Source organism: Denticeps clupeoides, chromosome 6, assembly GCF_900700375.1.
Source record: "Denticeps clupeoides chromosome 6, fDenClu1.1, whole genome shotgun sequence".
NCBI classification, from domain to species: domain Eukaryota; kingdom Metazoa; phylum Chordata; class Actinopteri; order Clupeiformes; family Denticipitidae; genus Denticeps; species Denticeps clupeoides.
The window spans coordinates 5,831,169-5,899,003 of NC_041712.1; the positions used below are offsets into that span (position 1 = coordinate 5,831,169).

Below are 67,835 nucleotides of genomic sequence, written 5' to 3' on the forward strand. Positions count from 1 at the left end.
TGCTGCGAGCGTTTCTTAATGGAAGCAGCTCTTGCGTAAGCAGGTATGGATTTCCATACCTTCGGGGCACCTTATCCCCGTAACGCACGCAATTACACACAATTACACACAATTACACACACACACTGTTTACGGAGACCTGTTACAATAGAAGGAATGTGTTACACATGCATATCGAAATGTACATAACCTGTACACCCTAAGTAATATTTAACCAGCAATAGTTTATAATTTTCACTTCCTAACACATGCAGGTTTGATATCGGTGTCATGGGTGTCGAAAGAAATACTAAAAAAAAAAAATGTTATATGGCGCTTGGTCGCGATAAAGATGAAAGTGGCGCCCTGCTGATTCCGGGGCCCTTTGGGGTTGAGTCACCCTGTTTGCCGACAAGGCGGGGCTGGGCTGGGTGATAAAACGGCACTTCCTGCCCATGTGAAGCGCTCGGGGGTTCAGGGAGACGGCGTGGCCCGGGGTTTAATACCGTCCAACGCAGGCGGCTGGCACCAGACCGGCTTCAGTTACTCAACCGTGGTCCATGACTGTCTGCAGCCGCGCCAGCTCATGTGTTCACTGGGTGGGCTGGAGACGTTTCTTCACTTCCTTCCGACTCAGACGCTGTCGAAAGTCCAAAGAGGGAGACGGTCAGGCCCAGTCTACGTGTCTGAGCAAGTGTTCGTTGCTCACAGCCCACGGTGGAGCGCCACGGACTTGTGTTTACCTTCTGCTGTTACCTTTTACAGCCGCAGTGCCCCGGATTTTTCCATACAGTAAACCGGAGGAATTGGGCATCGCGTCACCGCGGTTTTGTGAAATGTGGGAAATCTGATGTTTTGGTGGGAAGCACTGAGAATCAGCATTTCTGCGGTAGTAGCGCGGCATCACAGTATGCGATAGTCCAAAACTTGCAGGGCATGTGCCAGTTATGATATTTTTGTACAATTTCAAGTTTATAATGCGCCATTGTATCATAATTCACCTCATTTTTTGGAAAAACAGGACAAATGTGTAACATCTGGGGAAAACGTGTAACATCTGCCTGAACTTTTCCTTAGTTTGTCCGCTTTAAAATGGTTCCATTCATCAATACTGGAAACCTGTGTAGACACCTAATACAAAAACAAGCCCAGACACACCCGGACCGATCCAGTCCAGGCAGATGCATAAAGAGAGAAGGAGACCGGAAGTGCTGCCTAAAACCTGGGTTCAAATCTGATTTCAGTCCCAGATTTTCGGCGCCATTGCCTGCCTGCTTCTCCTGGTGCAGTTCTACCTGCTTCAGTCTACGTTTGTCTGTCCTCGTATTTGTGTCGGGTGTCTAGTCCAGTCATGTCTTGGTATGTGGCGTGACGACGTGTTAACATGTGGGTGTGCTGGGGTACACACCGTGAAGGCCAGCCCGTGGACCGTGATTGCGTCGCAGGGCTTCCCTCTGTCCGCCGTCTGAACATGACTCCATGACTCTTGACATTTTCTTGCGTCTGCCCGTGGTTCCCCGCCCCCCCTCGTCACCATTCAGCCAAGCCCGGTGTCCCGGGTTACCAGAGCCGCACAACAACACACCGCCTTATCAGCAGCGCGTTGCTGCTAACCACATTTACACAGTCATGGATCTCATTATGGAAGTATGCCTGTTAATCGCTGCGGCTTTGCCAGTTTTTACAGGCCGGAGGTGGCGATTGAGAAAGGAAGACGTGCATCAGCGGTGCGGATGAGTAGAAGTTGATGCAGAAATGTACCTTCCCCACAGACATAACCATTACAACTATAACTGTGTCCAAGTGTCACATGCATCTAAGTCAATCAAGCACCAAAAAAAAAATGTGCTGGTAGGTGACTGGAATGTTCGGTGGTAATTTCAGCATTACTGTGGTAGTTTACACTGACTTACACCCCCAAATAAAGCTCTGCTATTTCTTCTCAGGTTTCTCACTATTTGCTACACTACTCCATTTTGTCCTCATCCTCAAACGTGGACTATAAAAGCTCAGAATGTGGACAGGATGCCCTCTCTGTATCTGCATCCATCTTTTTTACGGAGCGTAAATGCCCGTTTACTGTTCCTTCCTTTCATGCTGGCTGATGCTGCCTCCTGAGGTACACAGTGGTATTGCAAGCGGGGCTGAGTACCGTTACCTTTCTATACAATCAAAACTCTGATTTCTTCTGAAGTTACACACTTCACACTTTATTGAAGTAGTCCAGCTAGCCATGTCCATTTTTATTTTGTAACGCATGCCATGTTTGTGTCACAGGCTGGTAATGACAGCAATGCTGGATCACCCTCACTATGCACACTGGATTTAGCCCTCGGGGAGGGAGCGCATGACCTCATTGCAGGGGTGGCCTCGGGGCGTGTTCACCGTGCTGGACGACAGGGTGCTAAATTACAGGGTGACGTGATGCCATCGACACGGCGGCCTGGCTCTTCTCAGCTCCCATGTGACGCCCCAGCAGGAGTGATGATTCCGCAGCGAACAATGGCACGCAGGCGTGGCGGGGGGACACACACACTATCTGATGGGCCGGGGAGCGGGATACTGTACAGCGGCCCTTTGTGCGTGTGAGGTCAGGGAGCTGACGTGGCCGTTCGGGAACCCATCGGCACAATCTTCTCGCTCTCCCTCTGTCGCTCGGCCACGACTATTATTATTTGATGAACTTGGCCAGGAGTGTGTGTGTGTGTGTGTGTGTGTGTGTGTGTCTTTTATGCTGGGGATTTGAGCAGCTTGAATAAACAGGGTCTGGTTGCAGGGTTTGTCCGACCCGTCGCTCCACACGCTTGAAGACGAATGTCCCTACAAGGTGCTTTGATGGTCGCTCCTCCTCGCCCACATCCAGTAAGCCCGTTTCACACCTGCTGTGCATGAGAGCGTGCAGCTCCCTCTCCAACATACGCCGTCATCGTGGTGATTCACCCCCTCGCCGTCTGTTTCACTTGTTTACGTTTCATCCTGGTCTCGTAAAGCCTGTTGCTCAAACCTGAAGACTTTTTAGGGGACGCCTGGGGGGGGCAGTCAGCCTGGAAGTGTTGAAGTTTGTTACTAGCCAGACGTTGGTCCGAAAAAAGAAAAGAAGCCACGCTTATTTTATGACAATAAATTGGAAATCACGGAGCGATTTGCAATATTTGTTAGTCCATAGTAACATTATTTAGCCACGTATGCCGAACAAGACATCAGATGTGTTTCGTACATTGACGTTCATTCTGGAAGCTTGAAAACGTGCCGGGTCGGTTTGCGGCGAATCGGATTTGATTGAGGTGAGGGGTGGTTATCTGGCAAACCAGTCGCTTACATTTTATTATTATTATTATTGTTATTATTTTTTTTCAGATGTACTTTGAAAGAGCTGTTAAATTTTTTTATTTTATGCGACTGGCCTGGAGTGTTGATCAGGTAGAGACCTGACGTTTTCCGCGGCGGCTCCCTAGTTACGACAGCCCTCCATGTCTGTGGCAAAATTGTGCGAAATGTTTAACCAAAAGAGCAACGTTGAACCCGTGGACGTGGTTGCGGCCGCGGCTGTGAAAAGGAAGCTTTGGTGCGGCCTGTTGTTTGCATGTTAGCGTGTAATTAGCTGCGTGTGTGTGAGGGGGTGGCGGCGTTACAGGAATTATTACGGATGTTCCCCGCCGTTAGCCATGCACGTGGAGGTGTTTGCCACGAGCTGATGGAGGGGAACACCTTCTGCCACCAGGATTTTCCTCTCAGTGGGTCCTGAGCTGGAAAAAAATATTGAAATGATAGACTGACATGTTATTAAGCCAGCAAGTGATGTCATCTGCAGGTAAACCGCGGTTTGCATCAACGCAGGAACAAACGTGCTGGGGAAGTTTCACTGGAATCGTGCCATTTGGAAACAGAATTCGGCATCTCAGGGCCTTGTTGAAACTCGTCTGTTCGGCACCGGAGGAACACAACAAAGAAGGTTCTGCGCCGCATCCGGTCCAGGAAAGAGGCACAACAAAGGCCTTGTGTCGCGCGCTCATGAGAGGGCCCATTCACCCAACAACAATGCCGGCCCTCTGCCGTCGGCAACCCCAGCCAAAACCGCAGCATCTCTTCCTGGGCCTCGTGTTTCCATGCGCGCCGCTCGGAAAGGTCTTGAGTGTCGGTGACGGAGAGGCATCTGGGAAGCGGGGCCTCGCGCTGGAATGCCGCGCACCTTTTTTTTTAATCGCGGGCTTAATGGCCTTTTGATTGGGGCTGCGTGGTTGATAAGCGCACGTTTCCCGCTGTGTTCGGTGCTCGGCCGTTGAGTCCACGTCGTCTCTACCTCGGACACGGAGCCAATCTTGACTTCGGGCCCTCTTATTTCGGGCCCTGTTATCTGCGACTAAGGTTTTGGACGTTGAGGGTTCATCCAGCCCGCGTTGGAGCGCAGATCTGGTCGACCGAGTCGGTGGCATTTCTGCGCCTCAAAAGCCCGTTTGTTGAGCGCTGTGACGTGTGGGCTGAAGGCATTTCGGTCGCATCTCCTCAGCTTCTCTCTGGATGAGTGTTAGGTTTGAGATTGCGACTCTGTCCTGTACTTTTGGCTTTTTCGCTTTGTGTTTGGGTTTATTTTTTCGTGCGCATTTCACCAACGGCCAACTGTTATCGAGTGAAATTTTTTGCCTCCGCCGAAGGTCATCGCCAATTTGGAATGGAGGCGTTGAGCTGATTCCTCCCGCAAATGTAATCAGTGGCGGAACGCCTTGCCGCGGCGACCTCTTGTACTTTGAAATATTTTCCCGGCTGATCCACCCCTTCAGCGCCGCCTTTTATCTTTTCCAGAGCAGTCAGGGGCCCAACAGTAATCTGCTCAGCACGGACTGTGTTTTTCCTTCCAGGCCGCGTGGAACAAAAGACTCGGATGAGTCGGGCTTGATCCGTTCACGCCAGTCAGATTTCCCCCGGCCCAGTTGGAGGTTCTGGCCAGAGAGGAGAACCACGGCTCTGTGTTTGCAAGTCGTGTTGGCACAACTGCTGCGCTCCCATTCGAGCTGTGTTTTGAACAGGCCTGACTGGCTGCTAAAATTAAGCTCTTTTCTGAGCCAACAGTCAATCATTTTATCTGATGACCTTTTAGAAAACAACAAAAGCTTTAGTATGCACCTTGTGTTTATGACAGGGTGCTCCTTTGTTGCTAGAAATTCTTTTTCTTTTCTTTAGCTTGGGTTGTTGCAAGAAGTTTTGCCTGAGGTTAAGATATAAAATAAGTGATAAAGAACAACGTGATGAAGAATTTGATAAGATGCGACACTCCCAAGTATGGAGAGCACTTCATGAATGTTCACGTTTCATACCTAGCAGGGATTATTCACATGACGATTGTCTGAAGAAGCACTTATGATTCTAAATGTAGAACTTGTTTTTATACAGGATCATGATAGATGGTATTTAGGCCATTCCACGCCCTGATCTTGTTTTTTGGGGTTCTGTAGGAGCTGGTTTTGAGGTTCTCGCTGGCTGTTGTAGTGGAAGGCCTCCCCTCTTGGTCTCGACTGGTGCCTTCTAAACCTCCTACACGACGAGAGAGAGCTTGATCATTAAATGGCACCTCAGATCAACAAGTTGTTGGAATCTGTAGAGCTAAATAACTTGAGAGGAGGAGGCATTGTGCGAGTGTCCATGAAGAGTGGGAATTACAGAGAATTCTGCATTTCGCCAACGTTCACAACAATGATAATATCGCTATACTGGATGCAACACAAGCATGATATGTTGAACCGAAGCAAAATTTAAAAATAATAATTATGAAAACTAGTCAAAAAATGAAGTGTATATGAAATATTCTGAAACAGATCAGTTCAATATGCTGAATACCAGTATGTTGATAATGTCACCAGTGGATCTCAGTGTTGCCTGATTAGGTTCATTTTCATTTTTATAATGGCTGCCATGAGCTATTAATACATCACAATTAAGGCAAGTAATAGTGCAGATAAGATTTAAAGAGTGTGCACCTTATCTTGATACGCCCATACACGTCCTCACCAAGCGTGTAATGCTGCCATGAGACACAAACATAAACACAGTCTGGTCTTTTTCCAAGTCGAGCAGGGCTGTGGTGCTCTCCCCAACGTTAAAGTGTCGCTCTCCTCTTTACAGCAAAAGAAGACGTACCTGGAGCGCAGCGTGAAAGAAGCTGAGGACAACATCCGAGAGATGCTGATGTCCAGGAGGTCCCAGTGAGGGACACAACACAGACTGTTTAAAATGTCCGCGCCGGTTTTACCTGCAGCAGAGCTGTGTTGAGGTTAACACAGGACAGCCAGTGACGAGCCCTCAGCTCTGTGGTGGGGGACAAATGTCACTGCGAGCTTGACCACTCATTTCTTCACCTTTTTTGAGATGCATCCTGTGAGCCGCTTATGAAATACTTCATATTTGTGTGGGTTTGTGGTGTTTTGTTTTTAACAGCAAAGACCCTGTAAATGCACTGATTTGTCAAGTCCAAACATTCTTTTATTAATTTGCTTTGAACACAGTAATAAAGGTGATTATTTAAACCACAGCTGAGTTCGTCTCCATCATGTGTTTCCAACGTCCTGCTCCAGAATGTTTGTTTTTTTTCGGCACTGGTTTCCTGTCTGCTTTCAATCCTGTCCTCTCTCTCTCTCTCTCTCTCTCTCTCTTTTTTCCCTTTCATTCTCCTGCTTTTTTTCTGTTCCTTGCTTCGTCCTGAACGTGTTTTGTCTGGTGGCTGGTTGGAGAACTTCCCATCATCCTTCCTTCCTTTGGCCGTCTCAGCGTTGGGCCTGTTTGTTATGCCCTTATGGGATTGGGTGTGTCATCATTTTTTTTTTTTTGCTCTTCATGTTAGTTAAACCTGCATCATGGCCAAAACGTAATAGTCTGCGGTAAGTCATCTTTATCCCTCCCTATGAGCAATCTGATTTATCAGACAACTTTTGCTTGGGAAAGTTACGGATCTTGACCTGTCTGCTCCTCGTGTGCCCTGCCCATCTCCAGTGGCTCGCAGGTGACCGTGCATGTCCTGGTGCCTGTCCCAAGCCCGGGTTAAAAGGGGAGGGTTGCATCAGAGAGGGCATCCGGGAGAACTTTTGCCCTGTCAATTGAGCAGCTTGTCCTCTGTGGCAACCTTTAGCGGGAGCCGCTGATGGAAGCAGGATGCCTGTGGTTTTCACGGGTTGGACTTTGTTGCTCTCTTGTGGTGTAAAACAGACCCTGCAAGATGGTCCGATTTTGCTCTTCACATCTGAGCTGCACTTTTGGCTCCTGAAATTGGAACTGTGAAGGAACGGCAGTAAGAGAGGGCCTGCCAGAGAGGGTCATTGCTGTTTAAGGCTATACAACGTTTCTCCATATCACTTTTACAACATCAGTAATGTTGGTGAAGGTACAACGCCCCCAAAATTAAATCTTGTCACAACGTTTAGATAACATGCACAAAACCAAGCCAAGACCCGAAGTACAAAGAAGTTAGCAGTATTATCCTGCTGCAATGTTCAGGTATTAATCAGGCAGGAAATTATGATCCCTTATTAAACTGAAGAGAAATGTGTCCTCTGCTTTTAACCATCACCCTTGGTGAGCAGTGGGCAGCCATGATAGGCGCCCAGGGGGCAGTGTGATTTGAACCAGCAACCTTACGATCATGGGTCCGTTTCCTTATCCACTAGGCCACCGCTGTACCGCATATTGGGGCCACAGTCGCATGAGTTACAGTCGGTTTCTGAACAACTTCTATAGTTTTAAAAAGATGGTGAATTCGTAAGAGTCCCTCTAAAAGCGCCTCCTGTCTCCTGATAGGCTGGGTCAAATCATTAGTCACCGATACCCAGAGCTGCACAAAGTGTAACTTTTTACTGTTTTATGGGATTTATCAGACGTGCTTATCCAGAGCGACTTGCAATCAGTAGTTACAGGGACTGTCCCCCTGGAGACACTCAGGGTAAACTGTCTTGCTCAGGGACACAGTGGTAGTAAGTGGGGTTTGGACGTATGACTTTGTGCTTTTCTGGTCCGCACCGCCCCGTTTTTAAGCAGCGAGCCTGCCGTTGCTGCTAGCCTCTTTTCTAGGAACGTGGCTCTTGGTTCCGACTTCCGTTTACCACCTGAGCATCTTGATGGATCCAGGTGGGTAAAGTCCATCAGAACTGGAGATCATTAACCCAGCTAACCTGCAGCCCCTCATTCTCTATCCCTCTGCTCCCCCCTCCATTCAACAGGAAAAAGCTGTCAGGAAGAGAGCAAATGCATGGTGACAAAAACACAGTGGATCTCCATAGACACACACACAGCCTCACTGTACCAATGAAGCACACAGACACTCCAGCAGACACCAAGGTAAATAATGTATATTCTTACAAGTGTTTATTTCTGAGGATTCTGGGTGGGCTTCTGTAGTCATTGTATGTGCTGTTGTATGTGTGTATATAAATCTCAATATTCAGGGTGATGAGTGGGTGCAAATATTTTTCCTTCCCAGTGGTCCTGGACATTTATGTACAAGCTGAGCCAGTGTAGTTGTATAATGTAAAAATACAGTGTAGAAATATGTCAAATAAACTATTTTTTACATAGAAATTGATGATCACTGGTAGTCTGGCTATTTTGTGTTTGAACCTTTTGGAACAATCTTCACGTATGGATCCTATTTTTAAGTTTTAATTTTTATATTTTGTAAATGGTCTTGTGTAGTGGGTGGTTTTTATTTGCCCAGTTTGACCCATGCAGTTTAGCTCATTAATGTTTGCTAGTAGTTAGTTTACTAGTCACTTCGCCCTGTTAAACAATGGACGCCACTCTGTTGTTCAATAACAACTTGTTTTGTGCCCAACCAAAGTTGATCTGACCTTTATGCCAAATTCCGTTAGTCAGGAATTTCCATCCTACATGCTCTAGGTGTAGCCCTAATCCAACAGACTAGATTATGATTCAACCAAAATCTGGAGGATCTGGAGGACGTTAGAGCTTCGAAGAGTCGGTTCTTTAATCCCCTCCTCCTTCCTTCGGCTGCTCCCACTAGGGGTCCCCAGTCTGGCTGTCCACACAATCAACAAGACAAAAGTTTTATGCCGGATGTCCTTCCTGATGTGACCCTCCCCGTTTATGCGGGCTTGTGACTAGCACCAAGAAATACACTGTCACCTGGCTGGGTTAGAAAATCATCAAATGTGCTTTTCTTCATCCTCCTCAATTACAGTAAACTCATGAATATTTTCTAAGGCAGCAGAGATTAATTAATCGCATAAACTTCAAGCAAGTTTAAGTTTATTTGTTAAATTGTGAATTTAAAGATCAGTTCTCCAGGCCAAGGAGAATTGACTATCAGAGAGCAGTTTTTCATCGCATTGTGTAAGCTTGATGATTTTGTAACATGGTTGTCTACTTTATGTTGCAATGCCAATTACGTCGGTTCCACGTTAAAAGATTTTTTGGGAAAAAATATGAGTGTCACTGCTGACTCTTTTTAAGCTTGACTATGGGTTAATACCATATTAAGCCATAAAAACCTTAGATGCATATACATATGGAGTACAAGCTCATAGGTTCATTATATCAGATGCATGAAGTAGAGAAGATTATACCTTAACCACATGGTAACACATTTATGTGAGTGTATCTACTTTTGAGGGTTTATAATTCCTGTGTTAAGTCCTCATCGCATTCATTTGAATAGTTCCTCTGCATTTCTTCCTGCAGAGACTGACTGTGTGTGTGTGATTGATATGTGGCTGTGGTTTCACATTAGGGCCCCTGCCAGGATCATGGTGTTCTGGTGGAGGGCCAGTTAACGCCTGCTGACCAGCAGAAACAGCCTGCAGGCCAGGCCACACAAGGATTTGACATGATCTATCGGATTGAGGATGTGCCACCTTGGTATCTCTGTATACTCTTGGGCCTTCAGGTATTTGCATGTTTGTTCAGTATATAATGTGCATGCAAACTCACTTTAAACTCACTTGAAATCATATAGCGGTTCTACATGAAAATAGCTGACTTTACTATAATGCAATTTTACTGGCCCTTTTTCTATTTTGTGTCATTTTGCATGATACATCAGGTTTTGTTGTTCTATGATAATAATTATGTACATTTTTGGTGTACAGTTTCATATTGCATTCGTGAAATTTCCTTTTTACGAAAGCTATTCAACATTTAGTGGTATTATAACAGAATGGAAGATATTGGGAGCACAGACAGCATACCAAAACATTTTGGACAACTTCACGCTCCCAACTTTGTGCATACAAGTGCGCAATGCAAGGTCCATAAAGATGAGCGACTTTTGTGTTGACTGCACAGAGCCTTGACCTCGTCCGATAGAACACCTTATGAGTAAATTAGAGCTGATACTGTGCGCCATGTCTTCTCATTAATATACTTTTGCCAGCGTAGTAATGCAAGTATAATTGCATATAGCAATTCAATATTTAGGAACAAAATAACATGATCTTATGGGCAGTGGTGGCCTAGCGGTTAAGGAAGCGGCCCCGTAATCAGAAGGTTGCCGGTTCGAATCCCGATCCACCAAGGTACCACTGAAGTGCCACTGAGCAAAGCACCGTCCCCACACACTGCTCCCCGGGCGCCTGTCATGGCTGCCCACTGCTCACTCAGGGTGATGGGTTAAATGCAGAGGACAAATTTCACTGGGTGCACCGTGTGCTGTGCTGCTGTGAATCACATGTGACAATCACTTCACTTTATTATTATTATTTACTTTGACACCCCCGATCTTTTTCTGACTTCAGCACTACCTGACGTGTTTTAGTGGAACCATCGCAGTGCCATTCCTACTGGCTGATGCCATGTGTGTAGGCAAAGACCAGTACACTGTGAGCCAGCTGGTGGGAACTATCTTCACCTGTGTGGGCATCACCACACTCATACAGACCACCGTAGGAGTCAGGTAACATTTGTACAGGATGCTAAATATGTGACTGAAAACTGTCCATGTGAATTGATTTGTATGCAAATTAATTGTCGTATTGGATATTCACATTAAAATGACATAGGTGGTCTTAATCAGTACTTGAGTAGAGGCAATGTCAACTTTGTCATCTCGCCATATACAAGTACACAGAGAGATGAGATTGCGAAGCTTCAGGGATTCACAGTATGCATATGACAATATATCAGTGTATGGATATATTTAGTATATAGTGTATATGATATACTATGATAATAATGATAGTAGTAGTGATATGACATGATAATAATAACCCAGCAAAACAGTGTGAGGTAGTGAGAGATTAAAATGCATTTTGTAATGTGCAGTTTGGGAGGGAAGGGGGGAAAGATGAGGCTTCAGATGTGGTTGAGGTGATGTGGATGATCCTTGGGGGCAACATATTGAAGAGCCGGACAGCCTGGGGGTAAAACCTATTCCTCAACCTGGAAGATCTGGCTCTGATGCTGCAGTATCTTCTTTGGGAGGGCAGATAAGAGGGAATGCCACCCACCCTGAAATAAAAGATCACCCCCCCCTTCTAAAACGAACATCTCCAGTTCCATCCCTTGTGCAGTTTTATTAGTGAATGCATAGTTCTATTGCGTATAATACCGTGAGCAAGCGATCAAGAAAAGATCTTTTTTTTTTAAGTGGTCATCACAAAATAAAATCTTGAAATCCTGGAGGGACTGCATGATAAAATATTAACAAGCATAGTGTTATTTAAATACTTCTGATGTAAACTATACAATTAAATACAGAAAATCCTAAAATGTAAAATAATACCTGGTATTTCACTGGCCTTATGGGTGTTACAGAAAGTCCACTTTCAGTAGAGTTGCCCAGATATTATTTTATCTGGTGTATGGTTATGCTACATGTTGATCTGTAAAAATTATTGTACAACTTCCTGCTGCAGGGCCTTTGTACACGTTACCTTTTACCTTACCAAAAACTGTTACATTTAAATTACCAATCAATTTATATACCGCAACATTTACTTTTACATTTATGGCATTTATCAGACACCCTTATCCAGAAGTTACAGGGACAGTCCCCCTGGAGGAATTTAGGACTAAGTGTGACACAATAGTAGTAAGTGGGATTTGAACCTGGATCTTCTGTTTCATAGGCGAGTGTGTTACCCACTAGGCTACTACCACCATGTGGTCGAATATATACAGTCGACCATCTATGGTTCAATTTATATCACAATATGAATTTTATGTCATATCGCACAGCCCTATATTAATTATGTTTTTTTAAACAACAATAAAAGTGTACACAGTTCACCATCCCCCCTGAACCATTTTTACAACTCGAGTACTTGTTTCGGATGTATTCCATGTGGTAAGGGATTATGTTTGTCTCTTTCCAGGCTTCCTTTGTTTCAGGCCAGCGCGTTTGCCTTCCTCATCCCAGCTCAGGCCATTCTGGGGCTGGACAAATGGAAATGTCCTCCTGACGGTACAGTTCGTCCTGCAGTCAGAAATAAACCAGTTCTTATAAATGAGTAGGTGCCAGTTACAGCACAGAGCTGTAGCCACAGTTTTCCTGCATTTCCTGTTTAACAGAGGAGATTTATGGCAATTGGAGTCTCCCACTCAACACAACCCATATCTGGCACCCCCGGATAAGAGAGGTACTTCCCCTTTTCCCAAAAAAGGTCATTTAGGTAATTTGTTACCACCTAATGCTGTTATTGATCATTCTGCCCTCAGTCTTCATAATGCTTAACCCTTCTGTTATACCAAGGGCCAGTTTGGCCCATTTTCACTTTTCAGTTTAATCAAATAGTAGGGTGGTAGTAGCCTAGTGGGTAACATACTCGCCTATGAACCAGAAAACCCAGGTTCAAATCCCACTTACTACCATTGTGTCTGGTAAATGCTGTAAATGTAAATAGTAGTTTTCTTGCCTAAAATAGCTTGACTCACTAATGCTGTGTGCAAAGTATTTCTTTAATCCAAGCATTTGGACAAAATAGATGTATGGGAAAATCAACCGAGTAGCAGTCAACTGTTCAAAATCATCTTTTGCTTGATTTTTGGCAGAATGGCTGACGTGTCTTATCTTTTGAAGATCCAGGGAGCCATCATTGTTTCTAGTCTAGTTGAGGTGGTAATCGGTCTGGTCGGGCTGCCTGGGCTCCTGCTGAACGCTATTGGCCCCCTGACGGTCACCCCCACTGTTTCCTTGATCGGCCTGTCCGTCTTCCAGACAGCGGGGGACCGGGCCGGAAGCCACTGGGGCCTTTCAATGCTGTGAGGCCTTTTTCTTTTATTCTGTTCTCATATAAGGGTTTATGGTAAATATTTATTTAAAGGCAACAAATCCATTTACATGGTTATAACAATAGCACACACACACACACACACAACCTGATGGGACACTCATTTCTGAACAATTTCCTGCCTTTGTGTGTGAAAGGTGTGGTTTGAAGTGTGAGTTTACTACAATAGTGTGTGTTCATACCGATTGTAACAGAGTATTAAAATGTTAAGGGTAATTTTAGAACACACTATTTATTGTATTTTCCTACGCTCTCCAGGTGTATCTTTCTGATTGTACTGTTTGCTCAGTACTTGAGGAACTGGCCCCTCCCAGTACCTGTATACAAGAGGGGCAAAGGCTGCACCACCAGCAAAGTTCAGATCTTCAAGATGTTTCCGGTCAGAGAACAAGCATTTGCACATTGATAGACAGTAATCACATACCATCATGTCAGACAAATCACTTCCTTCTTTTGCCTCCTTCAGATCATCATGGCCATTATGGTGGTCTGGTTGGTGTGCTACATACTTACTCTTACTGACGTGCTCCCTAGAGAACCTGACCGCTACGGCTTCAAGGCTCGCACTGACGCCCGTGGCGAGATCATGTCACAGGCCCCCTGGTTTCGTATGCCCTACCCCTGTAAGGGCCATTTCTTATCTTCCAAATATGTGACATGACCCTGCTTACGGTTTACTCTGCATGCATTCCACATTAATTGAATGTTTAGGCTCCTAAACTCTTCCTCTGCTTATAAATAGACATTGGTATGTGAAAAATGTGTGTGTGTGTATATTGCCTATTTTTAGGCCAGTGGGGCTTGCCCACGGTTACTGTTGCTGGGGTGCTCGGCATGTTTAGCGCCACCCTGGCAGGTATCGTTGAGTCCATTGGAGATTATTACGCCTGTGCCCGGCTTGCAGGGGCACCTCCGCCTCCTGTTCATGCCATAAATAGGTGAATGTGCAGTAAACCCGGCCGTTGGAAATGTAAATGAGGCTCAGCGTGCGATGGTGCTCCTTTAACAGCTGTCTTGTTTTACAGGGGCATATTCACAGAGGGGGTCTGCTGCATTATAGCGGGCTTAATGGGCACAGGAAATGGCTCAACTTCCTCCAGTCCCAACATTGGAGTGCTGGGTATTACAAAGGTAAACAGAAAATAAAAAATGGGGAGAGTATTGTTTCCTCCTCTCTTCTTTTAAGGCTAATCGGGTGGTAGTTGCCTAGTGGGTAACACACTCGCCTATGAACCAGAAGACCCAGGTTCAAATCCCACTTACTACCATTGTGTCCCTGAGCAAGACACTTAACCCTGAGTTGCTCCAGGGGGACTGTCCCTGTAACTACTGATTGTAAGTCGCTTTGGATAAGGGCGTCTGATAAATGCCGTAAATGTAATCTAGTAGGGGATTGGCAATGTCATGTTGACAGGCACACAACAAAATATAATGACCTCCCTACGATATTATAGTGAAGAATTTTCAGAAGCTTGACTGTTATTTTGTAGGAGGAACAATTAGCTAGAATGGTATGAGGAATTCAGATGCTGTGATTTGGACCTTTCCCTGAAGTACAGACTCTAAGGCCACTATTTATGTTAGTCACTGAAGTCACTCTTATAATCAAGACATGAATGTACTTAATCATCTAATTCCACCAAAATAATACAGGAAGCACTGAATCCAAATTCTTAGTAAGGATTTCATATGGGAAATGCAGTGTCCTGGGTTTGATGCCTGATTTAGGACTAGCCTAAATTGATTTCCCCTTTTCTGTCAGTTTTCTTATGCATATGCACACATACAGTGCAAAGAACGTTTCCTCTATGGGCAATAAGCTATAAAATACCATGCCCTTAATATCTGGGTGTCTTTATCCTAGTTGGGAGTGCTTACCGCAGATAAGTGAGCTTGTGAGTCTCTTATCTGTGTCATTTGTTGTTTCCTTATCCGCAAGGTGGGCAGCAGGAGAGTGGTTCAGTACGGCGCACTCATCATGCTCGTGCTCGGAACTGTGGGGAAATTTACTGCCCTTTTTGCCTCTTTGCCTGACCCCATTCTTGGAGGGATGTTCTGCACCCTTTTCGGTGAGAAATAAAACCCTCAAAGGTGCTTGTCTGAGCATTGGACAGTAATGTCCACTGGGTGGCAGTGTGGTCACAAGTAAGAGCCCTGCCCTGGTTGGGGCCTTCAGGACCAAATGTCCAAGGTCTCCTGCAGATTTTCCATAATTACATCTTCTACTGATTGTCCTCTAACATGCAAAGGAAGGCATACATTTAGAATTTGCCCCTTTCCACTGTTTCTTTAAAGGAATGATCACGGCCGTGGGCTTGTCTAACCTGCAGAGTGTGGACCTGAACTCCTCCAGAAACCTGTTTGTCCTTGGCTTCTCCATGTTCTCAGGACTCATGCTGCCAAATTATCTTGACGCACACCCCGGAAGCATTCAGACAGGTAAGGCAGCGGCCGCACGTCGGAGGAGGTTTGCACCCAAATTTAGTGTGATGGGTGCGGGACCTTCAGTGGCCCAACTTGAACCCCTTGTGCATGTTTATTTCATTGCTGTGTTTCAGGTGTTCCTGAGTTAGATCAAATCCTCACTGTCCTCCTGTCAACAGAAATGTTTGTTGGAGGATTCTTAGCATTTGTGTTGGATAACACCATTTCAGGTACTCACTGATGAAGGTGTTCGTTGCACAAAGTGTAATTCATTAGTATTACATGTTCATTATTGTTCAGACTCGAACAATCCTGTGAAACATTTAGCGATAACAAGACATTTTATCAGTGACAATGTTTTTTTTTGTATGTTGTTTTATGAACAGGCACAAAGAAGGAGCGTGGCCTAGTGGACTGGAAGACTGACAACACTACGCCTGGTGTCTCTGTGGACGTGACCACTTATGACTTTCCCATTGGCATGGGGCTTGTGCGGCGCCTCGGCTGTCTGCGCCGCGTTCCTGTCTGCCCCAGCTTCCAGGGCTTTGGCCTGTTTAGACGCAAGAGTGTCCCGCATGAGGAAGAGGACTTGAAAAATGCCGAGGGTGTGGGAGGAGAGATGGAGAACGCTCCCAGCACCATAACCTGCACCAAAGTATAGCAACACGTTCTAGATGTGAGATAATGTGCTCGCGTCGTTCGATGCCACATTTTTTAATACAGCTGAATTTTTCACAGCTGATTGCTGATTGCACCTGTAATTATTCTATTTATTGTGTTCAGTATCAAGACGAATTATTAAAACACTTCACAATTAACCCTTGTAAAATGTGGATCTACATTCATTCTTTTGGTCAAAAAAAGATCTAACAAAATACATATAAATATAAAAAATATAGATCTAAACACTGTTCATGGGTATGGAAATGCATTTTATTTAAGATATTATCCAAATAAGACATTAGCATCATATTTATTATCATGTGCCGTTATCAGTACAAAATACAATTTTGGTGATTAGTGTCATAAATAAATAATACTGAACTAACACAGTATCATGACATATATTACAAATGCACAGTTTGTTTCTAATTAAAACGTTGGCTCTATGTATAACGCAGCTGTAGAGTCCACATCTGACCTTTATATAGCTTATGTACATAAAGCGATAATGAGGTGAAACGTGTTAATGTGCAAAGCAAGTGCTTCTTCTGGCTCGTCGAGCTTAAGCATTGAGGCCACATATTCTCTGTGTATTCATTTTTACTGGAGAGGACGTCCCCAGCTTTTTTGTATGCATTTTGTCCAATAGAATGAAAAAGTCTGAGGTCAACTGGTCTGTGTTTATTAGAGTTGTGGTAAACGTGAAGCTACCCGGGTGCAGCGCCGTAATCACGTCTTTCCTGTCTGTCTGGGTGAATGCCGGGGTTGCGTACGGGTGTTTTTTTTTTTTTCTGCTCCAGTTGCTTCCATGTCGTGGTTTTGTCCGAGGGGGGGCTCGCGGTCAGGCTCAGGGCCCGGGGTGTGTGTGCGACAGCAGGTAGGGCAGGCACTGGGGTGTGTAGATGGCAGGGAGAGGCAGTGGGACGGCGCGAGGCTGTTGGGGCAGCAGCACCTCCACGTACTGGCAGGTCTGCGGGTCAAACAGCATCTTGCGCTGCGGCTGCATGGGAAGGTCCACCAGGAAGCACCTCCCGGTTTCCGGGTCCAGTAGAAGTTGGCGGGGGGCTACCTGTCCCGGCACCGCCCCCCCACCGAACTCGGGGTAGAGCATCCCGGCACTGCCGCGCCTAGTGCTGATGCTGAGAGTTGGCACATAGCCCTGCGTGGTGCACAGATACTGTTGTCCCAGCGAAGAGGGCGTTTTCAGCTCGTCCTCGTCCCCTCTGCATCCTCCTGCGTGCTTCGGAGATGCCTGCTGTCCTTGATGTCCATCCAGGTAGCAGCTTTGGGCAGCCAGGCTGCCATCTTCGGAGAGACGCCGCAGCAGAGGGGCGTGGCCCTCGGGTGAGGCCGGCTGAGCGTGAGACGGCGTCTGCAGTAGCACGGGGCCCTGAACGTAGCCTACGGTGCCAATGTGGGGTGAAATGGCCTGGTAGAAGTACGGGGGCAGCATCTGAGCCGCGGGAACGGTGGCTGTGGTGAGCACGCAGGTGGGCGTGGCCTGTGACCGGGGCGGGTAGAACTGCGTGGCTGCAGGGACACAGTAAGGGACGGCTGCCGTCTCACGCTTGCGCTCCAGTGAGCTGTTGGCTGTACCCGCGTCGGGCGGAAGGTCGGAGGTCAGATCCAGCCTGTCCTTGTCTTGACTGCTGCTCGGAACTGGCCTGCTAAGCTCGTCCATTCCATCTTGGGTCTTTGACTTGGGACAGCTGTTGGTGATGGACAGATTGTTTGGGCTGACCTTTGTAAATCCGGGGTTGGGACTTTCATCGTGCAATCCCAGCAGCCCCTTGGACTTGACCCGGGAACCTCTGGGATCGGAGTGTTGAGAGCTGATGTCCCTTGTCTTGTTTGTCAGCACGGGTGGAGAGACGTGCGTCTTCTTCACCGACTGTTTGTTAACTGGCCTGTGCCCTTTGTCACCCGCCCTCGTGCACGATTGACACGGAGTGACGTGCTGGCTGTGCTCCTGTCCTGGTCCTCTAAAAGACAGGTTGTAGGTGTTTTTCACCAAGCTCCTCACATCCCGCACGACATGCACGGGCGCGATGCCTTTAAACTTCCCCGGCAAACTCACCATGCCAGACGGACACGGTACCTTCAGATCGGCTCTGTCTGTTTCCCGCTCCTTTCCTGGGGGAGACGCAGCCTTGTCGTCTTCCCCGCTCATTACCTTCGCCGTGTCTTTTCTGTCCTCTGCTGTAGGCTGCTCGTGGACTCCATGACCCACCTGGTGCTCCTCAGGTGTGCTTTTCGGCTGGGCTTGACACACGCTTGTGTCCCAGGTTCTGGCCTTCGCCGAGTCACAGGATAGCTTCTCTCCGGAACCCTCCGCGTTCTTCGTCTCTGCACTGGGAGTTATTTCAGTGCCTTCGCCCTGAAATTCGGCCCGTCCCAGCCCAAGAGGGTTGAAGCCGTGCTTGGCCGGGGGTCTTGGGCAGGTCCTGGAGCTGACGCCTGTGTGCTCTCTGATGGTGCGGCCCTGCTTCACCGGTTCGGGTTTCACCAGCGAACTTAGCGGCGATGCGGTTTTCTGTGAAGATGGGGACGAGCTCGGAAGCGCTTTCGCCGTGGATTCGGGGAGGACCTCTTTGGCTGACGCGTGAAAGAAATGATCAGCGCTGATGTCTTTCAGCGTGGCGGAGGAAGCATGCTCCATGCTCTCCTCGTGCTGCATCTTCTTCGAGAGGACATTTTTAAGCAGGCAAGAAGCCATCTTGGTTTTGCTGGACGTCTCATCCAGAGACAGCGACTTCTGGAGCCTCTGCCTGCGTTCCACCTGCTCCGCCCCATGTGACTCCTGGTGGAAGGCTGCGGGGGTGCTGTGCTGACGCAGGAAGATGTCCCTCGGCCGGCCGGGCGCACGGGGGGCCTGAAGGGGCTTGTTGTTGTTTTCGCTGGCGAGCGCCTCCGAGGCTTCGCGGCGCTTTAGCTGAATCTGCCTCTTCGGGACCATCTTGGTGCCCCGCCGCGCCTCGTCCTGGGTCTCCAGAGCCACGTCGATGCACTCCGAGCTGCTGGCTTCCGAGCACGCCGACGTGTTGTGGTTGCTTGGGGACAGGGTCCTCGCCGCTTTGCCGGACGGGTCGCTGAAGCCGCTCTCCACGGAACTGTACACATCCAGATAGTTGGTGTCCAGGGCCAGAGCACCGAGGCCCTGCGCGTCACCGCCAGCCGCGTCCAGCTTCGTGCCCATGCTGCCTGATCCACCGCTGCAGTCTGTCCCGAGCTTCTGAGGGAGTGGTCCAGACCTCCAGGCGACTTGGCCGCTCTGCTTCTGCCACCTCGGTGATTTCGGAGGGCTGTGCGGCCGGTGTTGCTGCCTAGTTGCGAGGAAACACTCAGAATAACAGCGTGGCGGGATTCCTGACTCGCTCTTGTTGGCGGTGAGTGTCGAGATCCAGCTTGCAGACACTTTTCTATTTCGGGCTGTGAGTGACAGCTCAGCCTGCTTCGCTCTGCGGCTGGCCTCGGTGGCCTGGACCGCCCACTCCCCACCGCGGTCCCCCTTCCCAGGCTGCGCTGTGTACACTCTGCTGCCGCTGGCACCCTCTCGGAGAGCTTGCCCCTTATCTGAGGGGACTTCTGTTGGCTTTGAACCGCCTGGCTTCGTCTCCCTGTCCTGAACTTTAGCAATCAGACCCCTTCTGATGGCGTCTCGCGGTACTGGCATGGATTCTTCATCATTTTGACCACCTGTTATGGTCGTATTAAACTTGAAAATCTGATCTGTTTTGGTTGCTCTTGGCGGGAGACGTGTTAAGCTATAATTGCATGATAGTGAAACATAAGGGGATGGAATATCAGGAGCGATGATTCTGGTCCGGACTCCAGGTACCAACACAGGATCAGAATGTGATTCGCTTAATGGGGTTTTTTCCGCAGCCGAGATTGGAGCCTCGGGTGTCAGATTTGCGGTGGCAGGTACAGCGTGGTCGGGAGGCGGCACCACATGTTCAGACCTGCTTTCGGCCCAGAAGAAAGCAGACACAGGTTCTTTCTGAGCTTGCTGGATGGGCCGAGGCGTGGATGAACTCGTGACCACGTGTTCGGAAGAGAGAGCGGGTGCAGTTTCATCTTTACTGTTCTTCTCCTCGTTGAAGTGTTCTTTGCATCTGAACGGAGAGGAGGTTGGAGATGAACGTTGCACTGTCACAGAATCGGAGCAAGGGGGAGATCCTCCATCATCCCAAGTCTCATCGCAGTCGCTGAGTGAGCAGACAGCAGTGCAGTAGGAGCTGGACGCGTCATCAGCGATTCCGTCACCCGCCCTCTCTTCTACAGTAGACTGAATAGCATCTTCAAAAATGTCAAAGGGAGACGTTCTGTCTGACATGGCAGGAAAAAGCCGCAGCGAATCCTGCTGAGTCTTAATTTCAGGGCTGTGCTGCAGTTCTGTGTGAAAGGGAGTGGATAATTCACTAATGTTATTTAAAAGCATTATCGTAATGAATGCCACATCATTAACACCACTGACCGCAAGAGTGAAGAACACTAACAACTTGATCATAATGGTGCCTGTGAAGGGGTTGATGTATTAAACAGCAAGTGAACAGGGACGTTTTTGGTGCAACCAATGAAACACAAAGGGAACATGTGTGGTTCAGTCCCATACAAAAGCATCCATGGGATGTTGGCCACGATAGACATGTGTTAGAACGCACAGTGCACCGCAGCTTGCTGCATACGAGGTGGTGAAGTCACAGACTGGTCACTGGCATTTGGAAGCCAGGTGTGGTTATGCGATGCTCTGGACGATGTCCTGAAGTCCTGATTTTAATGTGGCGTGTGCCAAAACATGGTGATCAAATTCCATGGCAGCAGAAGACTCCAGAGCTCAATTTGCGGAAAAAACAAGTCTGGTCCACGGCCCTCACTTCACAAGTTACGGGACTTTAACGATCTGCTACTAACGCCTTGGTGTCAGATAGCACGGGACGGCTTCAGAGGTCTTGTGAAGTTCAAGCCTTATCCGGACTCAGCACGAGGGGGACCAACACAATATAAAGCAGAGCAGTTTAATCATGTGGCTGTTTATTGCACATCACGTAAAAAAAAAAAATGTCTTCGTAACATTACTCAGATATTTGTTACAGCAATTACAATATCAATATCACAGCAAAAAAAGCTGTGTTTTTTTTTGGCTCATCTAAAAGAGCTGCAACAGAACTATAAACACCTCCCTTCATGCATGGGTATATATAACAGCGTCACGTGAAATTAAGCTGTTCACTTCCAGGAAGTCCCCTGCAGCTACTCTGCCTCGGCATTAGATGGCAAAGACAGTTCCCAGGTTACTGTGCGTAGAACGGATAGATTATGGCAATGCATGAACCCACCTGGTCCGCTGTTCGCATCCATTTCCACCGATGCCTCAAAGCAGCGGCATCTATAAATGGTGGAAGATCACACATTTATAGACCAAAATCAATAACAGCAGCAACAACAACGAAAAAGGAGTATTATCCAGGCAGCAGCAGGGTACAGTCTTTGCATTGATAGACCCAGGCCCCCTCCTCCTGAGTATTGGCCCAGGTTCTGTGGGTCCGGGGCCCATGAGGAGTTCAGACGATGTGTGCCAGTTAGCTTCTGCAGCAGGTGTCGGATAGGCTGTGCTGGAGCGCACTTCTGGAATCCAGCTAACATGGCCAGTGCAGTCACAGGGCTCCCTAAATATAGTCCGAGCAGCCACACAACACTTTCCAGAGAAGAAAGGGGTCAGATCCTGTGGATTAATGGACATAGATCATCTGGGTATCATCTCCGTTTTGGAGTGTAAATGGTGTCACTTCACTGCATGCAATATTCAACACACCTACTAGGGAACATACATTCTAGTAAGAAAAAGGGGGAGGCAGCTTAAAAACGTTGTCAGATTTACTGCCCCTTCCACAATCTGACTGGTCGGTCTAGGCTCGTTTCTGAAGGGCCGATTGTTATTTCCACTTGAAGATGTGTGTAATGGTGTCAGGTCAGAACGTTGTGCTGACAGACAGGCAGGTGGGCTATGCCGAGCCGAGCGAACTGCCATTTGCTCTGGTTATTGGTGCCAAATGGTTGGAGGACATGATATGCTATAAACCTGCGGGCATTTATTGTTCAGCAGCGGGACCCCAGCTTTTCCCAATGCCGCACATAGTCTAAGATTAGTGTTTGGTTGCAGGAGCTCCTGTGCGGTGGACCGCAAATCATTGCGTTTATCTAGGCAAATGTGTATTAGAAATAAACACCGATGATTAAAAACAATTAAACGTATTAATCAACGATTGCTCCGAAACGTGACTTATTCTAATGTTGTATCATTTCCTGCACACCCATGAATTAGAAAAATCCGATGCACAGAGAGACACACTCGACACCAGCTTTAATACATCGATGCTGCGCCACCTGCTGGTCCAACAGAGACTCGCGTTCTGTTCAAAGGAGCTTTGTTGTTCTTAAAACAATATGCAGTGTGTGTGTGTGTGTGTGTGTGTGTGTGTGTGTGTGTGTGTGTGTAAACAATACAAAGTGACTGAGCAGAAGTATTTTGTGCCATTTGTATGTGTTTTACGAGTTTCAGGTTGATGAACTGCAAAGTGCAAATTGTTCAAACGCACAAACTCGTGTGTGTAAAATGTATTGTGTTGTTTGTGTCCCGTCCTCGGTTCTTTGGTCATTGCGGCGGGTTAAGGGCACCGCTGTCGCCATGTCGCGTTTAAAATTCTCTTTCAGAAATCTGAATTCCTTCCTTCAGTCTTTCAGTTCGGCGCCTTGTGACTTCTGTCTGCGAGAGATGCTTCGTAAGTAATAAAAAATAAATTAATTCAGCGGCAAAGGGGGGAAAACTTGGTGAATTTGTCCTCTCATTTGCGTCTGACCTGGCAACAGGGAAATTGGTAGCTTTTTATTGTCCTCTGAGCAGATAAAAAAATATATACTTAAAAATAATAAAATTTGTATATTTATACTATTTAAGACCTGAGCCAGCGCGACTCGTCGGTCAGTCCCGCCACCGTCCGCGGGGGGGCGCTCCACCCCGATGCCCACCAACTCCTCCCCATCCAGGCTCCTGACCGCATTAGGGTTAGCGTGTCCCTCCACCCCCATGTTCCACCGCGGCTCGGTGCAGCCTGAACTCGGGGCCGAGCGAAAAGTCACAAGCGGCCGCGGAACGCGGAGCTCCAGCCACGCCGCTCTTCTTCTCGTACCTTCCTCCTCCTCCTCCTCCTCCGGCGGCCGGACTGCCCTCCTGCCCGCGGCCGGGAAGCGCAGAGCGGCTCCGCGCAGGATTTTACTCCAGCATGCTGCTGTTGCTGCTGCCCTGAAACAAAGGGGCTCGGAGCGACGCCGTTCGGTGGTAAGACGGGCGGGCGGCGGGCGCGGGGTGGAGGGCAGCGCCGCTGGGTAACAATGCGGCCGGAGCGCGGTGGCGGCGGCCGGGGAGCCTTCCTCTCCGCCCCGAGCGGCGCTCCGAGCCGTTCCCCGCGGCTTTTATAAAGCGAGACGGAAGAAGGAGCGAAAAAGTCCGCTTAGTTCGGGAGAGGAGGACCGAAACAATGCGGCATTCCCAAATTCCCACTCTTATTCCCACCACGTTTATACAACTTCCCGTTCCTTTTCACCCCCTTAAACGCCACATTTTAGTGCCCAGCGTCCACGAAACTGTTCCTGAATTTAACTTCAGTGCAAGTTGGCTCGCTTTAAATCCCCCTTTTCCCACCCCAACATGAACTACGAGGGGGGGTACATCTGTTTTCCCGGATTGTTTAAAGGTTTATTAATCATTTATCGCGCTCCAAAATGATGTCTTTATTTTTTCTGGCAGAGTTTAGCTCCCGGCCTACATGCTCCCCGGATAAGAGCGCTGGCACTGGATGGGAAGGATGGATCCGGAGGGCCAGTGGTGGAAAAGCCAGCTCGCAGCGGATATCCATCAGGCCCTGCGCATTAAGGTGGGTTTTTTTATTTTTATTTTTTTTAAGATTTACGCCCCAATTCTTTTTTTTTTTCGGGGGTTTCTTTCTTTTGTCTTTTTTTTTTTTTTTCTTGCTGTTGAAACCGGTGTCCCTGTTTTTTTTTTTTTTTTTTTTTTTATGGTGATGTGTGAAATGTCACACGTTACAATGAAAGGACGCCTGAGCCGGAAGCCCTCGTGCTTCTGGGATCCCAGCGTTAGTGACTTACTTACTTTTTATTCTCATCCAAAGACGTAACTTCAATTCCATCTTTTATTCCGTCCCTCGTTTACGACTGTGACGCGGTGTAAACGGTGTCTTCGGAGCCGTTTACCGCGGTCTGGGAAGGAGGAGTTTGCTCGGGGCAGACGTCTGCCGGGATTACGGAGCGCCGTGCAGTTCCCTGCCGCATCTGCTCGGCCGGCCCTGCGGACTTTGGCTGCTTTTCTTTGTCTTCTTAGTTGCCGTTGCGCCCGTTTATGGGTGGCCTGTGCATCCTGGCTGCTTCCTGTTGGGAACGTCTTCCAGATTTTTTTTTTTTAGTTTGATTTGTGTGTCAGGCCACACTGCAACAGCAGAGCACCTTCTGGTGCTTTCTGATTAAGTTACATGAAGGTGAAACGGTGTCCCCGCTGTTCTGGTGTCCAAGCCTCCTGGACGCATTTACTGGCATATTTACGGTTTCAGCAATAAATGTTCCGTCTGAAAATTGATACGGGGTTTTGAAGCACTCAGGAATCTTCTAATACTCCCACTGGGCCTTGATGAAATGAATCTAGCTCAAGGTCATAGGTCATGTTTTTTTTTTTTTTTTTTTTTAATTTTAGTTATTTTTTTATATTTGGAGATGCCGTAGAACCACTTCAGCCTCGGTGCCTGGTGACAGCCGGGACCTGCTGCCGCCAGAAGGGACGCTGTGTCTCTCAGTTGGGGTTTTCAGGATCGATCGATTTCCTCATAAAATATTCTAATCTAGTAAAGGGTGAGAGTTGCGTCAGTAAAAGAGGTGACTAGACGATACGGAGCTGTCATCCTGATCTCACGTATGTGACTGAGATGCAGATTCCGCGTCAGGTACCACCGAGTAGGCCGGCTGGTTTATTGATAGGACGAAATGCTTCAGTAATATTGACTATCTCGTCTCTGTGTGGCGTTTCTTGTACGGACTGAGCGTTTAAAAGCCCACTCCTGTTTTGCATGAGAGAACAGCCTACGTTGCGTATGGCGTTCTCATGTCAGGAAAGCCTCCATAGCATCCAGCGTGGCTCTTCTCCGCTCTCGTGGTCCCTCGTTTTATAACGATGACTTGTCTGCACTCATCAGAAGCTCACGGAAACTAACTGTGCTTACTGGCAAGACGAAGAAACGATGGATTTAAACATTTATTTCGTATTAAATATATAAAAGTACCCTCTGCTGGTGGAGCTCCAGCTCGGTCCAGAGCATCCGAGTGTGGCGTTGCATAAGCGATCAGCCACTGAAATGAGGAAGCAGCTGTGGAGTTGTCTAAATTACGATCAGGGCCCACAAAAGGCTGCCTTTAGAGGGTCAGGCCCCGGCCCCACACCCCCCGGAGGACAGATGTCTCCGAGACACGTTCACTGGTCCCGCATAAAAAACACCCGGGGACTTATAGTCAGTGTGGGAATGTGACCCGTGTCAGATTTTTAACATAAGAAATGCATTTTTCATGCTTTATCCGCAACAAAGCAAGCTGGACTTGATCTAACGGGGGTTCCTTCTATTCATCCTCCCGCCTTCATCTTCGCAGGAGCTGAAGCTGCCCGCGTACCAGGCGCAGTCTCCACAGATCGGCATGCGCCGCTACTTCGCCGACCTGCTGGCCGTCCTCAGCAACCGCTACCAGCTGTGCCCCACGGCGCGCCACCTTGCGGTGTACCTGCTGGACCTGTTCATGGACCATTACGACGTGGCGGTCCGGCAGCTCTACGTAATCGCTCTGTCCTGCCTGCTGCTTGCCAGTAAGTGTGGGGGGTCGGGGGTCATGTTTTCGTCCCCAATCACTGGCATAGAATATTACTGCCACGGCGTGACATGGCTGTGGCAGCGCCGTGGTGTCATATGGGCGTTCTGGTCCCTCCCACGGCCATCGCAACTTAACATATGTACAGATCAGAAATGTGCTCCTCCACTGAGCACCCTACAATTATTACCCTTGTATGAGGGTGCAGGCGCACATGTGGGCGGGGCTTCGCAACAAACCCATTGTTACGGGTTTTAGGCTAAAAATGACCTGTTCATCAAACTGAGATGCCGATGCTGGTGTATGGTGTACGGAGTTTATCGCATCATTAAATTAGTCATGTAGCAAACGCAGAAGATCGTCTGAAGGGCTGGAAGGCAGGGCGTTGCTGCTAACAAAATGCCCCTTTCAGACGTTTAATGTATTCAGAACAGGGCTGCGCAGTATTGACATGCTCTCCAATCCCTGAATACGTTATTAAAGACTGTACATGTACATCGTTTTTCCACCATGGCGCCCTAATTCCATTATGGTTAACAATTTAATGCCATAAAACAGAAAATCTGGGGATGTTTTCCCTTGTACAGGGTGCATTTCCCTCATGCCTTTTGGGATTTGAGTGTGAATCTATAATAAGATATGGTCAGTAAGTGGAGCACGAGGCATTGATCCATTGAGCCCATCAGGAGCCTCTCCCTATTGGTTTAGCACATCCCTTGGTGTGGGCCAGGCGTTTATGAATTGACTCGCCGTCCCGTCGCTGTTTCACGTGCGCGGCCCCGCCCGTGGGCGCTGGCCGACTCCCCTTCAGTGGAAGGACACTGATCACCGCAGCAGAAGCTGAGGCGGCACTCTAAGCGCTAGCGGGCGCACATAAGCTAATCCCACCTAATGGGCTGCCCTCGCATGAACCAGCCACGTTCCACTCTGAATCATCGTTCTATCTGCGGGACACCCATATCTTTATGTGTATGTGCGCGCATGTCGTGCTTTAAGAGAACTCCTGGAAGTGCAGCAGAATTCCACCTTGTTTTGTGTGGGTGCTGAAAGGGAGGAATTATCCGGATTTCTGGGACGCGGCTTATTGAAGGAGGGACGAGAGGGTCCGCATGCTGGTTGTCCCTGGATGCACATAGATGCTGTGGGTTTGTTATGCTAACTAGGCCCGGGTTTGCATTTCCCGGCACAATGGGGGCTTGTCAAGCGAAGGCTTCATTAATCAATAAGCGGTTAAACGTAAACAAGTTCAAAAAGAATTACAGTGAAGAAACGTAAAGCAGCGATTTGGTGGCGTGCTAATGAAGTTAGCGAGGCCGCTGGGTTTAGACGGGTTTGGAAATAGTGGACGCAGGGTGACTTTTTAATCCGTGGAAAGCCTGGAGGGCGGCGTTTGAACCGAAACGCTCGGCGGGGTGGCTGATATTCCCCCGGGGATTGATGCTAATGAAGAGAAGTAATGTGGGCATCCAAGCTGTCTTTGGTGGCATTGTGTGCGCGTATTTTGGATTGGTGGTAACCCGTGTGACGATCGGGGACGCGGGAATTCTTTGTGCCGGACGCATGCCCCGGACGCTCGGCTGCGGGGAATGCAGGTGTGATGATTATTTTGTTCCTTGAGCCCCTTTGTGTGACGACCCCCACCTCCACCACCACCACTGTCACCACCCCAACCCCCCCCCCCGCCAGGAGCCGTGCCACACCCACCGCTGATCTGTAGAGGGGGCCCCTCCTGAGCGCCCAAGCGTGAGCTGCAGGGGTCAGAGGTCAGGGGGGCTGCATTGTTGGGGCATCCGACTGCAGGGGAAGTAATTTGGTAGGAGTCTCAGACGTGGCCGTAAAAGAAATTAACACCTAGAACAGGACGAGGGGAACACAGGCAGATGGGACGCAGGAATGCGAGATTCCGGAAGTGCACGGTCCTGAATACGCAGGAGGTGTTTGGTCCTGCTCCTTGTTTGCATGTGAAGATGCTTTACGGTAGTACGTTGTGGTGAAATAAAACTGCACCGTGGCGTGGGGGGGTGCCGGATGTTTTGTGGTGGTTTCTGGATGTCTGCTCCGACTAGTTTATTGTGCTGCTCCAATGTTTTTGATGCAATATTTTTATTTATGCTTCTAATTATCTCTCCTTCATGAAGTCACCATCAGTCTATGACTTGCGTATATGTGTATATTATAATTGTATTATATTGTCTTCAATTATACCCCTCGCCGCCCTCATAACTAATTATTAACTATAATAAAATATAGTGTATAAATGAACTGTTCCTTCGGTTCGTAGTGTATTCTGGGTAAAATCAGTACAATGGCTTCTTATGTCCGAAGGACCTCTTTGGTCTGTACGAGAACAAAAAGGTCCGTCTTCCATGTCGCGTCAAATAATGCAATTAATTCAAAATAGATTCTGTAAAATGACGAATCGGTCCTCCGGTCAAGAAGCAACAGCTCGTCCAGGGAGAGATGAAAGGCGGGATCTGAAGAGATGATGGAGCTGAGACCTGACAGCAGTGAGCTTTTGACCGAACCGCAAGGCCGTGAAACACAAGGCATTTCACCACAAAGGCCGACGGCCATTTCAAATCTGTCGACAGGCCGCATTTGCCGCCCCCGAGGCTGATCTTGGGCCGCGCCTGTCCTTTACCCAGCATGCTGTTCTCCCTCACAAGGGCTTGTTTTTATTCTCTCGTGTTGATCTTTTTTTTTTTTTTTTTTTTTTTTTTTTTTCTGCCACTTTTACAAATATCGGAATATTTCAGCTATTTTCATTCCTCTTTCAACCTTTAACCCCTGGGGGGGGAGAACAGACTAACAATGAGGTTGCTGTAGGATGGGGAGGTGGGCAGGGTGACTGTACAGCTTACAGCTCCAGTTGTCTTTGTGTGTTTCTTTAACCTAGTAATGCAGTCTGGCTCTGTTCTGCAGTTACATTAGTTCATTTGTTTTCTGACATTAAATATATCTGAAGTGTCATTGCCAGTGCAGGCTGTACCGTGGATTCGTGGCTTTTCGGCTGTAATTACCATGTGCTGGAGCCCTGTGCTAATAAACCTCTCTCTCTTTGTGTCTCTGCGCAGGTAAATTTGAAGAGAAGGAGGACCGCGTGCCCAAGCTGGAACAGCTGAACAGCCTGGGCTTCATGTGCTCCCTCAACCTGGTGCTGAACAAGCGGGACCTGATCAAGATGGAGCTGCTTCTGCTGGAGACCTTCGGCTGGAACCTGTGCATGCCCACGGCGGCCCATTTCATCGACTACTACCTCCACGCCGCCGTGCAGGAGGGGGACCTTCACAACGGCTGGCCCCTTTCATCGCTCTCCAAGACCAAAGCCTTCATGGACAAATACACCCACTACTTCCTGGAGGTGTCTCTGCAAGGTGAGGTGGCCCACAGTTACCCCAGCATCAAGTAAAGCAAACTTGAGAATTGCAGTTACATAAAATTTAGCTTTTTCTCGGCTGGTTTGTGGAAGTTTTCTCTTATTAGAATCTGGTATGTGGGTGTAAATAAAAAAGAAATATCCCTAAGGAAATTGCTTCTCTGCTTTTAACCATCACCCTTGGTGAGCAGTGGGCAGCCATGACGGCGAGCAGTGTGTGGGGACGGTGCTTTGCTCAGTGGCACCTTGGCGGATCGGGACTCGAACCGGCAACCTTCTGATTACGGGGCCGCTTCCTTAAACGCTAGGCCACCACTGCACCCTATAAGGCCACCCATTAATATATTTTCATTTACAGTATTTGTCAGACGCCCTTATTATATAGCAACTTATAGTCAGTAGTGACAGGGACAATCCCCCCTCTTGCTCTCTCTCTCTTTCTCACACACATACATAAATAAAAAATATTTATATATGTCATGGTTAGGCTCATCATTTAACAAATTACAATCTTTTTTTTTTTTTTTTTTTTTGAACGAACAATAAATAGTCAGGAGGTCCACAGTAGAAATGTTGTGGAAAATCAAAGCTCATTTTTGTTCTTTTGTTTTTTCACTGCTAGCATCATTTCTTATCATGGACTATTACATCTCTGGGGCATTTTTCCCCCCAGTTTTTTTTTGTTTTTTTCTGTCATTTATCTTTGCATTTTTGATTGCCTATAAGAATGTTGTTGCATCCTGATGACAGAATATATTAAAAAAAGTGAGCAATTATGTTGATCATTAAATGTTCAACAGACCATGAACCCTTTTGCTGAAAAGGTCAGTGGGCTTTGTGGTTGGGACGCGGATGTGTTTCAGTCTATGCTATCATTTTCACCGCTTGCTGTTTCTTCCCTTCCGTCTGGTTTGATTGGCGCCTGGTTTTCCAGCTCATCGGAATGGTGCGTCTAAGCCTCTCTGTTTCTATGCATGCCCTAGACCACGCCTTCCTGAGCTTCAGGCCCTCTCAAGTGGCGGCGGCCTGCGTCGCCGCCTCGCGCATCTGCCTGCAGATCTCCCCCAGCTGGACCACCGTTCTCCACCTACTCACCGGCTACTCCTGGGACCACCTCACCCAGTGCATCCAGCTCATGCTGCTGTAAGACGGCCCTGGTTCACTCGCGGATTTCGGCTCAATATTTCATGAGCGAATATTCACGTTTCATCCCCTCTTTGTCCCGCAGTGCCCATGACAACGATGTGAAAGAAGCCACCCGATCCAAATCCTCCCCCTCAACTGCACAGACTTTCCAGGCCCAGGCCCACCCATCGCCTTCACCGGTCACCGTCGCCGCCTCCTCCATCCACAAGCAGCCCGGCCCGGCCTCCCAGCAGCTGCTTTTCCCACCCGCCAGCTACCCGCAGCTCGCCCAGCATTCCACGCCCCTCGCCCAGCTGCACATGCTGGCCGACTGTCAGGCGCTGGCGCCCGTCGGGCCGCGGGACTACCTCCAGCCGCACCAGCCCGGCCTGCTGCCGGCCTCGGTCCCGGCGGGGTCCTTCTCCTCTCCGTTCCCCAGCCTGACGTCAGGGCTGCGCGGCGTGCCCCTCCAGGGTCCCATCTCCATGCAGGTGGCCATCGCGGCCGAGCCGAGGCACTGCATGGGACTGGCCTACGGCGGGGGCTACCTGGGCACCCACCACTCCTTCACAGCCAGCTGCTTCGACAGGTGACGCCAGAAGAAGGAGGAGAGGGTGAACCTGGGTCTTCCCTCTTCCTCCACCGGCCCCGCTCCTCCTCCTCCTCCTCGCTCCTCAAGTCCGGAGAGACCCCTCACCAGCCGCCGGGGCAGGGTCTCCAAACGAAAGACCAGCGTCAAATTGGACCCTGCTGAGGTTATAGTGTTGACGTGATGGTTTTTTTTTTTACTGTTAGACTCTTAAAGCTTTATATATATTTCTATATATAAATGACTGATGGCCTCACCGCGTACAGAGCAGCACTGACCAATTACTGGCCCGGTCCTTTCCACAAGCTCATGTCTTTCCTCTTCATTGCTGCTGCCTTATATGAGCTGATGGCTTTATGACCACGAGACATGTCCGTCTCACCATGTTATTGTTTACACAGACTGCCGGGGCTGGGGACAAAAATACTTGAAGAGGGCAACACGGCACAAAAAAAAGGACACGTTTTCATTCTTGAGAGTTTTGGGATGGGCTTTGCCCTTCATGTGCCGGTATTGGGGTTTTCCCCAGGGGACGAGTGCATCTGTCCCCTCTGTGCTGCATGTCTCAGAGGAAGCGGCGACACTGGGACAACAGCCGAACCCAGTCTCAAGTCAGCCAGGACCCCCCCCATCCTCTCAGGCCCACCCAGTGCATCCTCTCCGGTGTCCGATATTTATGCATTGTGAATGTTGACTGCTGTGACCGGAGACGTATGCTTTTATTTTATTTTATCTTTTTAAGGTGGTAAAATGCACTGTACATCTGACCGCTTGAAACCCGGGAGATGGAAGTCTTCTGTTCTACTGCTGATCTACCTTTCCATCTCAGGGGAGATTAAAACCTACTGCTCACGTTCTCAGGAAAGCATCAAACTGTCAAGCGACCTCACGTCTCCTGCAGAGTCCAGATCAGATTTCATGGTTCTTTTGTAGTTTGTTGCCATCATAACTTGAAGGTTTTTTTTTTTTTTTTTTTTTTTTTTTTTACTGTAACTGTAAACCATCTCAAGAAAATAATCACCATCTACACTGACAGGTGAAACTCGATTATTTTCTGTTGTAATTTAAAACATAATAATATATACAGTGGAAACATTAGCCCTTGGGTCTTCTGATTTGACCAGATAATGTTGATGGAGTACAATTTCTTTTTTCTTCTTTCCTTTCCACCCCAAAAGGGCCCAAAGACTGTCCGAGTCCAATGAGAAGGTGGCTAGTGTACAGGCCAAAGTGTTCATGTGTGGATGAGCTATTTAACCACTGGGCTGACTTCCCTCTAGTGTTACAATACAAACTACCTCAGAACTATTCCTTTTACTCCTCCTTTATTTGTGTTTTTAGTACTGTTTTAAATTTCACAGATTCTTACAGCTTCCCCCCCTCATTAGTATGTTTTCCAATTTAGTACATTTTGTATTTAATTTTTTATTATAATTTTTTTATCTAGATGAATTCTTTCTTGAGTCCGTACTTTCTTTTGAAGCCTATATGTGTGCAATATGTAATCATTAGGTCACAGATTTGGTAGCCACTGTATAGGATGCATTTAAAAAAAAACAACAAAAAAAAAACATTCATTACTTAAGCTTTTTTTTTTTTTTTTATTATAAATCTATTGTTTGTATGTAGCTGCGTAGCCTTACCATTACTGCACATAATGCAGTGATCCTTTTTCCTCAAAGAAAATGTTGCACATTGCAACTGGTCTCAGACACACGCTCATGGCTGCAAACTGAATCTGGTCTGAGAGTTGTTGGGAATTGTGAAGAAGTGGAGTTTGTGAAGTTGTAGACATTTTGCAGAAAAAGAAAGAACAAAAAAAAAACTAAATAAAAACCGCAAAACGAGAGCAACCGGTTTCTTGGTATTTCATTTATTTATTTATGGCATAAAAAAGGGAGCGCAAGAAAGGAATCCTCCTGCTAGAACATCAGGAACCCTGTGCTGGAATTAGCATGACTCGGAGGGGGGAATGTTAAATGTGAATGTCCGGACTCATTGCACATGAAAAGGTCTCTGGGGTGGGGTGGGGTGGTTTTTAGAGGGTTTTCTTCCATTAGTCCCCCTTCACCAAAATACCAAAGGCCCGTTGAATGCATCTTGAGATCACAAATCCAGAAGGGAAGATTAGGGATGGGATCGTCATCCCCATTCCTGCTCTTCCTGTCTCTAAAACAAACGAACGGCCTGCAGATCGTCCCCGAGATAAGGTTTCACTTTACACATTCTCCCATCAAGGAACGCTTTTCCTGGCGTGTGAAAAGTACAAGCTTTTACCTCTTGAGAAAGTAGGAAATGTTGGGAACACCACTCAGGATGCGAGGTTATTCATTTTAAGGATCCACTCGGTGAGTTTGTGACCTCCCGGAGACATTGAACAGTTCGAGGTAGTTCAGTATTAATTATGCATCTTCCCAGACCCTCCAATGCCCTTTGGCTGAAGCCATTTATTTATTTATTTATTTAATTATATTTTTTATGGTTTTGTCCATACATTTATCTCTTTAATTTAGTAAAACTCAACATCTATGGTCATTAGTCATGGGTTTAGTCGCTCATCCAGTGGTTCTTCTCCATATTTCTTTCGTTAAAGCCGCCGTGTGGTGTGATGTGTGAGGGCACTGGCTGCTCATTGTGCTCCGTTTGGGGGCTTCGTGGGGGGGCCTGGCAGACGGGGGGTGGGTGGTGGGAGGGACACATGTCTGAATCAGCGTGACGTGGGATTTGAAGGGGAGGGGTGCAGGAGGCTCGGCCAGGGGGGCACTTGGGTAATGGATCATTTTCACAACCTTTGTTTGCAAAGCAGTGGGGGGAGGGGCTTTTTTTTTTTTTTTTTTAATTAGAGGAGCGGGGCACGTACCAACTGCAACGTCCCTACGCCTGGCCATTGTTTCTTTCTATTGTCTGTCTGCTTAACCCACAGACCTTAATAACTATTTATCCCCGTGTCTGCCAACTGTGCATTTGCCGGAAGGTTCGTGATTTGTATTTTCTTTTTTGGCCCCCTGCTCATTACCAAGCAGCTGTTCTGTAGTTCTGATATTTCATGTTAATTACTCCAAACTGAACTTTCCCCATGTTTTATGCCAGTAAACCAAGTATTTGGTTTAAAGTATATAAGTTTACTCAACAGAAAAAGTAAAAATTGTCCAAATTGAAATTTTAGATAAGGAGCCTTATTACTGCACAATCATGGCTTCGAGTTTAAGTGAACCTAGTTTTGCGATGAAATCAGATGCATGCCGTGCTGGGACGGGGGACTGGAGGACTCAAGACTCGCTGCCCTCCAGTGGTGGGTCCTGTTCATGAATCCAATTTTTCAGACAAAGCAACTGAGCAGAATAGAACAGTCACACAAATTTTTTATTTCAAATATCGCAGTGAGGGTGAAGTAAGTTAAAGCTTCTTGCTGGTTCTTTTCAGGACGACTGGGCCTGATGCGGTGGAGGCTGTTGAAGTCTGCAGAAACGAGAAGACGTTGAGTTGGCACGTGAGGATTTCAGGTCTTGATGTGTCTGCGGCTGCACAGATTTACCTCAACCAGTTTGCCTGCTGCAATCTCAGACGTGTGGACGTAGTTGGGGAACTGCACACTCAGCTTACCCCCGTCCATGTGAACCGTGGCCTGAAACATGCAGCCATACAGGGTTTTTCTCTCCTTTCGGTCAGTTATGCTTCTATGTCCCACAGGGACACGACTGGATGAAACTTTTCCTTTTACCTTAAACTTCTTCCCGCCGATGGTCTGCATGTCGCTCTCCTTGCCAATGACGAATTTGTTGCAGACAGAGTGGTTGGCGGGGTAGTGCTGGGTCCAAGAGAATTCATCCCCGTTCTGCACCACCTCAGTCACCAGTTTGTAATCCCGGCCTTTCTCAATGACATCATCGGGAATACCTGGGGGGGGGGGGGGGGGGGGGATGTGGAATGGGAATTTTGCCTGCGGATCAACCTATTACGACAGCACATTCCACATCCTGCGCAGTTTCTTCACTCTGCTTCGTCTGAAATTGTTCTAATCTTTGAAAATTGCTCCTGCATTTCAATCACAATCAATGTTGGCTGAACTGCGTCTTCATTTGACAGAACATTAATTGCGCAGAAGGCCCCACACAGCTTCCTTTAGTTTATAAAATGGTGGAATTCAATGTGGAAGTTGCACAGACATTCATTTGGAGTAATAAACACTTACCCAGAAGCTTGCAGAAAGCATCGTAACCCTCCTGGGTCTCGGTCTCGTACTTGCCAGAGAAAGCCATGATGGTTTGCCTGATGCCTATGTGAGACGGGTGCAGACAGACAAATGGCTTTGGTTTATATATCACCTTCTCACCTTAAACCCAACCCGCTTTTTTTCATCAATATAATGCCCTGAGCATTGTTACCGTATGTGCTGTAAACCTTTATGATGCCCCCACAACCTTTATCCCGGTGAAAACCACAAGTCATCAGGGAGTGCATGACCGTTGGGATGACCACCTGCAATAGAAGAGACAGCCACACCCATCCATTCATCCCTCCATTCATTCACTTTCTTTAAATTCAGAGCCTTCCAACTGAACAGAAGCTGTACAAGCAGTGAATATGAATCTTTTCATTCCATCATTTGCACTGAAGGCCTCTTCGATTTTACCTTTTTATTCATCCCTGCCATTGAGTTTAGTGTAGCTGCGACAAGGCCAGACATAGAACTTGGCAGAACATGAGGCCAACTTCCTTGACCTCGGTCACGAGGCAGTGGTAATAGTAAGCTCTTTATACACAGGGCAGAACACCGAGGGCTGCAGTAATCTTCGAGCAGAGCCGCGCACCTCTACACGTCTTTTTAAAGAAAAAACGTGGCAAAGACTGAGCGAATCTACAGCTCGTGCAAAAACCTCCGCAGCCTCATTTAGCTCAGCGCTGTTATTTACTCCACTGGCAGGAACATCTTACATATGCAACAGGGGTGTTGAATTTTCACACCATTTCAAAACTAGAGGAGATGTGAAAATGTGAATTTTATTCCGAGGCACAACAAAGATGTGTGAGAAAGAAAAAGGTGAAGATGAAGATTAATCTAGATTTAATTGTACCTGTTAATAAATATATTGGCGCATTTACACAAAATAAGCCACTACATGCACAACAGGTCTGACAAGGGCACTAACATTACTTCTAAACAAAGCAGGCTTGTTCAATATTCTACAGCGATTTTGCTTTTTTCATTATTCATGTAGATCTGTAGATTGGCGAATGATGAAATTTTATTGTGTCTGACTCTTGCATTTACGAGGAAAGTACCCTGGAGGCCAATCACCTCTGTCTTACATCATTTAAACACTTTTTTTCTGTGTGTGTGTGTGTATCCACATAAAATTCAGGGACGACTTTCCTGTTTAAAAAAAATCTTGGAAATCGCAATAAAAAAAAGAAAAAGTTACATCGATAAAACGTAGTAAAATATCAACTTTTACAGGACCAATATTTTACCAGAGCACATTTTCCAAGGTTCATGTACATTCAACTCATTAAAAAGCATGATCAAAGCAGCCATCTGCACCAAATAAGGAATCCATCGCCGGAAGCTGAGTTGTCCTTGTGCCATTTACATGTGAAACATGTAAGGATTTAACATATCTTGGGGCAGTGGTGCCCCGAAATCAGAAGGTTGCCGGTTCGAATCCCGATGCGCCAAGGTGCCACTGAGAAAAGCAGCGTCCCCACACACTGTTATGGGTGATGGTTAAATGCAGAACACACCTTTTGTTGTGACGCCGTGTGCTGTGCTGCACAGGGATGGATTACGGACCCAGTTTTTTGACATTGGAGAACTTGCAATGCATAAATCATTGGCAGAGACCTATCTTTTTAATAACCAGGCTGCTGAATAGAAATGGGATGATTAACAAAAGTGCTTTGATTTAGAGCATGAATTGTATGACATTCAAATAATGTTTGTTACGGTACGATCTGGTTGTGCTACGTTGTTATGATCCAAAATATGGCAGCCCGTCTCATTTTCAATCAGCCAAAATACACCCATGTTACACCTCTTCTTACCTCCCTCCACTGGCTCCCGGTAGCTGCTCGCATTGAGTTCAAATCCTTGATGCTGCCTACAGGGCTGTAAATGGAACTGCGCCCTCCTACATCAACACACTATTACCTAGCTACACTCCTGCACGCTCTCTCAGATCAGCAAACGAAAGGAGACTAAAAATTCCTTCTTCACGGGGTCTCCGATTCCAATCATGTCTGTTCTCCGTTGTTGTCCCTGGCTGGTGGAACAACCTGCCCTCCTCCACACGACTAGCCGAGACTATCACCACTTTTAAGAAGAAGGTGAAAACCCTCTTATTACAAAAATATTGTGCGTACACATTGCACAAACAAATACAAAATGTATAAATACATTATAATTTTTCTTAGTCTAGCACCCAACAATCTCCGAGCATGCTCTTCACTGACAAGTCTAAGCCTTATCAGGGCTCTTAGTTTGTAAACTCGATTTTCTATAGAAATCGAACGAGAATTGCTGGTGTCTTCCTCTTGTAAGTCGCTTTGGATAAAAGCGTCTGCTAAATAAAATAAAGTAAAGGTATTTATAATTTGAGATCCAACTTACTGTATCAACTTAAGCCACCTTCTTTTCACTTTTTCCGAGGTAAAAAGCGGCAAAAGATTTTGTCAACATCATTCTGCTTTTACAACCCGGTACACCGCACTAGTTTGGACCCACAAGTGGCATGGCCCCGCGAACGTTTTGCCCAGGGGCCACACGACCCATAATCCGTCCCTGGTGCTGCAGTGTCTCACAATGTCAATCAAGTGATTGTAATTGTACCCTTTCACATAATTCACGAGTTGACTGATTGTCATTTCTTTTCAGACATCGCCTGTCTTCTCTGGTTAGTTTTACTCAAAACAGGCCGCAAATATCATTGCAGTTTACTGTAAACAGTTTTTTTACTCCAAGTTCTCCATTAACACTTCTCGTTCAGGACATGATCAGGAAAATGAGCCATAAGGTCTAAACAGACCAACAATTGTTATACTCTGTTACACTCTGAACGCACACAAATGTACGTCCAGATGTATTATTATATATGTTTTACTTTTTAATTGAATAATAATCGCCATTTCAAAGGGTCTATTGCTACGGTGTTGGTCTGAAATGACTGGTTACATACTGATAGCGAGGATCCGAAAAGAATCAAAAGCGCCACAAATTTGATCTCTGCGATACAAAAAAGCGGCTCGATGTTTATGATCTCGGCGTACAGTCCACTACCGCCCCTTGCGGCGCCAGCCGCAGGTATTGACAAAGCAACAGCCAATTACAGACGCGTTACCAATGGTTTCCCTTGATTGGCAGGTGGCTGGACGATTGCGCGTTAGCTTTGTACTTCACCGGCAAATCAAAAGTGTTTTTGGTTCCTGTAGGGCGGGGCCAAGTCTTATCAGAGGGAGAGGGCCCAGCGCTGGTTGCAAAGCGGAAAGAAAATGGCGGCCGTGGCTGCAGAGCCAGGAGCTGCTGCGGCGGCGGCGGGGGACGAGGTCGAGTTCGAGCTCGGCGCGGAGGCCCAGCTCTCCCCGGGAACAGCGGCGGGATGCCCGCCGGCCCGGGACCTCTGTCGCCTGCACACGGACGCGGATGCAGTTCAGGAATGCACAGCGCTCCGGATGGAGAGCCCGAGAAGGCCGGACCTGGAAGCCGCGGGAAGCGCAGCGGAGGAGCGCGTCGGAACCGGAGACGACGCGGAGCGGTACCGCCGCGACGCTGTCCCCGGGGAGAGTCCGGAGGCTGCGGCGAACGAGGTCGGTTCCCCCGAGTCCCTCGCCTGCCTCTCGCCCAGCTCCATCCCCGACTCCCAGCCGTCCGTGGTCTTTCTGCACTCGCTACCTGTCCGCCACCTGGCCGCCGAGACGGGACTGACTCTGGCCGAGCCGGCGGAACCCTCGATTGTCTGCCTGAACCCCGAAACCATCCAGCCCGCGGGGATAGAGTGTGATTATCTGGGTCTGGACCCGGAGGCTGAGTCGGCATGTGACGCCCCCGGCGCGACGTCGGACCGCCCCGAGTCCCTGGTCGGTGAGGATTCCGAGTCCGACCTCAAACCCCCCCATCCCCGCACTGAGCCCGAGACGGCGGCCCGCCTCGTCCCCGGGTCCGAGGTTCGGGTGTCTCTGGATCACATCATCGACGACGCACTGGTGGTGTCGTTCCGATTGGGCGAAAAGATATTCTCTGGGGTGCTAATGGACCTCTCAAAAAGGTAAATATGTGTCGGTGGAGCAATGTTATTACTCTTCTTTATCATTTTATTAGTTCACTCTCATCATGTGCAACCAAATACCGCGCACGCATCTTTTCGACTTGAGATGATGCTCAGTATTTACCTCCCACCTACTTGGGAAGTGACACCTGCCTCCCTCACGCTGGTCGTGGCCTAGTCCGTCAGACGCCCACCAGGAGACCCCAGAGACGCAGGTTCAAACCCCACGTACTACCACTGTGTCCCCCGTAACTCCTGATCGTAAGTTGCTCTGGATAAGGGCGCCCGGTAAAAACGTCCCCCCACTTTACTAAAGCCACGCAAAGCTGCCTAGAAACAGTCTCTCTCGCTCGCTCTCTCTCTCTGTCGTTTTTTCAGGGCGGGGTGAGTTACTTCTATCCTAATCGACACCTTCACTCACCATCTCACACCCCCTCTCACACACTGTCTGCCTGCTTGCTATATATGGGCCTTTAATTAAACAGGCTTTACTCTCCAGCCTCGTTGGATTATTATTTCATTGTAGAAAATATGACGTCTGTGCTGTGAAACACACACACACTAAAACTGAGGATCAGGTATATCTGTTGATCACAGACGCATTCGTTTAGTTTCAGACGTTTCTCTCTCTCTCTCTCTCTCTCTCTCTCTCTCTCTCTCTCTCTCTCATTTAGTGTTTTTCAAGGATGTTTGTCCAGAGAGAATAATGGGGAAGGGATGAGAGGATGAATGTAATGTTATGTAACTGTAGCGAAGCAATTAATCTGTGAGGCGCTGAATCTCATCCTTCATCTCCCCACCCGATGTGGCCGCCCGTGTTTGGGGTCACTTCCACTTCCCTCCACGCGCTGGTCACACGTGACATCCTGGGCACGTTTCCTTTTCAATACCCGGCTGGTGTGGTACAATATTCTGTCCCCAGGTCCAAGCAGAGGTCACGTATTCCAGGCTCGGACGTATTAATGACCGTTTGATACGGAAGCAGGCTCTGCTCTGCGTTACACTGCCAGTGTTAAACTGGCCCGTCGCACCCGCCTATAAATGACAGCGTCCAGTCACGTAGTTTAAAACCGATTTGACAGAACACACTTACATTTTCCATGTTAAGATGGGTGGAGTTTTTTCACCCCTCCTCTTCCTCTTGAAAAGCTGCGGAGCATCCTCCTCTCCTGGCACCCCTCCCGGATTAGACCGTGATGTATAATTTATTGCTGCCTGGTGTCTCTCTCAGACCTTTGGAGGGAATGAAACTGTGTTCAGAATCTCAGAGTCTTTGTTTTCATCTGCGTTTGTGGTAGAAATAGCATTTCATTGACAATTTAGTGTTGTGACAATTTTTTTTTGTGCTCTATAATAAAGTACAGTTCAGTCTCTGAATTAAAAACGACAAATTATTTAGATGATAGAATAGATTGATATGGGTTGGGAATCAAATAGTGATATCACATCAAATATGTGAACTTTGATACAACCTTGACACATGGATAATACAAATAAGTTGATTAAATAGTTGGATAGTGTATAAAATGTGTGTGTGTGTGTGTGTGTGTGTGTGTGTGTGTGTGTATATATATATATATATATATATATACACATATACACACAGTCAGTCAGTCAGTTTCCCTCTCATTGGTTAAGCTTTATCTCAAGGGTTTTTTTGAATGAACTTCAATGAAGTTCTGTTTTAGGAGTAGGCTTGAATGGGGAAACTGACCCGAACATGTGTGTGTGTGCGCGTGCATATAACAATCCTTTTTTTTGTGTGTGATTATAAGTGATTTTATCTGCTTACTTTAACCGTCACAGGATTTGTTGTTCTTATTGAGGCATTATGTGATGCTTGGTTGTGACGACGACTCTGTCTTGTTGGAATTTCACCTGAAATTAAGTTCTTTTGCACCTTATTTGGATCCCATGATCTGTACTGGTTTGTACCTTTTTCTTGCAGTGGTGGAAGCCACTTTGCCTGCTTACCAAAAAGCTGCCATGTCCCGGTCAAGTAGCAGACGAGGAGGAGCCTGGCTGCACAGTGTTTGCTCTCCATGGTCTTTATTTCTGTGTGTCTGGTGTGAATACTTCTGTGTACCCGCAGCTTTGACGTCTAAAAGGTCTCTTCTGTGAGATGGCGCTTTCAGGGTCTGCTCAGTCAGCGCTGCAGAACTGCCGTCAGAACAGTTCAGGGTTTGAGATGTTTGACTATCTGAGAACATAATTTGCCGATCTTCTCACAACTCCTTTTTTCCCTTCCTACCGTAGGTTTGGACCCTATGGAATTCCAATTACCGTGTACCCCAAGAGAGAATATAAGGATAAACCCGAATCTATGCAGCTAAAAACATTCCATCCAGAGACGGAGAAGGGAGGCTCCCCTGGAGACGCCCCTGACGCCCCTTCCAAAGATCCCGCCCAGGCCCCCGCTGAGCTCGAACCTAGTCCTGAGCCCAAGCCCAGCCCGTGGACCTCAAAGCCACCCCCCTTGTTTCACGAGGGGGCCCCCTACCCTCCACCCTTGTTCATCAGGGACACGTACAACCAGTCGTTACCTCAGCCTCTGCCGCGCAAAATTAAGCGGCCCAAGCGCAGGCTGTACCGGGAGGAGCCCACGTCCATTATGAATGCAATCAAGCTGAGGCCGCGCCAAGTGCTCTGCGACAAATGCAAGAGCGCCGTGGCGATGGGTGGGGACAAGCGGGAGACACGGCGGGGCCCGGTACCCGACTGCCGCGGCGATGATGCCAAAAGAAGACGGAGCGATAGCGCGGCGTCCGTGGGGAAGCGGCCTCGACACGACCACCGGTCCGAGGAGAAGGTCCGCGGCATGGACGGAGCCAAGCGGCAGGCACCCTCGGGGGGCACAGCTGGAAGCAGGGTGGTGAGGGCGGCGTCACCAGCGAACAGCTCCCGGGTCCAGCTCAACGCCAAGAAAGTGCTGCAGAGCAAGAACGTGGACCACTCGAAGGCCCGCGCGGTGCTGAAGATGGCCAAGGCGCAGCAACGGCAGCGCGACGCCGTCACCGGCGGCAACACCAAGGCCATGACCAGGGCCGCCGCGCTCCAGGAGGCCCACCAGAAGGTGCACTTCACCCGGCGGCTCCAGCAGATCGGCGGGGCCGCGCCAGGCAACCCTCTTCCTCCACGGATGCGCATCAAGCCCCAAAGGTACCGTAACGAAGAGAACGACTCTTCTCCTTGTAAGCCGCCTTGCGCCGAGAAAGTGCCGGGAAGCGGGCGTTTGCCGCTGCCTAAGCCTGCCCCGCAGCGCTGCACCTCCACACGCTCCTCCTCCTCCTCCTGCTCCACAGCGGAGGCTGGTGCTGGTGACGACCAGGGTCCCGCCAAAGCCACCGACCCCGAGCCTCGGCCGGTGGGCCAGTCCCTCGTGCAGTCGGAGCAGCCAGAGACGGCCGGGGAGCACGGGGACCCAGAGGCGGAGCCAGAGGAGCAGGAGGGGCGGGAGGAGAGGCGGGACACACGCGGGAGCAAGGCTGGCAGCCTTGTGGTTTACATGACCCTTAACCCCAACCACCCCGACTCCTCTAATACCTCCATGTGCAGTTTTGATAGTGCAGATGAATTAAAGTCTTCAAACTCCGAGTGTAGCTCTACCGAGACCTTTGACTTTCCCCCGCCTGGCGAGTTGCGCTCTCCCCCCACCCCCGGCACGTCCTCCAGCGCCACCTCTGCCGCCGCCCCCAAGGACAAGAAAAAGCGCGGTAGATCGCTCAAAGCCACCGTCTTTTCCAAAAACGTGTCCAAGTGCGTCGCCTTGGACGGCAGAACCATTTGCGTGGGGGACATCGTTTGGGCCAAAATATACGGCTTCCCTTGGTGGCCCGCCCGCATCCTAGCGATCCAAGTGAGTCGAAAAGATACCGGGCTCTTAGTCAGGCAGGAGGCCCGCGTGGCCTGGTTCGGCTCGCCGACCACCTCCTTCCTGGCCCTCGCGCAGCTCGCGCCCTTTCTAGAAAACTTCCAGTCTCGCTTCGACAAGAAGAGAAAGGGCCTGTACCGTAAAGCCATCACGGAGGCGGCCAAGGCCGCCAAGCAGCTCACGCCCGAGGTCCGCGCCCTGCTAACCCAGTTCGAGACGTGAAGCACGTAGCCCCGAGCAGACCGGAGGTAGGCATGACGGGCATCTGGCTCCACCCTCCTCTCGTCCCCGATTCCAGCCTTCAGACACCACCCCACCGCAGTCCAGAGCGTCAGACGAGGCGCTCGGGACCGAACCCGTTTCGGGCCGCCAAGCGAACGGTTCCAGCCCTGGACGATGCAGGAGTGACGAATGGCCGCGTAGAGGGCTGTTTTCATGTCATTGTAATGAGATGTATTCAGTGTCAAATGATGATTTCTTTGAAAAGCTCTCGAGTTCGGGGTTTCAGTGTGTGGTTAGAAACCCCCTTTTTTTTGTTACTTTTAAAATCAAGTGTGTTCGCTCCATTTGTAAACGTGCATATCCAAAATGGCGATCGTAAAAAACCCCATACACAATGGCGGCGAGTGGTGACGTCTGAAACCGGCCTGCTTCTGGTATTCATGTAGAAGACTACTGTACGGAGACTGAAGTGAAGAGACTTGGCACGTCGCACTGTGTGGACGACCCCCCCCCCCCGACCCCGCATGCATAATAATTACTGAATTTTCGTACGTTCCGCTTTAGGAAATGTATCTGAACGTTGTTATGGAAAAGATTCCTGGGAAAAAATTCCTTCTCGCAAGCGGCCAGGAGTGACGGTCTGATCCAGTCACCGAACGTGGGACGTTTTTTTTTTTTCCGTCTGTGTGGTCGGAGAGGAGGGCTGCGGGGGGCCTCCTGCTCAGGGACATGCCGCTTGGCCAGCCATGGCTCTCCGGGCAGTTGAGCCGAGGTTGTGGAGAGGTGCATGAAAAGCCAAAGTCACCTCAAGTGCCGGTGAGAGGAGTGTCCTGCTGCTCTCTTTATCTCTCTCTCTCTCTCTCTCTCTCTCTCTCTCCCTCCCTCCCTCTCTCTCTGCATTAGAGAACGTGCCAGCTGAGCCCCTACTCATGGCCATGACATCTGGTCCCATAGTGTCCCGATCTTTTACGAGTCACTTTTAATTTATTTATTTATTTCCGGTGATTCCGTCTGGTCTGCTGTTTTTCACGTCCCTCCTCTTCTGACCGTGTTTACATCTCCCCCCGACTAAATCACTTTTTCTCCCTCAACCTATCAGCTTCTCATCTGGTTTGGTTTTTTCCTTCAGACGGGAGGGATGGATGGACCTCACGTTTGTCATGTTGTGAAGTTGGCATTAACTTGTCCCCCAGACGCCATCTAGTTCAGGGGTTGGCAACCAGCGGCTCTTTCATCCTTGCACTGCGTCTCCCTGTGGCTTTAAAAAAAATAAATAACATTTTATACTTATTCGTTTTTTTTTTTTTTTGTTGTAATTTTAACATTTTTATGGTCCTGTAAAATTAAAATGAAATGTCTTTAATTTTTGTCGCTCAAAACATGCGTCACAGATGCCCTATATGCGTAAATGCGTATACGCCACCACGCCTGGTCATCCACACCAGAGCTGTACATCAGTTTGTTCAATTAGAGTAACTTTTCTCCTTTGGGTGAGTAAACAGTTGTTTACAATATTTCGTGCTTAATGATTTGCATGTGTTGACACTAAGTTGTGTAGAGTTGGCATATCTCCCCTGACACCCCCCTTTTCATAAATAACGTTTCGCTAGCAACACACGAGCCTCCACATGGCATATAAGTAAAAGTAACGTGCAGCGTTATCATTGTTTTACGCGGCAAAGAGAATTTGCGGCGCTCTGTGCTTTTGTCTTTAGTGGACGCCGTTGCCGACCCCAGATCTAGATGAACACGCGTTCTGCGGCGGATCGTTGCGTCACGATCTCCGTTGAGGAAATAATGCACAACGAGGGGGAACCGAGAAGGCTGCTGTTGCTGTTTTTGGGTTCTACTTCAGTATACTAACATTTTGACCACAGGGGTGTTGTAATGACGTTTTATTATTTTCTTAACATGAATTGTTCTTCATGATTGTGGGTTAGAATATCCATGTCGGCTAACTTAGTAGTGCAATTTTCTCAGACTTTAGTGTTCATTATTACTCAGCTGCACCTTTTTTGCTGAGTAATGTGTTTAATTTTATGTGGTGTGCCTGAACTTTATTTTCTTCCATTCGACTTGTTTCATGTATTTTGGGGTGTGAATATTAAATAAGAATAAATAAATATATATATATATATATAAATATATACACACACAACACGTACACGCAGTATTGAACCATGAATTTTCTGCATTTGACACAGCTTGGCCAGATTCTGAAAGCGGTGGTTCTGATCTCGTGGCTGGAGTAAATCCTGTCCGAAAGATTTAATCTATTTAATCATGCGCGCGTCACATCAGAACGGTTTGTCCGGTGACACGGAGCCACTATGGAAGGGACCTCGTGTAAGACTGCCTGGCCTCTCTGCCAACTCCCTCTGCCCTGCTAAAATACGTAGAGATCAAGGCCCGTGTGAACCCACTCGTTCGCCAACACGCAAACTCGCCCTCCCTGAACTTTTGTCCAAACAAGGAAATGGTATTTATTTTGGTGTTTGGCTTTATTTTTTATTTCTTCTTTTAATTTTTTTTTTTTTTTTTACTTTTTATCATTCAAATCTGTTTGCAGGTCAGAGAATGCTGTAAAACCTTTTGAGGGGGAAAAAAAGTTACAATTGAAGATGTGTAAATGTTTTCTGATGTTTCAAGATTATATAAATAAAATGTGAAACAAAAAGAACCGTGCCCCAGTTGTCATTATTTTGTCCCGTACACTCCCACCACCTTTCAATTCACCTTCGGGGTTTTACCGGAGTAGGGCGGCTGACCGCTTTTAGCGTAGTTTGGGAACTGGGGTTCTGGTTAACGTTAATAAAACTAGATTGTAGCTTTTTATTAAGTGGTGGGAAATATTTGCGACGCATAAGTCAATTTGGCAACTATTAAAAAAAAAAGTAGCTATAACATTAACACAGATTTTCTCACCTGCAAACAGATATGAAGTGAAATGAAGCAAGCGGTGACACGACGAAATGTGTCCTCTGCTTTTAACCATCACCCTTGGTGAGCTTTAGTGTATGTCAATATGTATGACAAGAATTTTAAGACCAGAATGTGACTATAACCTTTGAACGAATGACAGTCAGTCATTCCTGTCAGTCACGTGATCACTTTCTGGGTGAGCCAGGCACACACATCCGCCTAGCATAAAAGTAAAAAAAAAAACATTTCTTCAACCTCCACAGGAGGGTCAGTAAGTGGTCACAGATATTTTTAGTTTCGTCTCCCAAGACCGTGTTACGAAGTAGACGGGATTGATGCGTTGAACAGTCCCGTTTTTGGTATATGATTTCATGAAAAAACGCTGATGGCTACAGAACCAAGATTAAAGATGATTTTTGCTGCAGCTGCTTCTCATACGCGTGATGTTGGGCCTCTACAGATCAGTTGGCCTCCATTTGATGGGTCGCGGCCTTAACGCTCCTCTCCTTCTGTTTTCTCTTGTAGTGCTGCAACACTGAAGGGCTGCTGACTGCTCTCCCCGCGCCTGAAAAAAATAAAAATAAAAATCACTGCCATGGTGGAGAGCTGGTAAGATGGAAGGACGAGTCCGCAGAGGGACAGATAAGACAATGGCACAATGAAGGGGGGGGGGGACAGGTTTTCGTTAAAGAGAAGGTATTTATGATGAACTTGCTTCGTCCCGCTGAAATCTCCGTTCGCGCCCGGCCCTTCCACGCATGTTCGAGGAAGGACGTTGGAGACGGCATAGCACAAGGGATGCTGCTGGTGATTATGGATGAATTACATTTTTTTTTTTTTTTTTTTTCCTTGCTCTTGAAATGCAGAGATTTACAAAAAATATAATAAATATTACATTTCTATGTTAATTATAAATGCAATTAAGTTTGCATGTGCTATGCTTTGTACAGAAAGGCAGAATGGGCTTGTTGTGCTAAATCTGAATTTTGCCCCCATACTCTGAATGGCATTTTAAATGAGGAGATAAGGAGATCGACGAAACGCCTTAAACTGGAAGGGGGCCTTCAGTATGAGAGTGGATCTTGGGAGGCAGGGGACGGGGGACGGGGGATGGTCGGCTGACCTCGGGCGAGGAGCCTGAATCAGCAGAACATGCGCACTGCACCCACCCACTCTTCATCAACGACTGTTAACCTACTTTCCCTCAGACTCGCGCCCTCGGCCTGTCTGCGGAGGATTTTTTATTTAAACGTCCCTCGCTGCATTTACATCTGGAGGGGGGACACCAACTCGGCGGCGGCAGCAGAAGAAGGAAGAATCAGGAGTGTCCCTCTTTTGTACATGAAAGCGTTTCGGAACAATCGGACAGGGGGGCGGCTTCGGTTTTTACTGTACCTGTACATCTCTTTATGAAATGAATATTAAACATCTGCATTTCTTTTGCCTTTGTACCTGCGTGAGACCAGTCCCTGTTTTCTGAAGTGTGTGTGTGTGTGTGTGTTCTTGGAGCAGCGCAAACACTCACGTGTCTAGCTCTCTGCGTGACTTACTGGAAGCCATCGCGTGTCACGGCTTTTCTGTTCCGTCACCTGCAAAGACCCCTGATTGGTGGAACGAGGTGAGCTGGAACAAACAGGACGCGGATGTCAGGCCGACTGGACAGGGAGAAAGGAGACAGGCGACAGTCACCAGGGTCACAGCCTGCCCACATGCCACTATTATCCCGCTAATTTGACAGTTCAAATCCAGATGAACAGGTAATCAGGGTCATTTCTGCACCACTGCTCCAGGTTCCAGGCTCCTTAAGCATCTGCTTTATGATGAGAGTCAACGGTTCTGACAACAATAACCACATGACAACACAGTGGTTATCGAATTTGTTTATTTCACGATTCCGTAAGTGTGAACACAAAAGCAGAACTTCCACCAAGCACCTTCCCGTTCAAAAGCACGACTGCAGGCGGGAACCTCTGAACAGTTCTGGACTATGCGGGCTCGGTCTTTCACTTGACGCGTTCCTGAGCTTCTCCTATCGGCTGTTGTTGTTTGGATTCTGAACAAAGTTAATGGAGTACGATCCCGTGTTGGAATCCTGGTTGACCTGGAAGTTCGTGGTGGAGAGACCGAACGGCCGCAGGATCATGTTGCCCAGATCTTTCAGTTTACCTGTTGACACAAGAAATATACGTACGTGTACTGTGTAGAGTTAAGGTGAAATATTTTATTTTGAAACACCATGCAATGGTTAGAGCGAAAATCTACATGGAACTACAAAGAAAAGAAGAGAAAACAAAGAGCATTATCTTGCATTAGACATTTAAACACATCTTTGGCCATAACTGTGATGATCTGGTTTCAAGTAAAATGCAGTAGGTAGAAAGGGGCAGTGGTGGCCTAGCGGTTAAGGAAGCGGCCCCGTAATCAGAAGGTTGCCGGTTCAAATCCCGATCTGCCAAGGTGCCACTGAGGTGCCACTGAGCAAAGCACCGTCCCCACACACTGCTCCCCGGGTGCCTGTCATGGCTGCCCGCTGCTCACTCAGGGTGATGGGATAAATGCAGAGGACACATTTCACTGTGTATCACATGTGACAATCACTTCACTTTACTTTTTTTACTTTTAGAAAAGCCCGTACAGAAACTGGGTGAAAATGCAGCTTTAACAGGCTCCTGCAGACACCATACCAGAAAGTTCTTATGTAGTTTTAGTTTATATGTACTAATAAGTTATTTGTTTGTGTGTGGATGGATTTCCCGCTGTTACCATCATGTCTCTATTCTATCCCACTCCATCTGAATGGTCCAACGAAAGGGAGGCGCTTACTTGCTTTGGCTACGACTACGGAACTGAGATTATTTAACATTAATACGAGTTCCCCCAGCCTGGCTATGGTCCTGCAGTGGCTAGAAATGGCAACAGGTGTAAACAGTGCTTTGATCATTCTACTTCACCCTTCAGAGAGCAGCAGGATCTGAAACGGTAGGATCTGGAATTCGTCCCCTTATGTCGTCATAAGGTGAAAGGTTACACAACGTCATGTCTGTGCCAAATATTGTGGTTGCTGAATGGTGTTGATGACATCATTTCCGCGAGTGCTCGCTCACTTCTATTGGCCGCTCTCCCCCTCGTCCCGCCTCTCTCCTCCTCATTAGCATTTAAAACTACAGACACCGAAGTGGTGCGTCCTGGGAAATCTCATTGTGCACCACGCCTGGATTTCGGAAAGAGGCTTCAGATATGGTATTAAGGGACCACCAAGACAGATTTAAATGTCAGGGGACCTTTAAGAAGCTAATTTAAACCTGCCCTGACTGCACACAGTGCTCATTATGAATATAAACCAGGATTTGTGGGGTTATGTGAGGCAACCTCTTGAGGAGCTAAACACAAAAATAAAACTCCCTGTAATTGCAGAGTCTCCAAAAATAGCCTGTGCTCAGTAAAAATATTAATTACAGCTAGTAATTAAATTAACAAAAATAACGACCTGCTCATTGACAGTTTCTTCAAACTGGGAGCTGTTTAATACAGAGAGCTTCATGCCGAAAAGGCAAGACAGCAATGTCTGATCCACCCAGACCAAGCAGTGCACTTTTTTCTAAAAAAATTAAAACAAACAGAAGATGAACGATTTATATGAAACATGCCTATATGTCACATGCTAGCATCCATCCCGTCTCTTTCAGTGGACACTCGGACATAATCTGCAACTGGCATCTCAAGACCAAGCTAAATGTGCTCAGCACTTTAATTCAGGCATTTAAATGGCCAAACGAGTGAACGTGATGCCCCATGCATCCAATTGAGCAGCAGGAGAAGTTCCTCCAATATCTGATAAAACTAGATCCAGCCAAAATTGCTGGTGTTTAACAGGACTTTATGTGGCCATGCGTGTTTACTGCGGTGACAGTTTTACTAATGTGAATAAGATACTGAAGTAAAGTAACTTTTAAAGTGATTGTTTTTGTCATTGTGATGACACAGAACATACAGTGACAACGAAATGTGTCCTCTGCTTTTAACCATCACCCTTGGTGAGCAGTGGGCAGCCATGACAGGTGCCCAGGGAGCAGTGTGCCACCTTTGCTCAGTGGCACCATGTCGGTTTGGGATTCGAACCCACAGCCTTACGGTTAACCCGCTAGGCCACCACTGCCCTTCCACATCTCGTGCATTGCTACTTCTGCAGCAGGATCAATAAGAAATGCTGGAGATACGGGGCTGAGCTCACACAGAGCTGTTGCGAAGACACAATATGTCCACCAACCACAGCCCTTAAAATGCCCCTCGTTATTAACTCATTACTACAGAGGGGAAAAAGTATGGAAAGTGAGTGATCTTGGCTATTATCACACCTCTGCCTGCGTAATTAAACGTTGCCTGAACGTTGCACTGACGCTTCAGTGGAAAGACAAACGTACAAAAATAAAAAATAAAAAAAAACCACAAGTACAGATGAGTCAGGCGCACTCGCCTCCTGACAGCCATCAGTGATTCTTCATCACTCGTTTCCCATCCATCAAGAGATTCTTTTCATCACCCCACCCCCCACCTCCCTCGCCCACTCAGACACCCAGACTGTGAAAAGACAGGGCGGATCTGGAGATTGCACCTGACAAAAATACCACCTCTCCCTGGTTCAAGCTGGAGACCACATGACAAGTGGCTGGTCCCGACATACATATATAAAATTAAAATTAAACCCAGATGTAACTACTAAGTAAGTAAAAAGACACACTTCTACTAGATATTAAGTCAGAATTAAACATATGTATGCACTACAAGGCATAAAAAATGGCTGAATGGCTAATATGGAGGATATGATGGAGGTTATTGTTCTGTACCCAACTGTCCGAATCAGCAGCAGCTTGTTGAGATGATCGTTACCAAAAGTGAAGCAACACTTTTAAAAGTTAATTCCACAAAATTAGACAAATAATTTATTTGAAGCCTTTGTACTTTTTTTATTTTTTTATAGTTTGTATTTTATAATGTAAAAATAGTCCAAAAAATAAAATACAAATGCACAGCTGGCCTGGAATCAAGATCCTGTGGTCTGTGCTCAGACGTGGCCTCCAGATTTAATTCATTTAATAATAAAAATAAAAAGCAGAGCACAGCCACCCTGACTCCTAACCTTTTCCTTCCTGCCTGAAGCTTCACCTCACAAAACCAAGGGAAAGACAGACGTTTTAAAGTTCATACTCATCATCTCTTCCTTCAGCTTCTCGTTCCGCTCCTGAATCTGCTGTGGTAGCCTCTGTGAGAACAGGAAGAAGGGTTGAGGGACACACGACTCACACTAGAGGTCCTCTCAGCCAAGCCCTTTATCAAAAAGGGTGGTAACACACTCGTCTATGAACCAGGAGACCCAGGTTCAAACCCTACTTATGACCTTTGTGTCCCTGAGCAAGACACTTCGCCCTGTCCCTTGTAAGTTGCTCTGGATGAAGGGCATCTGATAAATGCTGTAAATTACAAGGAAGGAGTGCTATCACTCAATACCACTCACCATGCAGGCTTCTCTGGCAGAGGGAATTCCTGGGTCTTTTTCTACAACATTCTTGTAGTCTTCCAGAGCCTCGTCCAACTTGTCTGTCTTCTCATAGAGCTCAGCTCTGCGCAGGATAGCGCGCACATAGCCTGGGTTTAATTCAATTGCTAGTGGAGAAAACACACACACACACAAAAGGTTTTGTTAAATGCATGCAGATTTTGGAAATGCCTGGGACCTGGGAGTGTGTTGTTTTTAAACTCCACCTCACCTTTAGTGCAGTCACAGATGGCCTCCTCTTTTTTGTCCTTCAAATTAAAACATAAAAATTATGAAGCTGTGTTCAAATCTAATTATAAAAATAAATATATACAGAAGGGTTCGACCCAATTTCTCAAAGCACAACAAGTATGTTTTAAAAGCTCAAGTCAGCGCTTGTCAAAATTCAACGCTGCAGTTGTACAGGTCGCCAGCAGGGGGCAACAGAGACATTCTTCAGTCATGTTCACTTAAACCCCATTTTAACTGGAAGAAAAGGGTCTCTGTGTTTCTGCAATCTCATGACGGACTGGAGAGCGCGACTGGGAGCTGAAAAGCCGGCGTACCAAGTGCAGCCGTGCAGCCGCTCGGTTAGAGAAGAGGACTGATCGCTCCTTGCTGCAGACCACGGGACACATGTGCAAGGCAGCAGTGTAGGACTCCTCAGCTTCTGAGTACTCTGGGAATTTGGTAAAAAAAAAAACATAATTTCATTAGCTCTTTTTAAGAAGACTGTCAAGCATACATACATACACACACACACACACACACACACACACACACACACGATAGGTTTTATTAGCCAGTCTCATCAGCAGCCCTAGCCAAAAAAAAAACCCAAAAGGCATAATTATCTCATCTAGGCTATGCTGTCCTTGCCAATTTACTTAGTACTGTTAAACATTTCTGATCTGTGTTGGAGGAGGCAATTTCTGTGTGAACATGTGGAACGTTGTGGATCACGATTATGCCATGACCCAGTTTTAGCCTTCAGGCAGAAGCCGTCTAATTCGGTGAGTACTTGGCAGTTCACGACGACATGCAACCTAACAACGTTCCCATGGTCTACAAACCAAAACAATCCCCGCATCCCTGCATCCATGCCCGGGGGGAGCAGTCAGCATCTCAGCAGTTCCCCATCATCTTTCCCACCGATTCTGCACGATTACAGCACAACTGCGCTGGTTCTGACTGACCTCTCCACTTTAGTCCTGTCACTCAGGGTCAATTTACAGCCACCAATTCACCTGCAGGTGACTGGAGAGCCAGAATAGGAAGAGCGTGCATAAATTCAATTTTTTCAATTAATATGAAACCTTTTCTACTATTCCCCAGTTGTCAGAAGAATATTTTCAAGTCCAACTTTGAATGGGTGACGTCATGAGCAGTCAAACTAAATTATGGGGACGATTCTCTGGAAAATGAAACCACAATGCTAAAATATGTAATATTTGCCCTTTTAGTTATATTTAATATTTAAGATGGGTAATGTGGAGCATTATTTAATTTTAAGGTTTTGTGGATATTTGAAACAATTTAAATTCACTTTAAACCCTTAGTACTGGCTATCATAAGGTAAACGTAACAGCACTTGTGTGGCTTTTAGGCCAGTGACATTGTTGTCCCGTGCATCACACCATCTTGGTAATTTTACAGAATTTTATTGTGAAAGTTGGTTTTAACATGTGAGACCAGTTTCCTGTGTTTCGTGCATCACAAGGCAAGTTTTTGAAATTGCTTTTTTTTTTTTTTTTGTCATAACTTTATATTGAACTACCCAGTAGTACGGCACGGCAAGCACTACATACATATCACACTTGTTCATAGTTTTAACTGCAAGTTATGAGGATAAAGAGACTTGTGTTATTAAAATGTCCCATGCATCGCATGGAGAATAATCATATGGGTCTGTCACTTTGAATAGCTTGCAGCAGAACGTTCAAAAATATTGAACAGCACTGGACACGGGTGCCTGATAAATGATGTAAATGTCATTGTGTGCACCATGTGCTGTCCTGAGTATCACAATGACAATCACTTCACTTTCATCAGACAAACAAAATTTGTTTCCATGTGAACCCTAGCAGCTCCAAGCGCTGTGCTGCGCTCAGAATACCATTCTTTTCCATTGCACTGTGGGTATTTAAATGAACCATGGTGCATTAGGCTCTGACTGCAGTGAGAAGGTCTGCTAATGACACATTAGTTAAGCATAACTTTGCCCCAGGTCACTTGTGCCCCACCTGACATGAATAAAAGTAAAAAATAATTCCAAAGTGATATTAATCAAATCATTACCTCCTTTTTTGAACTGATCATTGCCCTTTTCCTTCAGTGCCAGGCTTTCTTTCCGCCTCGCCTGGGATAAAAACAACAATATTGGTAAATGAAACTGAATCAGAAAAATAAGAGAATCAACATGACGTGAAAACTCACTTCTTTCTCTTCTTCTGTTAAGTCTTTCTCTACTTCCTTAAGGTACTCATCATCAAACTCTGCCACCTTTGCAGCCCCCTCCTTTAATTCTGGCTCTGCCTCATCCCATTCCTCCGACATCTGGCTCTTCTCTTGCTCAGCAAACTCCTCACTGCGCTCTTGGGCTCCCTCCCTTCCCTTGTTTTTCTCTTGTACTCCCAGAGTCTGTAAACCAGCGGAGAGCGTCTCTGTTTCTGCGCTGGCACACATGGACTTTAATCTTTCCTTTCGTTTCGAGTCGTCACCCTCCAGATGTGACACTGTTTCTCCCTCAGTCTGAATGGAAGGTGATGCTGTGTCTTCTCCATCCAGGGTTTCTTCACAGTCATAGAAAAAGTCATTGTCCTGCTTTGCTGGACTCGTCTTGTCTGACTGACTTGGTTGTTCAGAAACCCTCAGACAATCATTTAGAAATGCCTCTGATGCGGCATCCATGACTTTAACCCCTGGATTAAAAAAAAAAACATTAAAACGACTAAGTATGCCAGACTAGAGTTTGCTCTGGACAATGTAAAGGCTAATACATTACATACCTGTGGTAAAACTCATTTACCACAGAAGAAGAAATAGTGACATTAGGCAAAAGTGACAGGAAGACGTTTCCATGGCACGTCCTTAATTTGGGTTACATCCTTCATTTCAAAATGACGCTTTAGGGTATCCTTCCACAAACTGCTTGGTCTCGGGTATTGTCTCAGACCAGGCAAACGAGCAAAAGTCGTCCCAGAAACGCCAGAGCAGCCTTTCACAAGTGCAGTCAGCTCACGAAAAAACTCGAGATCTATGCTAATAGACAGTTGTGTGAATGCTACTGCAAGATCCATTAACATAAATAGCAAGAACTGGTTCATTTAAAAACGAAAACAGAGAAGTGTTTCGTTATTACAACCAATACAATGACACCACAATGGGCTGTCACTAGCAGGCTAAATCTTAGGTCACTTTAGCCACGAACTGCAACTTTCGGTTTTTTTAAACTTGCTTTACTCAAATCAGACTACCATTAAATAAATTACAATATACTGAATGCTCTGTGAAAATACATATTAAAGCGACAAGCTTATCAATGTAAACAGGCTCTGCACATATCTTACCTTCTAGACCGAGGCGTCGTAGAAATACTTCCGTCTGGTCATCGAATCAGACGGCATGGATTGAGGTTAACGCGCCACGGCATTCTGGGTAATGTAGTTTTCAGCCAACAGGCGTTGGATTGACTTGCAAATCTTTTTTTCTTTCAAGAATACTAAAACCCTCGAAAATAAATACATAAAATAATATATATAACCTTGACTCGTTTTAATTTATTTTGGTCAAGATGTAAGATACTTTTACATTGTACAAGTAGATTGTGTATAGTCAGGGCTCTCAAGTTTCACCCATTTACAGCATTTATCAGACGCACTTATCCTGAGCTACTTACAGTCAGTAGTTACAGGGACAGTCCCCCCTGGAGACACTCAGGGTTAAGTGTCTTGCTCAGGGACACAATGGTAGTAAGTGGGATTTAAACCTGGGTCTTCTGGTTCATAGGCGAGTGTCTTACCCACTAGGCTCCGACCACCCCCCATTTTACGCTTAGAAATTAATATCTTTACCGCACAGAAATTGATGAGAGGAGCGCTTAAATTACCGTAACTTTTACGTAATAACCACCGAAATTAGTGTCATTACGGTAGTCCACGGCAGCCCCTGCAATACAAATGATGGATCCCGGAAGAGAAAGTGAGTGAGACGGAGCTCTGCAGGATAGTGATTTTATCGGACGTTCTAGGTGTATTTTTTATCGCGTTTTCAATTGTTAGTTTTTTTTTTGTTTTGTTTTTTTTACCATTTGCTCGCGGTTCATGCTTTTATTTCAGTCGTGATGAGGTGGTCGTCAGCTTGGACAACATGATGCACACCTAGATGATGCAGACCTCCACCTCCCGGTGTTCAAACTCCTGTCACAGATGCACAATCACCTCGTGGAATTTTGTCCAGATTTTCTGATGACGACGTCCTAGAACCCTTGTGTGAAAATACAAACAAGAATGCGGAAAAAAAGAAGAAGTTTGCTGTGTGCAGGAGAAGCACTGCTTGGAAGTGTCAATAGTGCCATTTCGGCCTCTGCTTCCAACTAGAGAGGAGCTGCTTTCTGAGTTCCATCAAGGGCCATCAAAGCGTCGGGACTTGTTTAGGAAAAAAAGAGATGTTAAAAAGTAACTACAGGGCCAGACTTCAAAAGCTATGTTTTACACTTCATAGCACACATTCAACATTCAAAATATTTTATTCATGTGCATTCTGAGTGCCTTATGTTGTGAAAGCCTTTCCAATTTCAATTTCATTTTTTGGTGTTTTTCTGTTATTACACCCTGTTGTGACACTTTAGCACACTTTAAAGCAAAACCAGTACCGCATGCTGAAAGAAGGGAGTCCTGACAAAAAATGGACAAAGGCACATACTTAAAGCAAGTTTGTGACACTTTTACCGCTAAAACAACAAAATAAATCCATACAATCCGCTCGTGCCCAAATAATAATAATTAAATAAACAAATAATAAAAAAAGCAAATTTGAAAACATAGTAGGCCTGTACATAGCAAGCCAGCAGATGCTCAGAATAAAAAACCTGATTCTGACAGACTGTAAGGAAAACAGTAACATGCATAAGTAAGGTGCTCTGTGTATTGCAAAATGCATCAATAAAAGGAATAGAATGTAAAATACATAGACATAAGCATTTGATTCAGCATGATTATTTATCATCTTTACTGTATGTCAATAATCACGTTTCAGTTCAGTCTGTTGCTTCTTTCGTTTTACCTCTCTATCTTGAGGAATTTTCCCCATCGGAGTTTGTCTGCCGGTTGTTCCCACTGGACAGACTGCTGTTCCTCAGTCTGAAATCAAGAAGCCTGCAAGCTAAAATGTTAGTGAACGCACGTCGGAAAGAAACGTTGAAGAACGCATAGAGGAAGGGGTTGAGCGAGGAGTTGGCATAGCCTAGCCAGAGTGCAAACTCCATGACCCACTGATTGATGTGGTAACTCAAAAACGGCTGGACTGCGTTGATGATGAAAAATGGCAGCCAACAGAGCAAGAAAGCTCCCATCACAACCCCCAGAGTCTTGGCAGCTTTCCTCTCCTTGCTGCGGAAGTGCGGCGTCGATGGGGTCCGACAGAAAGAGCCGACTGTGTGGTGACAGTGACTCGCCTGCTCCTCCACAACCTGGATCTGCCTGGCTTGCTTTTGTGCCACCTTAAAGATCTTCCCATACACGATGATCAAAAAGCCCATGGGTAGGAAGAAGCTAACCGTAGATGCTGTTACGGCATAAGGTTTGTTCAGGGCGGGCACACACGTGTCCAGCATCTCCGTGTGAGCTGCTTCGCTCTCGCTCCTCAGGCCTTGAGTGATGAGCAGAGAAGACAGCACAACTGGCACCAGCCAGGAAACCAGCTGCAGCCGGGTCACGTGGCAACGGGACATTCGGGCGGGGTAGCGCAGAGGGTCGAACACCGCCAGGTAGCGGTCGAGAGCGACGCAGCTCAGGTTGAAGATGGACGCCGTGCACAGTGTGACGTCCAGGTAGTAGTGAACGAGGCAGAAAGCCCCGCCAAATCTCCAGTGGTCCACAGAGCGCACCACGCTGAACGGCATCACCAGCACTGCAAGCAGGAAGTCGGCTGTCGCCAGGGAGACGATGAAAGAGTTGGTTGGCGTTTGAAGATGGTGGAAGTAGACCACTGACATCATGGTCATGAGGTTTCCCAGAACAGCGAGCGCAGTGATTGGGATGAGAACGAAGAGGAGGTAGATCTTGTTCCCTGAGACATCGAAAGCTCCAGTGCTGCAGTTGCGGAGGTGCCATTCCGTCAAGTTGCTGCGGAGACCGTCGGATGGACTGACAGACGACATTCTCTTGTCATCTCAGGTAACGCGCTCCCCCGAGAGTGGATAAAGTTCTTCAGGATTAAGCACATAGTCCTGCGGGTAAATCCTACACGCTCTGGAGGCCATGCAGCATCCTACATGAACTGTCCTAAGGACTGAAAGACCCGTGTTTATGTCCGGTCCAGATATGAACGATGTGCCCACTGACGTGAGAAACAGGTTCCCCTGACGTCTTATCTGTCACTGTGTTTATCCTCCTTCTGTCACAGTCGTGGTCAATAACTTACTACCATATTTGTGACCTAAAACAACATCCATTTTTAATGGCGGACCATTCTTTATGGAGAGCGTGGGCTCTGGCTCGCAGTCTGTTAGATATACACGTTCTCATAAAACCTTAATGTATCATACATTTTTGCTAAAGCCTTGTAATATGTTTTCATGGGCCTCCAACAGCCTTAGATTTGAGAGGCGCTTATTTACTCTGAGGAAAAATCTCTATCAGTTTACATAGTTTCCTAAGCAACCAGATCATCCATTAGTCTCCTAAGAGACCGTTCTTTGTTCTCAGATTTTTTTATGAACTCTTTTCTAGGCTACCAAGGACAAGAGCTCGGTTGCCCAGTTTAGCTAAATGAAAAACACATCTATTAGTATATGTTCAAAGCAACACATTTAATGAATCGTGATAATCAGGTTTATTACAACAAATATGTAAAGGTCCCTGCAATTAAGTTTCCCGGTGTCTGCTATCATGGGAGTCGTAATAGGGGGTCAAAGGGGAATGATTACCCATATCCCAACTGGGTGGGGGGCCACCAAAGCCTAAAATAAAGCTGGGATCAAACAGAATGGGCCACACAGAGACTGCTTATGCCCAGAATTTTGTGCTATGCCACTGTCTGCCATGGCAACCTTCATATTTTGATTCAAAAGTTGATTAACACAAATATATTGTTGGAAAATTAAATACCAAAAAAAAATATTTAGAATGACATAGTCTAACTTAGTGACGAGCAGAATCAGGCACAAAATTAAAACAATTTTAACAATTACTTCCCTGCTTGTGACAGAACATGACAAGAGCTCTGAAGATATTTTTTTAATTATCTGGCACCAACATCTTAGCATTTTAGATGCAACATTACATATTTACTTAAGTTACCACGCTAATCCAAAATCTGATTAAGAAGCTGGCCCAGATCTGGTACTGACATATATCTAATTCTGCACTATGGACCACATAGTGTTAAATAATGGTTTTATATACATAAATGCTTACTAAATGCTTAATTAAAACAGGCTTTTAAAAGATTTTTCATATATCTTTAATCTTTAAAAAATATTAATATTATATAAAGAAATTGGAAATGAAATATTAATTTATCATTAAATAGCCCATTTAAACATTTACATTTTTAATTTTATTAAACACAATTTTTTTTTTTAGATTCAATTTAAATGAATTCAGTATTAAATTAAATAAAAAACTACCTCTGTGGTCCATAACGCATACATTTTTTATTATTGCTCTCACAGTGACATCAAATTGGTGACTTGTGAAATCAGACAATTCGGTGAATTGTCTGAGAAGAAATATAGTCGTTTCCAACAAATATTATTTTTTTTAATGCATATTGGGTGCAATATGTGTATTTCCTTGTTTCTTATGAATTACGTGGGTGGTGATAACTGATCAATTTCTCATTTTATACACTTATGTCCTGTGAGTTGTGATACCAGCCAGGGTTTTGAGATGAACTGTGTTCTGACACCTTTCTGTTGCACTTTTCTGGTGTAAAATGTTCTGCTTAATTTTATTACTCCATTTGATACACATGGTACATGTTAAAAAATATAGAAAAACGACAGGGACTACACATAAACTAATATAAATATCTGTTGTTCATTCACATACATTCTGGAATCTACTTGGATCGAAGTGGATGGAAAATGTGGATGGAAATGTTCCAAGAAGTTATAAAATGTGCTTAATATTAATATTAAGCCTTTATGATGCACATTGTTCAATATTTTAAATGTGTGATTTCAAGGAACAAGCTCAATTTTTTAATATCCCTTTACCAGAAACTCAATTTATTTTATTTCATTTTAAAATTTTTGCCATGTTTAAAGAGAACTTCTGAGATATACAGTACATGATTTACAATTACTTTGTCGCTGCAGCTTTACTAAATTATCATTATGAACATTTTTAAATGGACTAATATACTTATGGCCACTTGTTGCTAAGGCTCAGTGAATTACTGCTTTTTCAAAATCTGTTGCTTGGGCTTCAGAAGTATAGATCAAAGTGAAAACAGGATATTTTGTTGATAAAAATACACACACATCACATCTACATTTGTGAAGCAGTAATAAATAAATCATGTCAAAGCATACATGCCACATCCATATAATCTAGTAAAATACTCCTAGTCACATTTAGCTGTTTTACATTATATTTATGACACATACATATGAGGTTTTAAAAAAATGTTCCATTTACTGGACCAAATGTGAGTCATGAAACAATTAGTCAGGAAATCAAAAAAGCCAAAAAATTATGTTTTTTGTCCCACGATTTTAAACCATCATTTGAAGAGTTGGAACATCCTGATCCAAGTTGATTTTGTGGTTCTGAAGTCCATCTGTGTGCATGTATGCATTTCCATCTATTCACATCCACTGGTGTCCACTGGTGCACTTCAATTCCAAATATCCAGACATGTTTAGTCACTGACATCTTTCACAGCAAGTGCTAGCATGCATCCGATGAGCAATGAGAACATATCGGACATACCAATATATCTGGAAAAGAGAGCAACAATAAAATAAAAAAAAAAACGGTGACTGCCATTGTTAGAACTTCCACCACCTTTGACATGTGGCGTTAATAAACGATTAAAAAACATCGAAATTACATTTTAGTATCAGGTGATGCCCTGGAATTGATGATTTTTTCCATCTTTTCTGTCCCATTTTGTTCACTGCTGTGTAGATTTTTGCTCGGTACTGCAGTCGGGAATGTTGGAATCATCCTGCTGGGAATAGTGGCACCCGGGCAGACAGCCTGGTGAACGGGTGGTATTTTACTGGGAAAGGGGCTCCCCGACATGGACGAGGAGGAAGACGAAGAGGAAGGGCCCCACCCCGGTAAATGTCCGGTCTCTTGCTGAGATCCTACTCCTCGGGTTGTGAAGCAAGGGCTAGGATGCAAGGAAGCCAGCGTCTGCTGGCTCCCGTTGGAGCAGGCGGAGTGGCTGTCCATGTAGCCGTGGTTGGCGGAGCTGTGGTTGGAGCGGTAGTTGTACGCTCGCCAGCTGTAGCGTCTCTTTTGTTGGCACTGGCACCTGAGTATGCGGATGAAGGCCTGCTTGAACTCGCGGCTGTAGTATGGATAGATGATGGGATTTAGGCAGCTGTTGAAATAGCCCAGCCAGAATATAACCTTAAAGAACGTCTTCGGGGGATACAAGTTTGGATTAAAGGAACCTGAAAAACAAAATGTCAGAAGAAGATTGTATTTCACTTAATAATAATAATTCTTGCTCTTCTAGTCTAAATGATGCTTTTTAACTCAATGACCACCAGATGGCAGTATTGCCATCTAAACATTGGGCTGTTTAATTATTAATAATGATTAACTAGTTTAGGGGCACCTATTCTCACGATCACTCCTCACTAGCAGGTCATTTAGATGATTTATTATTGGGTTATCATATTTATTTAGAGGTAGACATGCTCTTTCTGTTCCTATGCTCATTCTGGAATTAAAATTGAAGCAAGCAGCCAGTGGGATCACAACTGTAAATCCACCTGCTTTCATACATAACTGTCATCTATAAGAGAATATTTAATGCAATACTGCTGAAATATTACTCTCAGTACTCACCGATATTTAAAGGTGAAACTTATTTATAGGCTCAAAATTATGTATATAACAGACAGAGAAGACGAATGTTTGTGATCAGGTCCCTGCTCTTCCAGCTGTAATATCATGTGTCTCAAGAAATTCCCAGTCTGACCTCTCATGTTATCTGAAGTAAAGTTCTGCGTGATTCATATTTCTCTTATTATAACCATACTGTTTTATCCTCATCCATCCTGCTGAAATGTGTCTGGGATGCTGCTGGACATTTTATCATATCACACATTCTTTACAGTGAGCTCTCACACTCGTGCCACCTCTGGGGCACCAGGGCTTATAAGAGGGCTCTTTCCTGGCCTCCCAAATATAAACAAGAGTCCTTCTTCCATCATCCATCCAAACTCTTCCTAGAGTCTAACAAACTGCCTTCTCCCTGCGGAATCCGCCGCTGGGAGATGACCCTTTTACTGCCTCCTCCTCCGCCGCTCATTCTATCTTATCCCCTTTTTTGGCCTTTTCTGATCCTGCCGTGAGAGCCTCTGCTGACACTGCGGGGAATTGCCGCTGCCCTTGCTGGTGTTGAGGACGTGAAGGCTCAACAGGTAATAATGATAATAATATACACTCTCATCAAACCGTGGCGAGTTGCTGCAGAGACGTATGGATTTCCTTTGGCCTCGCAGAGATGCAATTACTGATCTGTCTGATACTTAATCAAGGGAGAAACAAAGAAATGGGATGGTGACCAAGTGACCAAACTGATTACATTAATGCTCTTAAATAATCAAGGTCGGGAATGAGGGTCACTTGCCAAAAACTCATGTTTGCCAAGTGCTTCTGGAAACGTCTGCTGCGTTTATCCACCCATTCGTATACGCTAATCCTTCCAATCCCACGCAGCTAAGGTCTCACTTAGTGACACCACGTGGGCAGAGGTGATTGAAGACCATCCTGCCGCCTTTTAGAAAGCTGGAATAACAATATATCATCTGACGCTGCTTGCCGGCTTTCTCCACCCTGTGTTACTTTTCTCACCTCACACAGAAATGATTTACTAACTCCCTCTGACACGCTTTTAGGAACCATATGGTGCCCTGCCTCCTTATCTGCACCGAAGGTGAGTCCTGCGAAGGGGGTGGGCTGGGGGGACACGACGGCTCCGTCTGGACTAATGACTTACAGTAGGAACAGAGTCTTAAAGGCTCAGCTCAGGAAGCCTCAGCCATGACGTGTGGTCTCCAGGTAGGTACTGAGTGAGCGGGAAGGCACACATGCAGAGGATGGCGAGCGAATGTGACGTTCTTTACAGCTCTAACGAGGTGGTGGTTAATATGGCATCGAGGTCGCTGGACATCAAGCGGCGGACCACAGCGCAGCAGCAGCAGGAGCTGCTCAGGGGGTTCTTGGCGGATTTTGGTGACTTCTGGTGGGAACCACGCCGCCTGTTTATTCCCAAACCTCATACAAGCCTTTCTGCAGCCGTTCAGCAAGCTAACGGGTGGGGGGGGGGGGGGGGGGGGGGGGGGCAGAGTATGAAGGATGTAGTGGCCTGCTCAGACGTTCAGGCATTTTCACTGCATTCCGGATGGAGACTGAAGCTCCTCAGACCCGCTTTCCAGTTCTCTGCTAATCACCGCACAGCATGGCATCGCTGGAATGCAGTTATTATTATCGTAATTCCTGTTGGCAAGACAGATGAAATCACTGAGGCAAAAATATTATAAAATGTCATGAATATGTCCGATTGCAAAATGAAAACAAAAAGGCAAAACCTCTGCTGTGAACAGAATTTGACTTCTACCCAGATAGACACTTATCCAAAGTAGTAGGAATTTATCTAATGGCTAGTGTTCGCGCCAGGTCATTTGCATAAATGGATTTGGTTGACTGTGGCAATTCAGTTTGGCAGTTCGGCATGACGTCACTGTTCAGAGTGAATGAGAAGCGCTTTTACGACAGACATTAAATTATTGTTTCACATCTACTTTTAACCCATCACCCTTATGGAGCTGTAGGCAGCCATGAAAGACTCCCGGTGAGCAGTGTGTGTACCTTGATCAAGGGGGCCTCAGTGGACCTTGGCATTTTGGGATTTGAACCCACAGCCCTTTGGTTATGAGCCGCTTCCTTACTGCCATCACAGTCTGAACCCCTTTCCCACACTTGTCTCTGTAATCATTTAAAATATGTATTTTAGCAAGGTTTAGTCTTAACACTAAATTGTCGATTGGTCGCTATTAATTCGCTGCAAAATGTCTGATTAACTTTTACATTTTTTTAATTGACTGATGTGTTTCTGTGTGTTTGCATTAAAAGATCTCGGTCATAGCTAACCTATTAAAACATGCGATCATGATTTTTAACTGTTGACTTGTGCCTGACTCAGACCCATACAATTTCATTTTACAAGATCAAATCTAATCTAAGGGAACAGGTAGAGGTATGATTTTATTCTGATGGAAATCTCTGATGCTAAAGCTATTTTAACTATTTCAATTTGGTGACTGTGTTAGTCGTTTTAGTGTATTTTTAATGTGGAATTTTATAATATGGTATGTTTTTAGTGTTGCCTGATCCTAAATGTTGCAAATCTATTATCATGCACAGTATGATGGAGCGAAGTTGTGTTTGTGCCCAGCTCCACCCAACCAAACATGCAGACAGATTATTAGTTTTCAAAAATCTGTCCATATCATGGAATCATTTTTCACTTCGCAGCACAAACGCAGTTTCAGTTTCAGCACGGCACGTATTGGATTAACAGATCAAAATAGATTTAGGTGATCGTATTTACAGTCTTTTCAAGTGCGTAGACCACAAACATCATCGAATAAATTTTGCGTACATATTACGATTCAAGCCATTATACGATAAAATGATCACCTAAAACAATTATATTGTGAAAACTGTTGTAGATAAAAAAAAATAAACACATCAGTTCTCAATATTGTAAAAGTCGTAAAAGTACATTTATGATCATTTTAATAGTTTTCAGTGGCAGAGTAATTAATGGCATTCCACAGAATAATTGTCAAAAATGAACTGATTTAACCAGTAAATTAAAATGAGACATTAGAGCCACAATAAATCACTGTAATTTTACTTTGATACTTAAGTACTTTTGAAGGCAAATACTTTTGCTGAAGTAGAAACTGTACTTTTATTTGTGTACTTCATCCACCACTGGTCAGTGTAATGCATCAGACCTTCATTTGTACCTTAAACAACGATTTCCGTTCATCAGTTGCTCATATCATGCAGAATCATGATGATACAACCACTTTGAAAAGGAAAGTGAAGTGGTTGTCATTGTGATACACTGCAGCACAGCACACGGTGACACAACAAAACGTGTCCTCTGCTTTTAACCCATCAACCTTGGCCATGAAAGGTGCCTGGGGAGCAGTGTGTGGGGACGGTGCGTTGCTCAGTAGCACCTCAGTGGCACCTTGGCCTTTGAGATTCGAACCAGCAACTTTCTGATTACGGGTCCTCTTCCTTATCCGCTAGGCCACCACTGCCCTATCAAATCTTACTAACTGCACTTTTAATGTGAGACATAAAAAATCTTCATTCCGACTAAATTCCGAGAATTTAAATTTTATGTAACAATGTAAAATTAAAGGGCACTTGTGACTCAAATAAAGGATCCTCTTATCTTAATTTGAAAGCAAATTGATTAGGTGCCCGGCTCATATTTACACAGAAGACTGAATTCATCTAAAATGGATTTTAGAGTAGTAGGCCTTTTACAAAGTTTGAAAAGTCATTTTAATACTGACTCTCTTAGTTACATTGGCACTCTTCAATGTTTGGTCCATTTTAGGAAGAATAAATGATTTTATAGATTGCATTAACGGTTTTGACTCATCCTATAGCAATTATCGTCTTGACAGCATCTGGCGCTGGTGAAGGTGAAAATGGGAAGTGGGAAGCCGACACTGAAATATCGTAAATTTCGTGGTGAACTATACTGTGCACAGCTTTTGGGGAAAAAAGGACAAACTTCATTCTAAGCTATGTGGCACCCAGGGGTGAGATGGGAACTCAACAGATCACATGTGTGTGTGTATGTGTATGTGTATGTGTGTGTGTGTGTGCTTGGTGCAGTTAGAGAGAGAGGAAGGGGAGGAGAGGTACATCATGCTGGGTGACACAAACCAAACATGCCACAGCTGTGGAGGAGCTGTCCACGTAAGAAATATACCACGGCTACTGGCCAGCTCTGGCAACATGCCGGAGTGACGGGGGGAAATTAGTCTCGTTGTGATCTGCTGAAAATCCGCCAAACGCAACAAAACAGAGCAGCTTCTTAAAATAATACTTCCACAACCACCAAAGAATCCTCCATGTATTACAGTTTAATCCGAAAGGGATTCAGATTTAACATTTGACATTTGAAATTTAGATAGATCTCTCTGAGCTTGTAGGTGATTTTCTTTGTATTTTAAGAAAGCATGGAAAGTCTTAACAACATGTATGAAGGTGCTTTGGTTTAGCATGAATAATCGCTGTACTCCAGTGTGAAGTGCTACACTTGGCAGAAGCTCTGCAGCTCTGTTCATTGCCGTGATGGCAGCTTTAAGTTTATTCTTCTCTTCTTTGGTGACTGGAAAGCTTATAAAATAAAAAAAAAGACAAATGGAACGAGAAAATGGCTCAAGTCTCCCAGAAGCTTGCGGGATTCTTACAGTAGGCCTGCAACCACACTGAGGTTTGAAACTGAAACCATACTAAAAAAAAAAAAGATGCTATTTCAGGAATTAGTGATAACGACAGAAAGCTAATCTGTTCCTCTGACACAGAGGAATAAGCTTCCACATTTATCCATTTATATGTAATCAATTGATCTATTTGTATGTATATGTGTAAATGTATAAACATTTAAAAATCACAGCAGTTAAAAATAAGCTGAATGGGGTGGAAGGAAGCACCCTACCAAACTCCATAAATCACACCTCAACAGCTGGCGGCTTTCGCTGCCCCGCTGCTTTAAAGTGATCAGGCAACCTCGTATCCGTCTGGGGGTCCATCCATTAGCCCCCCCCCCCAGGCCCAGTTACAGCCCGCATGTCATCCAGCTTCAACCATTTTATAATCTACAATGTACAGTTATAACTGTAGGATCATGATTCTTCACACCATTCTGGAGGTCTTCAACATTAAATGCTGATGAGACACTTATCGAGGTTTCATAGCAGTATAGAGAGGTGCAGAGATCTCTCAGCAGCACTGCTGGAAGGGCTGATAAAGCCTGAGAAAAATGATCAATAAAATAATAAATGAAACACCAACAAGACATCTGCAATCACCTTGAGGGTTTAATGCTTCAGAATGGGTCTTACTGGTGTAATTAAAAAGCAATAAAATGTACTAGAAACCAGCACAGCACAAAAAAACAGGACAATGCAGCTTTTCTAGTGAAAAACAGCAGTAGTCTGCTGTTTTGCTGTTTTAACACCATTTTTAATAATTCTGGAAAAAAAAGACCACAGCAGGCAGG

General features: G+C 46.2%; 9 protein-coding genes across 17 annotated transcripts in view; 4 read left to right on the forward strand and 5 right to left on the reverse strand.

Moving 5' to 3' along the window:
* Nucleotides 1–6,502, forward strand: part of pfdn1 (prefoldin subunit 1) — a 10,779-nt gene extending 4,277 nt beyond the window's left edge. The window contains exon 4 of the mRNA XM_028983579.1: nucleotides 6,097–6,502. Coding sequence (XP_028839412.1) covers nucleotides 6,097–6,180 — 84 coding nt within the window. The 3' untranslated portion in view covers nucleotides 6,181–6,502. The remainder of the gene's footprint in view (nucleotides 1–6,096) is intronic.
* Nucleotides 6,503–7,984: 1,482 nt separating this feature from the next.
* slc23a1 (solute carrier family 23 member 1) lies at nucleotides 7,985–16,444 on the forward strand. Its single transcript, XM_028983560.1, has 14 exons — nucleotides 7,985–8,298; nucleotides 9,707–9,862; nucleotides 10,710–10,867; nucleotides 12,288–12,376; nucleotides 12,484–12,551; nucleotides 12,992–13,173; nucleotides 13,461–13,581; nucleotides 13,669–13,825; nucleotides 13,993–14,140; nucleotides 14,228–14,333; nucleotides 15,142–15,271; nucleotides 15,498–15,641; nucleotides 15,761–15,856; nucleotides 16,013–16,444. The coding sequence occupies exons 1-14, from the start codon at nucleotides 8,206–8,208 to the stop codon at nucleotides 16,285–16,287; spliced, it is 1,923 nt and encodes a 640-aa protein (XP_028839393.1). The 5' UTR covers nucleotides 7,985–8,205; the 3' UTR covers nucleotides 16,288–16,444.
* Nucleotides 16,445–17,032: 588 nt separating this feature from the next.
* LOC114792606 (uncharacterized) lies at nucleotides 17,033–21,686 on the reverse strand. 2 transcript variants are annotated; one of them, XM_028983910.1, is made up of 2 exons: nucleotides 21,629–21,686; nucleotides 17,033–20,684 (listed from the first exon to the last, which is right to left on the reverse strand). In XM_028983910.1, the coding sequence occupies exons 1-2, from the start codon at nucleotides 21,648–21,650 to the stop codon at nucleotides 17,137–17,139; spliced, it is 3,570 nt and encodes a 1,189-aa protein (XP_028839743.1). In that variant the 5' UTR covers nucleotides 21,651–21,686; the 3' UTR covers nucleotides 17,033–17,136. The 2 variants fall into 2 exon arrangements, with proteins under 2 accessions (XP_028839743.1, XP_028839742.1); XM_028983909.1 differs by lacking the exon at nucleotides 21,629–21,686 and adding an exon at nucleotides 20,767–21,294.
* Nucleotides 21,687–23,669: 1,983 nt separating this feature from the next.
* ccnjl (cyclin J-like) lies at nucleotides 23,670–31,371 on the forward strand. Its single transcript, XM_028984251.1, has 5 exons — nucleotides 23,670–24,223; nucleotides 25,998–26,208; nucleotides 29,285–29,584; nucleotides 30,570–30,729; nucleotides 30,815–31,371. The coding sequence occupies exons 1-5, from the start codon at nucleotides 24,146–24,148 to the stop codon at nucleotides 31,302–31,304; spliced, it is 1,239 nt and encodes a 412-aa protein (XP_028840084.1). The 5' UTR covers nucleotides 23,670–24,145; the 3' UTR covers nucleotides 31,305–31,371.
* A 3,312-nt stretch (nucleotides 31,372–34,683) lies between these two features.
* fabp6 (fatty acid binding protein 6, ileal (gastrotropin)) lies at nucleotides 34,684–40,719 on the reverse strand. 5 transcript variants are annotated; one of them, XM_028984243.1, is made up of 6 exons: nucleotides 40,652–40,719; nucleotides 35,686–35,779; nucleotides 35,493–35,576; nucleotides 35,022–35,197; nucleotides 34,836–34,925; nucleotides 34,684–34,759 (listed from the first exon to the last, which is right to left on the reverse strand). In XM_028984243.1, exons 1-6 carry the CDS (start codon nucleotides 40,658–40,660, stop codon nucleotides 34,697–34,699), a joined length of 516 nt encoding a protein of 171 aa, XP_028840076.1. In that variant the 5' UTR covers nucleotides 40,661–40,719; the 3' UTR covers nucleotides 34,684–34,696. The 5 variants fall into 5 exon arrangements, with proteins under 5 accessions (XP_028840076.1, XP_028840078.1, XP_028840077.1 ...); XM_028984245.1 differs by lacking the exon at nucleotides 40,652–40,719 and adding an exon at nucleotides 38,635–39,435; XM_028984244.1 differs by lacking the exon at nucleotides 40,652–40,719 and adding an exon at nucleotides 38,473–38,552.
* On the forward strand, nucleotides 38,743–47,955 carry pwwp2a (PWWP domain containing 2A). Of its 3 annotated transcripts, none has more exons than XR_003750160.1 (3): nucleotides 38,743–39,558; nucleotides 41,815–44,467; nucleotides 47,099–47,955. XR_003750160.1 is itself a non-coding variant. In XM_028984239.1 (3 exons), the coding sequence occupies exons 1-3, from the start codon at nucleotides 38,786–38,788 to the stop codon at nucleotides 43,649–43,651; spliced, it is 2,397 nt and encodes a 798-aa protein (XP_028840072.1). In that variant the 5' UTR covers nucleotide 38,785; the 3' UTR covers nucleotides 43,652–46,827. The 3 variants fall into 3 exon arrangements, 2 of the variants coding, with proteins under 2 accessions (XP_028840071.1, XP_028840072.1); XM_028984239.1 differs by lacking the exon at nucleotides 47,099–47,955 and having other exon boundaries at nucleotides 38,785–38,863; nucleotides 39,077–39,558; nucleotides 41,815–46,827; XM_028984238.1 differs by lacking the exon at nucleotides 47,099–47,955 and having other exon boundaries at nucleotides 41,815–46,827.
* A 483-nt stretch (nucleotides 47,956–48,438) lies between these two features.
* ttc1 (tetratricopeptide repeat domain 1) lies at nucleotides 48,439–55,420 on the reverse strand. Of its 2 annotated transcripts, none has more exons than XM_028983896.1 (8): nucleotides 55,115–55,420; nucleotides 54,543–55,027; nucleotides 54,405–54,465; nucleotides 52,673–52,785; nucleotides 52,339–52,375; nucleotides 52,086–52,234; nucleotides 51,779–51,833; nucleotides 48,439–48,739 (listed from the first exon to the last, which is right to left on the reverse strand). In XM_028983896.1, exons 1-8 carry the CDS (start codon nucleotides 55,128–55,130, stop codon nucleotides 48,603–48,605), a joined length of 1,053 nt encoding a protein of 350 aa, XP_028839729.1. In that variant the 5' UTR covers nucleotides 55,131–55,420; the 3' UTR covers nucleotides 48,439–48,602. The 2 variants fall into 2 exon arrangements, with proteins under 2 accessions (XP_028839729.1, XP_028839730.1); XM_028983897.1 differs by having other exon boundaries at nucleotides 48,611–48,739; nucleotides 51,711–51,833; nucleotides 55,115–55,418.
* A 1,973-nt stretch (nucleotides 55,421–57,393) lies between these two features.
* On the reverse strand, nucleotides 57,394–58,485 carry LOC114792130 (5-hydroxytryptamine receptor 4-like). The gene has a single exon (XM_028983017.1). The coding sequence runs from the start codon at nucleotides 58,483–58,485 to the stop codon at nucleotides 57,394–57,396; it is 1,092 nt and encodes a 363-aa protein (XP_028838850.1).
* Nucleotides 58,486–59,862: 1,377 nt separating this feature from the next.
* Nucleotides 59,863–67,835, reverse strand: part of adra1ba (adrenoceptor alpha 1Ba) — a 10,190-nt gene continuing 2,217 nt past the window's right edge. Inside the window, exon 2 of the mRNA XM_028984593.1 lies at nucleotides 59,863–61,956. Within this exon, the coding sequence (XP_028840426.1) occupies nucleotides 61,382–61,956 (575 nt within the window). The 3' untranslated portion in view covers nucleotides 59,863–61,381. The remainder of the gene's footprint in view (nucleotides 61,957–67,835) is intronic.

Bases quoted from the DNA above. Each gene is read 5' to 3' on its own strand.
- slc23a1 (XM_028983560.1), top strand. From the start codon at position 8,206: ATGCATGGTGACAAAAACACAGTGGATCTCCATAGACACACACACAGC. The intron at 9,863-10,709 runs GTATTTGCATGT...TTCTGACTTCAG, and splicing joins GTATACTCTTGGGCCTTCAG to CACTACCTGACGTGTTTTAG. The intron at 15,857-16,012 runs GTACTCACTGAT...TTTTATGAACAG, and splicing joins GTTGGATAACACCATTTCAG to GCACAAAGAAGGAGCGTGGC.
- LOC114792606 (XM_028983909.1), bottom strand. From the start codon at position 20,902: ATGGGACTGAACCACACATGTTCCCTTTGTGTTTCATTGGTTGCACCA. The intron at 20,685-20,766 runs GTCAGTGGTGTT...CCTTTCACACAG, and splicing joins TAGTGTTCTTCACTCTTGCG to AACTGCAGCACAGCCCTGAA.
- ccnjl (XM_028984251.1), top strand. From the start codon at position 24,146: ATGGGAAGGATGGATCCGGAGGGCCAGTGGTGGAAAAGCCAGCTCGCA. The intron at 26,209-29,284 runs GTAAGTGTGGGG...GTCTCTGCGCAG, and splicing joins GTCCTGCCTGCTGCTTGCCA to GTAAATTTGAAGAGAAGGAG. The intron at 30,730-30,814 runs GTAAGACGGCCC...TTTGTCCCGCAG, and splicing joins TGCATCCAGCTCATGCTGCT to TGCCCATGACAACGATGTGA.
- fabp6 (XM_028984241.1), bottom strand. From the start codon at position 37,132: ATGATTTATGCATTGCAAGTTCTCCAATGTCAAAAAACTGGGTCCGTA. The intron at 35,780-37,042 runs GTGTGTTCTGCA...CTTCTATTGCAG, and splicing joins ACACGGCGTCACAACAAAAG to GTGGTCATCCCAACGGTCAT. The intron at 35,198-35,492 runs GTAAGTGTTTAT...CCCCCCCCCCAG, and splicing joins TGCTTTCTGCAAGCTTCTGG to GTATTCCCGATGATGTCATT.
- pwwp2a (XM_028984238.1), top strand. From the start codon at position 38,786: ATGGCGGCCGTGGCTGCAGAGCCAGGAGCTGCTGCGGCGGCGGCGGGG. The intron at 39,559-41,814 runs GTAAATATGTGT...TTCCTACCGTAG, and splicing joins CTAATGGACCTCTCAAAAAG to GTTTGGACCCTATGGAATTC.
- ttc1 (XM_028983896.1), bottom strand. The intron at 54,466-54,542 runs GTGAGTTTTCAC...TTTTTATCCCAG, and splicing joins TAACAGAAGAAGAGAAAGAA to GCGAGGCGGAAAGAAAGCCT. The intron at 52,235-52,338 runs GTGAGGTGGAGT...TTTCTCCACTAG, and splicing joins CATCTGTGACTGCACTAAAG to CAATTGAATTAAACCCAGGC.
- LOC114792130 (XM_028983017.1), bottom strand. From the start codon at position 58,485: ATGTCGTCTGTCAGTCCATCCGACGGTCTCCGCAGCAACTTGACGGAA.